Genomic DNA, 72,089 nt, shown 5'->3' with positions numbered 1-72,089 from the left:
ATGAGAAATCAACAGATGTCATAATGAAATATCTCTGAAGTTCTTATAATTTCCAAGACATAAAACAGCTTCAGCAATTTCATGGTGCCTGTTTGGAGGCAGATCCCTTGTTTTCACCATCCTTCCTACTGTTCTTCCAGTTCTGCCAAAATAAATTTACCCACAGGCAGGACATGACCATACAAGGCAATCTGTGAAAACAAGTGTAAGGAAAATAATAACAACATTGATAAAGCTAGAGTAAATGCACTGAAAATGATACTATTTCAAGCTGCTCGTGGATATTTGACAATTAGTAATGTAATCTGTGGCAAGAGAAATATAATGAGGCCCTCATACCTTCTCTGGGCACACAGGAAGAGGTTTTCCAGTCCTCTAGCAATCTAGGTGGGGCTACGTGACCAAATTCCGGCTAAGAGAACAGTGACAGAAGGGAATTCCATCCCCCCAATCCAGCTGATCAGTGAGTAGGGAGAGGGGATGCTGGCCACTGAAATTATAATTAGAATTCCAAGGATGTTCTAGGCAGCAGCCTCCAACCTGTTTGGCACCAGAGACCAGTTTCATGGAAGACAATTTTTCCATAGATGGGGTCAGGGGGGCGGCCCAGATGATTCAAGCACATTTCCTATGCACTTTATTTCTATTATTATCACATCACTTTCACCTCAGATCATCAGGCATTAGGTCGCGGAGGCCGGGGACCCCTGATTTAGAGCACAGACAGAACCATAAGAAAGAAGGGTTCTGCATCCTTGTGTCACCACTTGAATGAGAACCACCCAGGACTGCCTTTTAACTTGCAATTAATTGCACTCATCTCACACGCTATCAAAGTAATGCTCAAAAAACTCTCCAAGCCAGGCTTCAGCAATACGTGAACCGTGAACTCCCTGATGTTCAAGCTGGTTTTAGAAAGAGGAACCAGAGATCAAATTGCCAACAGCTGCTGGATCATGGAAAAAGCAAGAGAGTTCCAGAAAAACATCTATTTCTGCTTTATTGACTATGCCAAAGACTTTGACTGTGTGGATCACAATAAACTGTGGAAAATTCTGAAAGAGATGGGAATACCAGAGAAACCTATATGCAGGTCAGGAAGCAGCAGTTAGAACTGGACATGGAACAACAGACTGGTTCCAAATAGGAAAAGGAGTACGTCAAGGCTGTATATTGTCACCCTGCTTATTTAACTTCTATGCAGAGTACATTATGAGAAACGCTGGACTGGAAGAAGCACAAGCTGGAATCAAGATTGCCAGGAGAAATATCAATAACCTCAGATATGCAGATGACACTACCCTTATGGCAGAAAGTGAAGAGGAACTAAAAAGCCTCTTGATGAAAGTGAAAGAGGAGAGTGAAAAAGTTGGCTTAAAGCTCAACATTCAGAAAACGAAGATCATGGCATCTGGTCCCATCACTTCATGGGAAATAAATGGGGAAACAGTGGAAAAAGTGTCAGGCTTTATTTTTTTGGGCTCCAAAATCACTGCAGATGATGACTGCAGCCATGAAATTAAAAGACGCTTACTCCTTAGAAGAAAAGCTATGACCAACCTAGATAGCATATTCAAAAGCAGAGATATTACTTTGTGAACAAAGGTCCATCTAGTCAAGGCTATGGTTTTTCCAGTGGTCATGTATGGATGTGAGAGCTGGACTGCGAAGAAAGCTGAACATCAAAGAATTGATGCTTTTGAACTGGTGTTGGAGAAGACTCTTGAGAGTCCCTTGGACTGCAAGGAGATTCAACCAGTCCATCAAAAAGGAGATCAGTCCTGGGTGTTCACTGGAAGGAGTAACTGAAGCTGAAACTCCAGTACTTTGGCCACCTCATGTGAAGAGCTGACTCATTAGAAAAGACTCTGATGCTGGGAGGGATTGGGGGCAGGAGGAGAAGGGGACGACAGAGGATGAGATGGCTGGATGGCATCACCGACTCGATGGACATGAGTTTGAGTGAACTCCAGGAGTCTGTGATGGACAAGGAGGCCTGGCGTGCTGCAATTCATGGGGTTGCAAAGAGTCGGACATGACTGAGCAACTGAACTGAACCACTAATTACCTCTACTAACAAAGCTGCTCATGCTCCGACTGACTTTAATGTTCTCAAACTCTATCAAAATGTAGAGTGTGATGTTATATATCTATAAACAAAAGCTAATATTCATTGAGGACTACATAGAGACCAGGCACTTCCTAAGTGTTACCTGTCCATTATGGCACAGTTCTCATGAGAATGGATCGGCCTTATTATCCCCAGGAGGAAGCTGAAGCTAGGGAACATTCAGCAAACACACAAGGTCACACAGCAAGAGGCGGCAGAGCTCGGCTGAAACCAGCAGACACTCTGCAGAGCTCTCAGGACAAATCTTCAGGGTGTCACCACTCCGTACCTCCCAGGCACTGTGCCAGGTAACCGGGACACACGGACCAAGTAGGGCTCCTGACTTTGAGAAGTTTTTACAGTCAAGGGGGGAAATGATTGAAAGCGAACATTGAGAGCTTCCACTACCCTAAAAAACACTCTAATAACAAACCACTTTAATAAAAATAAATAAAAGCACAAACAAAATAAAAAGAACGTCCAGGTAAATTTGGAATGGCAGCTTCCTGTTTGTTGCATTTGAACGAACATCTACACCGCACAGGCATCACCCCAAGGCCTGAATCCCTGAATCCCTGGAGGAAGCAGCCAAGGGACAGCATCAGCTGACATTCATTTCTTGTACGCTGGCTATTAGAAGGACTGCTCTTTTAAGCCTTCTAAGCAGCCCAGGGTTTAGTTACAGATTAAGTCACCACTTGATTAATTGTTGCCTGCCCGTTAGGCAGACTGCTGCTGATTTCAAGGAGGCCAACGCCACATTCTTTGGCCTGAAGGTGTTGTTTTCCTGAATGCTCCAAAAGTCTCTTCGGTCTCCCTTACCAGCTGCTAATTACACCCTCCTGTATTTCCCTTGGTATCTTACTACTTGGTCTGATTTCTGGTCAATCAAGCTACTGCCAACTGCGGTGAGCGGGCTCTGACGACTGCGAAGTGACTGCCCAAGGTCTTGATGCTAATATTCTAAACTCTTAATTCTCAATGCACTACAAAAGTCCCTCGTTTCATAATATTTACGGAATCTCTGACTACCTCCCATAGATGGGGCTAGGCAGGTGCAGGAATATAAAGGTACGTAAAAACAAATCAAATGCATTACCAGCCATCAGATGACATATGACTTAGCAGTGACCAGACACGGATGAAACTCGAGCATATGCAGACTACAGGTATGACGAGGGCTATGAAGCGACACCTAACACGTCCAAGGTGTAAGATAAGACTTCCCCGGCAGTCCAGGAGTTAAGACTTTGCCTTCCAGTGGAGGGGTGCAGGTTCCATTCCTGGTCGGGGACCTAAAATCCCACATGCCTCACATCCAAAAGACCAAAACATAAAACAAAAGCAATATTTTAACAAATTCAATAAAGGCTTTAAAAATAGTCCACAAGAGCAACAAAAACTATCTTAAAGAAAGAAAAAAATGTAGAAGATGCAGTATAATAGGGTAACCAGCCCAGGACGGGGTGTTACTGCTGTTCTTCCCTTGCTCAGTCAAGTCTGACTCTTTGCAACCCCAAGAACTGCAGCATGCCAGGCTTCCCTGTCCTTCATTACCTCCCAGAGTTTACTCAAACTCATGTCCATTGAGTCGGTGATGCCATCCAACCACCTCATCCTCTGTCACCCTCTTCTCCTCTTGCCCTCAATCTTTCCCAGCATCAGGGTCTTTTCCAATGAGTCAGCTCTTTGCATCACGTAGCCAAAGTACTGGACCTTCAGCATCAGTCCTTCCAGTCAATATCCAGGATTTATTTCCTTTAGGGTTAAATGATTTGGTCTCCTTGCTGTCCAAGGGACTCTCAAGAGACTTCTCCAGCACCATAGTTTGAAAGCATCAATTCTTTGTCACTCAGCCTTCTTTATGGTCCAAACTCTTACATCTATACATGACTACTGGAAAAATGATAGCTTTGACTAGATGGTCCTTTGTCAACAAAGTGATGTCTCTGCTTTTTAATAGGCTAAGTTTGTCATAGCTTTCATTCCAAGGAGCAAGCGTCTTTTAATTTCATGGCTGCAGTCACCGTCCACAGTGATTCTGGAGCCAGCAACGTGAAGTGGCTGAAGGGCATGTACCTGCTAGTCAGGGCCTGATAAAACGTGGTCCACTGGAGAAGGGAATGGCAAACCACTTCAGTATTCTGTCTGGAGAACCCCATTAATATAATGAAAACGCAAAAGGAGAGGGCAGAGACAACAATGGGTAAGCGAAAATTAATTAGTCCGAGATTGTCAGGAAACGCACTTGACATTGAGGGCCCAGATTATACATGGGCTAAGTGGCAAGAGAGCATGGTAAACAAAAGGGGATTAAAGAATGCACAGAGGGAGAGGAAGGCTGTGCTTGGTCACTCAGTCGTGTCCTATTTTTTGCAACCCCATGGACCACAGCCCACTGGGCTGCTCTGTTCATGGAATTTTTCACCCAAGAATACTGGAGTGGGTTGCCTTTTCTTACTCCAGGGGATCTTCCCAACCCAGGGATCGAACCTTCTTCTCCTACATTGGCAGGCAGATTCTTTTACCACTAGCATCACCTGGGATGCCCAAGAAGGCTAGGACAGGATAAAGTTGAAAGGTAGGCAAAGGCCAGATCAGACACACAGGCTCATAGGTTCTGCTAAGGATGAGAAGCCTTGGAAGGTTTAAGGAATACTACAACTGCTTCTAGAAATACTACCACTAGATCGCAGAATACTACCACTAGTTCTCAGAAAACGGCAAAAATCCATAACTAAAAAAAAAAAAGAGGGTTACTTGGCTGAGCTTCCCAGAGTTATATTTGTTATTTACACACACCCTGTGGGCACTTTTCCGTACAACAGGAGCCATCTAATTAGAAAAGGTGGTGGGAAATTTATCCCTGACTTTAGCTGAAGTGATCAATGACACCCCCTAGGCCCTGGAAGGCATTCAGGTCAGCCTCAGTTCACTGGCCAAGGCTATTATGGAGGATGAAAACGCACTAGGCCTCCTCATTTTGGGCCAAGGCAGAGTATACACAGTCACCAACGTATCCTGCTACGGCTGAATTAATGCCTTAGGTCAAGTGGAAAGCTCAGTATATACACTTAAGCAGAGAAAGCACCAGGTTTCCTAAGACTGGCCCTGATGTTTTACGGGATCTGTTCAGTTGGCTAGTTTGGGACCCTGGAGGTTGAGTTTGGCCTCATCATGCTGTTTGGAATCCTGTTTTAGGAGTCTTAATTAAATACTATGTAAGATAAACAGATTTGATACAGTTTCTGTTGGTCCGATTAATTAGCATGGCCAATGGAGAGGCACTCCCATGGGAAAATTCTTCCCAAGTCAAGACAAGATAGAAGCAAAAGGAGGATACTATTAGAGACAATTTTCCATGAGGTCCTCGCATTTACATGTATTTTACAAGCAGAAGCACAAACAGCCTTTGTTCTGGACTATGTTTTCAAGGATGTCTGTGTGGAAAACAGCTTTGGAAGACAGGAACAGTATCTCTCTCTGAAGCAAAGACCAGGTTTATTTTTACTGTCCAGTATAATAAAGACAATGACTCTGTCCAAGGCAAAGGTCAGGCAGGTTTGCTTAGAGGCCAATGTAAAAACCCAGTTCCCCAGTCCTGGTTTTTTGCGTTCCCTTTCTCTAATGTAACCCTCTCAGCATACAGGCATTATTAAGCTGTCTTCAACTGTCCATGGAAACAGGGCTAAGAAAAGTAGTGCAAATGCTAATGCTTCAGCTATTGCTACGAGTAACAAAATCCTTTGTATCTGAATCAGAAGTCGTGTGTCTGTGTCTGCCAGCAAACATGAATTGTAGCAGACTAATACATTGTCTTGCAAACACAGTAAAATCTCAGACTCTCCACATTTCTCAACACTCATAATCTCAGAAGCAGACGTTTTTCAAATGAGTTCTGCCAAGTGTGGTATCTTAAACCAGTTAGTTTTTTAGATCAATCAAGCTATATCTCAATGATGTTAGTCCAGGCATGATATAAGAGGAATTCATGCCCCTGGCATTTACCTTAAATATTCTTGTTCTCTAGACACTAATTTTTTAATGTGCTAATTTATTCAAAGCCAACTGTTTTTATTGATGAGCACTAGCATTGGAGAAGGAAATGGCAACCCACTCCAGTGTTCTTGCCTGGAGAATCCCAGGGATGGGGGAGCCTGGTGGGCTGCTGTCTATGGGGTCGCACAGAGTCGGACATGACTGAAGCGACTTAGTAGCAGCAGCAGCAGCAGCCCCATTATATATCAATTAGTATGTGAGATTTCCTTAGCCACAGGGTTCAGCATGTGGTCCAAGTTTTTTCAAATTAAGTAAATTCTAAAGCTCCCATTTTAGGGTTTAGAATGAGTATACTCGGTACCTTTGGATGGCTTGATATAGGGTATAAAGCCTAGAATTAGGGCAGTTACTTTTCCTATGAGAGACAGTATTCTAAAGAAAAGACAATTCAGAAAGAATTGACATGACCAAGATAATCACAGATAAATGGTGCGGGAGCTGAGATCAAACCACAGCTGAAGAACACATTGCTGGACCTTTGCTTACATAAATCAGAAAAATGCCCTTCATCAAGCCACCTTCTAGTACATTTTCCAAAACTTGCAACTTTCAGGTTGCTGACTGATCCAGTCCACCTGGCTTTAAAACACAGCTTCATAACCACGACACCATACTGGCTCCCACTTTTCCCACTGTCAGACACTCAAACAGCTATTACTTGTAGAATACTGCAGAATCAAGAAAACTGTAAGACTGTTTTAAAGACAATGAGCAGCAAATAATTATCCCAAAGTTTCTACATGGTATGGAAGAACTGGGGTCTCCCCTTGTCCAGGGCTTCTGGCACAAAAGGGATTCAAAGCTGACACACTGACAACCAACTGCTGAGAGCAAAGAAGGAGAAAACACTGAAAGACAAGCACTGAAAGCCATCTAAAGCATTTGACGAAGGAAGACAGGAGCAGTCTCTCCTACCTGTTTGAAAGCGAAAGTGTTAGTTGTTCAGTCATGTCCGACTCTTTGCGAGCCCATTGACTGTTATCCGCTAGGCTCCTCTGTCCATGGAATTCTCCAGGCAAGAATACTGGAGTGGGTTGCCATTCCCTTCTCCAGGGGATCTCCCCAACCCAGGAATCAAATTCAGGTCTCCTGCATTGCAGGCAGATTCTTTATCATCTGAGCCACCAGGGAAACCCCAATAAGGTTCTCAGACATCCAGAATTAGATATCAGGATTCTATAGCCAGAATTTCAGATTTGGTTTCAACTGAATTTCAGATTTGGTTTCAACTGATAAGAGGACAGAATGTTCAAAGAATTTCAAGCAGTAGAATGTTTATGAAGGATACAGTAATAGGAAATTAATCAGGAGAAGCAATACATAGGGATCAGATAATAAAAGGCATCATGACGTATGTGTAGGCTAATCAGTTTCATCTTCATCCTGAAAGTCAGATGTTTTAATTTGGAAGACACGGACAATAGATGTGGTCACTGAATCCTTTGAGACTATAATTACAATGTGTTTGTGTGTGTGTGCGCATGTGTGTGCAAATACACACTGGAAAAGGATCTACAACTGTTTTTAAATTTTTAAAGTAGTCCATGAATGAAGAATGGTTATGAAATCTGTTGGGATCACCTGCAGGGAAATTTTCTTCAGGTTATGCATTGGGGAGATGAATCTGATCAAGGGCTGAATATAGATTGGGCAGACAGTACACGATACTGAAGAAGGGAAATCAGGTCAGAGACTACAGGAAGTGCCCAGGCTACAAAAAATACAGACAGCACTTGAATCAGGCAACTCAGAGTTTCTATTGAGAACCACCAACAGGCAACAATATTCTTGCTATAAGCATGTATACCATAATAAGCCTACAAGTATGTATACATTTTAAATCTCCAAGGATACATTTACCAAGAAGAGCATTACATACATGTGGATTTCTGGTAACTCTCTGGATTAATTTCATCCATCTAAATCTGAGAATGGTTTTAATTTACAACTTGATAACGTCTTTCAATTTGCAGGCGATACTAAGTATTTCTGACTAGAAAAATGTCAATCATTGCTAGAATCATTGCTAGAATTATTGCTAGAAGACTGCACAAAGCTATGTGAGAAGAAATGTGACCAAATATTCCTAGCCAAAATAATCCAAGTTTTATTTGTATGATGGTGTGCTCAATCACTTCAGTCATGCCCGACTCTCTGCAACTCCGTGGACCATAGCCCGCCAGGCTCCTCTGTCCGTGGGATTCTCCAGGCGAGAGTACTGGAGTGGGTTGCCATTTCCTTCTCCATTTTGTATGATGGTACTTACAATGTAATCAGAGAATGATTATGCAAAAGGGAAAAATGCAAGTGAAAAGATGATCAACCTTACTAACAGTGATGCAAATACAAAATCTTTTATACCTAAAGTAGCAAAAATAATAAAGTCTGATAGTAAGGAGTGTTGACAAGGAAGCTGACCAGTTCTTGAAGAACTTGGTAAACAGCTCTGGAGAATGAAGTGTTGCTGCTACTGCTGCTGCTAAGTCGCTTCAGTCGTGTCCGACTCTTTGCGACCCCAGAGACGGCAGGCCACCACGCTCCCCCGTCCCTGGGATTCTCCAGGCAAGAACACTGGAGTGGGTTGCCATTTCCTTAATACCTAGTAAAGACAAATATGCCCATAGGAGGGCAGAATAATGGCTCTCCAAAGTCATCTAGGAGATGTTGAGGGCTATCCTCATAGCTCAGTTGGTAAAGATTCCGGCTGCAAAGCAGGAGATCCTGGTTCAGTCCCTGGGTTGGGGGATCCTCTGGAGAAGGAAATGGCAGCCCACTTCAGTATTCTTGCCCTGGACAATCCCAAGGACGGAGGAGCCTGTCATGCTATGTAGTCCACGGGGTCGCAAGAGTCGGACACGCCTTAGTGACTACACCACCACCAAGGATGTCTAGCTTTTAATCCCGGAAACCTGTGTCTATGTTCACATTCTATGACAAAGGGATTTGGCAGATTTGAGATGGGGAGAGGGATCATCCAAGTGGATCCAATATAATAGTAAGGGTTCTGATAAGGACAGGCAGGTAGGAAGGTTAAACAAAGCAAATATAGCAATATGTTGAATTTTGATAAAGCTGAGTGGTAACTATGAAGCTATTCATCATTCTCCCTCCTCTACTTATTGACGGCTTTAAGAGTTTCAGGTACAATATCCTGCTACAATCTCCCCACTCTGGACTACCACTCCCTAACCCAGTCAAATATCCCTGGACAGGTACAGGAAAACAGAACATTGCTTTTCTGATACTTTTTAGGTCAGAAAACTAAAAAGAAGTATCATAAAATAGTTATAAGCCCTCTATACCCAAATGCTAAAACTCACAAGAAAAGATTTCAAGGAAATACAAGTTCAGAAGGCTTTGTGAAAAGTATATAAGGTAGGTCTTGTCAAATACTGAGGTTTCAGAACCTCTGAAAACCCTTAAAAATTACTGAGGATCATAGCAATCTTTTGTTTATATGGGTTGGATCTATCAACATTTACCTGTTAAGAAATACAGACCAATGGAACAAGATAGAAAGCCCAGAAGTAAACTCCTACACCTATGGGAGCCTTATCTTTGACAGAGCAGGGAATATACAGTGGAGCAAAGACAGCCACTTCAATAACTGATGCTGGGAAACCTGGACAGCTATGTGCAAAAGAATGGAATCAGAACACTTCCTAACACCATACACAAAGACAAACTCAAAATGGATTAAAGACCTAAATGTAAGGCCAGAAACTATAAAACTCTTAGAGGAAAACATAGGCAGAACACTCAGTGGCACAAATCAAAGCAAGTTCCTCTATGACCCACCTCCCAGAGTAAGGGAGATAAAAACAAAAATAAACAACTGGGACCTGATTAAACTTAAACGCTTTTGCACAACAAAGGAAACTATAAACAAGGTGAAAAGACAGCCCTCGGAAAGGGAGAAAATCATAACAAATGGAACAACTGAAAAAGGGTTAACTTCCAAAATATACAAGCAGCTCATACAACTCAATACCACGAAAATAAACACCCCAATCAAAAAGTGGGAAAAAGACCTAAACGGACATTTCTCCAAAGAAGACACACAGATGGCTAACAAACATGTGAAAAGATGCTCAACATGGCTCATTATTAGAGAAATGCAAATAAAACCACAATGAACTATCACCTCACACTGGTCAGAATGGCCATCATCAAAAAGTCTACAAACAAGAAGTGCTGGAGAGGGTGTGGAGAAAAGGGAACGCTCTTGCACTGTTGGTGGGAATGTAAACTGAAGACGGTATGGAGATTTCTTAAAAAACTAGGAATGAGACCACCATATGACCCAGCAATCCCACTCCTAGGCATACACCCTGAGGAAACCAAAATTGAAAAAGACACATGTATCCCACTGTTCATTGCAGCACTATTTACAATAGCTAGAACATGGAAGCACCCTAGATGCCCATCGACAGATGAATGGAAAAAGAAGCTGTGGTACATATACACAATGGAATACTACTCAACCATAAAATGGAATGAATTTGAGTCAGTTCTAATGAGGTGGATGAACCCAGAACCTATGATACGGAGTGAAGTAAGTCAGAAAGTGAAAGATAAACACCATATACTAATGCCTATATACAGAATCTAGAAAGATGGTACTGATGAATTTATCTGCAGGGTAACAGTGGAGAAACAGACAGAGAACAGACTTATGCACATGGGGAGAGGGGAGGAGAGGCTGAGATGTATGGAAGGAGTAACATGGAAACTTACATTACCATATGTAAAATAGATAGCCAATGGGAATTTGCTGTATGGCTCAGGAAACTCAAACAGGGGCTCTGTATCAACCTAGAGGGGAGGGATGGGGAGGGACATGGGAGAGAGGTTCGGGAGGGATGGGACACTGGTATACCTACGGCTGATTCATGTTGATAGTTGGCAGAAAACAACAAAATTCTGTAAAGCAATTATCCTTCAGGTAAAAGTAAATTAATTAAAGTTTTAAAAAAATCTACCTGTTAAGAATTAAAATTTAGTTCAGTTCAGTCGCTCAGTTGTGTTCAACTCTTTGTGACCCCATGAACTGCAGCACACCAGGTCTCCCTGTCTATCACCAACTCCTGGAGTTTACTCAAACTCATCTCCATTGAGTTGGTGATGCCATCCAACCATCTCATCCTCCGTTGGTCCCTTGTCTTCCTGCCTTCAATCATTCCCAGCATCAGAGTCTTTTCTAAGGAGTCAGTTCTTCGCATCAGGTGGCCAAAGTATTGGAGTTTCAGCTTCAGCATCAGTCCTTCCAATGAATATTCAGGACTGATTTCCTTTAGGACGGACCGGTTGGATCTCCCTGCTGTCCAAGGGACTCTCAAGAGTCTTCTCCAACACCACAGTTCAAAAGCATCCATTCTTCAGTGCTGAGCTTTCTTTGAGAATTAAAATTGAGAAGTGTTTAAATAATCAGTTGACCAAGAAGTTCATTCAAGTTTAACTTCTTGGCCAACCCAGTATTTCCTAATGCATTTTAAATAACAACATTGTACCCAATGCCTGTTAAAATATACATATGTATCTTTGGTGAAAAATAACTATTTTAACAAAAATAGTTAGTGAAAAGAGTGGCATTAATCTACTTTTTTGTTAAGCTCTTTATTATCCGGCTTAAATAAAAACAATATGGATTCTATTGAGTATACTATTTTGGTTGAAGTATGCAAAGACGATCTGACTCACATAGATTTGTAGCTGAAAAGAGCTGGTGCACCTTGTGGGCTCCTGAAAATTGGGGGAACCTCCAAGGGTCCCCAGGACAAACTTCAAGAACCACTGGTAAAGGGGTATTCCTTACTTCCAAAAGCTAATGAAGAATATGACCAAAGTACAATGATGTTACATTAAAAACCTGATATTTTAAACTATCTGGGAATATTGAAACTAATAAAATTACAGAAACCCTAACCTACAAAGCCTAACCCTAACCCTAATTTTCTTATAGAAAACTATAATTTCTACCCATTCCATATACTCATTTAGAAGCTTAAAAGATAAGTTTTTTGGACCCAAGCAAGGAAATGATTCTCACTTGAATAGGTGATAAACTTGAATAAATAGTATAACGTGAAAAAAGCTTCAAAGGAATTAAATAATTTTGATTGAAAAGACTTTGAAATGCTCATAGGTAATAAATTCATAACGGCCAAGAGAACAGAGTAAAAATTTCCATTCCCGTCAGTACTCCACACCCAAAAGAAGTGAAGATGTGATGAATAAGAAATATTTCTTCATGTTACCTACTATTAGTGTTTACTTATAAAAGAGAAAAATAAACCAAAAAAACGAAAGTCAGAATGTCAAATTATTTGTGATGCCATTCTAGAACTTGATGACAAATGAATTAGCCATATCTTAAGAAATAATAATCTACCACAGTAGGTATATTTTAATTTAAGTGAATAGTTGGATACCTAAATAAGGTTATTTGAGTTCAGAAATCAATCAATGAGAGTTATGAAAAATATCAACAATAGCAGCGATCACCACCACCATCCCTTTGGTACTTTGGGAGCACCACAAGCAAAAAACTGCCATCATGGAGAATCATAAATATAAAACAGCTACAAGTTCATAGTTCATTTTCATTCTCTTAGCATACACCTCAGGGTATCCAGGCAACATAATCGGTGCAAGATCCTAACAACTCCTCTTATTTAAGAGCCTGAGGCTCATTGCCAAAATAACTAACCTGGAGCTCATTTGGTAAAACTCCAGAAAGGTTGGAGTGGGGACAGCAAATTTTTAAATATAGGTTGTCCCTTATTCTGGAGATATTTAACTCTATGTCAACACATTCACAGCTCCAACATATGCGATTCTTGCTTTAAATGTCTGTAACACTACCAGAAAATAAATGCATTTACATTTCTACAAATTAGCAATTAAAAGTCAGCCATAGGTTTGTTTTTGAATAAGATTTCTTAGCCTTCTAAAAATCAAGTGAAGAAATTAACCAGATGAAGTGTTAACAGGAGCTATATCCAAAATAAAAAGAAAAGCTCAAGAAAAGAATTATTTTAGCATCACAAATTAAATTAATAAATTAGCAAGGTTGCTAGATATACACAGTAAATTTTCCCATCACAATTTGTATTTAGCATAGCTGAAGTCCAGTGCATCTTATGGGAATCCACCACAATTAGCATAATCTCCCAAGTTTCAAATTCATGTGTTTCTATCAACACTGTAAATTTAAATTCTGGAACAATGCCCAGAGTTTTTTGTTAACTGAAAACCAAACGAATCCCTGAAAGAAAGAGGTCTCCTCCCTCCGTGGTTCATGCACATTTTGCTTCTCAATAGTTTTGGCAACACATTCCTGGAGACTGTATTTTTCTGGCCAAGCTCTGTGACATCAATTCTCAAAAGTGATGCATGTTATTAGCACAATGGGTGGGCAATTTTCAAAAGTACTTTAAACAAATCACAGTTAAGTATGATTCATTTTAATTTTCAACAAATATTTGACACCTAGCATCGTGAAGATAGAAGAGGCCTTAAAACCAAATGGTCTATCATAGGAATGCAAGACCACACCACTCAGGAAGCTGTCTTTTCCAAATGACTGAGGTCAGATTGATACGGAACTCAAAATAATCCAGATTTTAGGAAAGTAATATGGTGATATTCCATATGTTACACAACTCTTTCTGGGGAGTTAAGAGTATCATGCTATCATGAAACACATTAAGAGAAAAAGTGAAAACAATATAATAGAAACAATGAAAATATTTTGAGCAAAAATTAAATGAGGGAGACGAGATTAAATAGAAAAAGAAGGAAAGTTAGAAAGAGTGAAACACTCACTGTGTAAACAACCAGATGGGCCTTTTGTTAAGATTTCATGATCCAACATATTCAATGAGCAAACAGAAAGATCAAGGTCACAAACTGGCTAGTGGGGGAGACTAAAGAGGACTAGGGGAACTTTGGGGTTTGTTTTTATTACAATTTCAATGCACAGAATGGCACTCAAAATATATCCACATCCTAATCTGTGGAACTTGTGAATCTGTTACATGGCAAAGGCGATTTTGGAGATGTGATTAAGGTTGCAAACTTTAAAGCAGGGGCATTAGCCTGTATCATCCAGGTTAACCTTAAAGGCAGAGCAATTTCTTTCACTGGTGTCAGAGAAGCCTAAAGTATAAGAGGGACATGATCTCTTGCTGCTAAGGGCGGAAAGGAAGAGACATATGCAAAGCAGAAAGCATGTGAACGAATGCAACAAGGACTCAGGCAGCAAGGACCAGCCCCTGGTCAACAGCCTGCAAGGAAAGGGTGGCCTCTGTCCCAGGACTGCAAGAAACTGAACTCAGCTATGAGCCAGAATGAGTTTGGAAGTAGATCCATCCCCAGAGAAAGAGACACAGCCCACCTAACAACCTCATACCAGCCTTGTGAGATTATAAGCAAAGAACCCAGCTGGGTCACACTGCACCCTGGATTTCTGACCCACAGAAGTGTGAGATAATAAAAGGATAGTGGTGTTTGTGTATGTGTGTTTCTGTATTTTTTACTGAAGTACAGTCAATTTACAATGTTGCACGGAACTCTGCTATGCAGCAAAGTGATTCAGTTATCCACATATATACATTCTTTTTTTATATTCTTTTCCATTATGGTTTATCATAGGATATTGAACACAGTTCCTGAGCTATGCATTAAGACCTTATTGTTTCTTATAATACTTTGGATCTTCCAACCCCAAACTCCGAGTCCATTCTGCTCCCTCCCCCCACACTTCTCCTTGGCGACCACAAGTCCGTTCTCCATGTCTGTGGGTCTGTTCTCTTTTGTAGATATGTTCGTCTCTACTGCATTTTAGATTCCCTGAGTAAGTGAGATCATGCTATTCGTCTTCCTTACTTCACTTAGTATGATCATCTCTAGCTGCATAGGAAAAGACGCTGTTTTAAGCCACTAAATCTATTGCAATTTGTGATGGCAACAATAGAAAACTGAAACAGCCATCTCTTTCAAATGAGACGGTGGCCAGATGCAGCTGGTGGTTGGCTAGGGGGAGAAAAGCATTACAAGTATGGGCTAGTGAAGTTAACCAGGAAAAGGCAACCGGGAAGACTAAATCTGGCTGCAGTGAAATTTAAAGATACCAAAATATTTTTTATTTAGTATCTACTACATGCTGAAAGAAAGTACACTGGAATTTATATAAACAATTATTTGTAGTACTCATGGTCAAAGTTCTACTTTTTTATTATTTATGGTAGCACCATCAATAGATATTTGAATATCAAGAATCTGACACAAACTGGCTTTTAAAACTGAATACATGAGGAGAAAATAATCTCTGAGCGAAAAGCATTGAGTACATGTCACAGATAAAGCAAGCTAGTCTAAGGGCAAAGACTCATTCAAACTGACTTAATTTTAGCAAACATTCAAAAACCAATTTATCAAGCAATTATATAGGAAAGGCTTATTTATGGAAAATGGAATGGTATTTAAATAAGACACTGAAAATAATTTGACTTTAATATATAAATAAGTTATCTTGTCTCAACAGGTATGAATTGTCTGAAATTTTGTTTTCTTTTAATGTACCTTCTTTTAATTGAACTAGAGTTGACATACAATATCGGTTTCAGGTGTACAAAAGTAATTCAATATTTACATACATTACACTCATGCTGAGTCGTGTATGACTCTCTGTGACCCCATGGACTGTAGCCCGCCAGGCCCCTCTGCCCACGGAATTTTCCAGGCAAGGATACTGGAGAGGGTTGCCATTTCCTACTCAGGGGATTTTCCCAACCCAGGGATTGGACCCACGTCTCCCACATCTCCAGCATTGTAGACAGATTCTTTACCTGTCGAGACACCAGGAAAGCCCTTATGCACATAAATAAACCATGAGGATGTAATGTACTGCAGAAGCAATACGGTCAATAATACTACAATAACTTTGTATAGTGACAGGTGATTACTAGGCCTGTTGTAGTGATTGTAATGTATATGAATGTTCTTTACTCGGAATGTGTGTCTTCATTTTCACCTGATGAATGCCCAGTAGTGGAATTCCTGGATAGGTAATTCTATTTTTAATTTTTTGAGGAACCTCCATACTATTTGCCATAGTGGCTGTACTAATCTGCATTTCCACCAACAGTGCAGGAGGGTTCTCTTTTCTCCATATCCTCACCACCACTTATTTCTCTTTTTAATAATAGCCATTTTGACAGATGTGGTATTATCTCAAGGTTTTGATTTGCATTCCCCTGATGATTAGTGATGATAAGCATCTTTTCATATACCTGTTAGCCTTAACCTCTTACAAGACATATCATTTGCAAATAGCTTTTCCCATTCAGTAGGTTGTCTTTCCATCTTCCCAACAGTTCCACTGTGCAAAAAGCTTTTAGTATGATACAGGTGCACTTGTTTATTTTTGCTTTTGTTGCCCTTGCCTGAGGATACAGACCAAAAATAATAATAATTATTATAGTAAGACCAATGTCAAAGAGCATACTGCTTATATTTTCTTCTATGATTCTTATGGTTTCAGGTCTTATATTTAAGTCTTTAATCCATTTGGAGTTTATTTTTATCTGTGATGTGAGAAGGTGATTTGTTTTGCCAACACCATTTATTGAAGAGAGGGTCATTTCTCCTCTGTATAATGTTGGCTCCTTGGCTCATAAATTAATTGATCATATGAGCATGAGTTTATTTCTGGGCTATTCTGTTCCACAGAAAACAGTGGTGCCCACCAGCGTACTCAGCACCAGATACAGTTCCACCAGATCCCCACCACTCTAGCACATGACCTAAAATCTGTCAGTGAATATCCTTGTATAATTCAGATATTTGTCAAGCTGCTCCCTTGCACTGGAATTCAATACCAATGAGTTTGTACACAAGCCCTTCAAGAAAGGAGTTTGCTTCCCATAGCCCTCCAGTGCTCTCAGATGTAAGCCCTGCTGGCTTCGAAGCCTGGTGCCATGAGGATCCCCTCTTCCCAGCGCAGGTCTCCAGGGCTGGAGAGCCCAGGGTGGGGCTTGGATGCCTCCCTCCTCTGGGGGGAGCCTCGCTCCCGCTGGACCTGTGGGTTGCAACACTGGAGCCAAGGGCTCTGAGTGGACTGGGTGTGAGCCCCTCCTACTCATCTCATCCCAGTTTTCATGTCCGCGGTTGTCTGTTACGCTAGTCCTCAGGCTGTTCTCGGAGACAGTCATTCAATATGCACTTGTATTTTGGGTATGGCTCTAGGGAGAGATGAGCTCTGGATCTTCCTACTCTGCCATCTCGAACCAGATGCCTTCATTTAATGAATTTTACAAGACACACAGAGGGCTATGTGGATACTTATTCATCATCTGATAGCCATGGATCATCTTTTCATAATGTAAACCTTACCATCTTACCATAGTGTAAACCATACCAGCCAGCCTATTATAAATATTTATATGCTAATTATTAATATAAATAAAAAATCTCTCCTATGATTCCAGATCTTAGAACCCAAAACCAAAGTCAGAAAGAAAAATTCATATGCGTTTGGCTAATTGATTTTCTAACTAAGGATCTGCAAGCATAAATTAAGCAAGATGAATGCTTTATAATTGAAGTCTACACTCAAGTTCAAGGTTCAAATGCCTAACTTTTTATAGAAATGAGCATAAATACTGTATTTAGCCATTTGGGGTACAACATAGCATAAAAATTTCCAGCGTTCACAGAAGTCCAATAATCCAGTAACCAATTCTGTTACACGTAATTTGACATGACCTGAGTGCTACATAAGCCATGTTCTATTGTTTTCTCATCAAATCTAGGATCATAAAATTCAAAAAGGAGTCTTCAGCAACATTTTGACAAATATCACCAAAGTGATTTCAGGCCTCTTGAGAATTCTGAAGACTCTTCTAAGGTATGTCTTAAGTTCTTTTAGTTAAAGATTCCCTTATAGCAAACCTACACTTTCCAAATCAAGCTGTAGTCTTTTTTTTTTTTTTTTTGGCTGCACCATGTGGCTTGTGGAATCTTAGTTCCCCAACCCAGGGACTGAATCCAAGCCAAGGCAGTGAAAGCATGGAGGCCTAACCATTGGATCCTCAAGGAATTCCCCAAGCTGTAGTATTTTTCAAACAAATTCAAAGTAGGAATAGTCTTCTCAAAACTGGCAATGCAAAATACAAATGCCCTTCTTGAGTTTGCCAAGTAGTATATGCCTGTAAATTTCTAACTAGTTACATTTGCTTTTTTATCTAACCCATTAACTTAAATTTACTGAACTAGAAAATTAGAAGGTAAAAATAGACAGCAAACAAAATAAAATTTAAGACTAACCATAAATGCTGGGTGCATGTATTAAAATTTATTAGTATAGATTCAGAATATGAAGGAAATGTCATGGCCAAACTATTAAGAAAAAACTCAACCGACAACATATTTACATTCAAAGGATATTTAGTAACTACAGCTATGGATTCAGTAAGAAAGGAGTGTAATTGATAAAATTCAGGAAGCACCTAATAGCTAAATTTAGGCTTAGCCCTGTATTATCTCACATTAATGTTTGATATTCACAATATATTTCTTCTGAATTGATGCAATAAACCAACAAAATGGGTCACCCACCACATCCCATGCTTGTCATTTACCAACTGCATTTGTGGTTTTCTTGAGTAAAGTTCCAACCTAAAAGGTTTAAAATATCTTCCTAAGAGTCACATTATTTTCCCTTAAAGACTGGCTAAATGCAAGGAACCTAAAATGGGTTTTATTCCCCTACAAATAAGCATTGATCCAGAGTATGAATCTGGCCACACCTGAAAGAGCATCACAGAAAACCGAGAATATGAATAAAAGATGACGACCAAGTGTCCCCAAGCCCAGGCGGCAAAGCATATACCTCAGGACACAGACATTCTCTGCTGCAAGATTTTGAAAAGTACAAAATAAAATTTTTGCAGACTGACCTTTTTCCAGGATTGAATCAGTCTGAAGCAATCTATAAGGTTAGATATTTTCTTGGCCCTCAAGGTAGTTTACAGCTGGAGCAAACATGCACTTTTGCTTAAAGCAAGCAGTAGCCTATCCAGGTAACTGAAAACTTCCAGTTTTTCCCCTGGGAGAGGTCTGCATCACATTAATCATATTCTGTCCAGACAGTCAGCCCAAAGAGGAGTTGCTTAGGTACAGCAACATACTTATCAATCCTGGCACTGAGCCACTATCAAATGATAGCCTGATATTTATCGTTCATATTTCGCTAGCCTATTAAAGCAACAGACACCTTACATTGTTAGTGGGTTGTTTTTCTCACATGAGAATGTCTGACAGAGAGATACATGGACAGCAGCAAAAAGGAACGAGCTTTTTAGCTCCTAGAGCTCAATGGCAGAATGAAAACTAACATTATGTAAGTGAAAAGTAAAAAGCGGGGAGAGCAACAGGAAGATGATTTCAAACGGAGCGGAAGCTAGCCGCTAAATTTCATCATGTGTAGCTCACCAATTTGAAATCTCCTGCAGGTTAGAAATGGGGGCGGGGGCTGGGGCTGTGATAATTCTCTCTTGGTGAAGCTACTCGGAGTAGAGAAGAGCGGATAAATCCAAGATTCCCATGACCCTGGCAGCATTCACATCTCATCATCGTGAGGAATGTCCCACTGACAGTTTGGAGCACACCCATCACATCAGTACAGTCCGCCCTTGCTGCAAACCTTGTCTGTGATTTATAGGCATCGGCAGACGTGTTGTGCCCTTTCAGCTCTGCTGGGTGCAACAGGAACGTCCAGACTCATTTCAGCAAAAGAAATTTGTGTTGGCTGCTCAATTTTACCTTTCTGTGAGCTGAATTCTCATTATCTCACACACCTAGCAAGGGTTTGCCTGTAAGGTTTTAAGTACCTTTCAAGACCTCCCTCTTCCCTGCAAGGAGCACCTAAAAAACTCATTAGAAAGTGATTTTGTAATTTCCTGTGTGTAAAAGGTAGCAGTTTTGAGTTTTATTACTGTCAAAGAACTTGGAAAGTCACATCTATTTTACAGATTACCATCTCTGACCTACTTCCACTGGGTACAGGCTCTCCCTCTTGAAATCAAAAGAAAAAAAAACAAAATTCAACGGCTCCCTAATGCACATAGGGTTAAGTTCTAACTCCTTGAATCGACATTTTTGACCCTCCACAATCTACTTCAGGATTTCACCGCCTCAGCACTACTCACATTTGAGGCCAGAAGATTATTTATGTGGGACAGTCCTGTTGATTTTTCAGTTTTTGGGAGCATCCCCGTCCCTACCAACTAGATGCCAGCAATTCCTCCCCAGATGTGACAACCAAAACCATCTCCAGACATGGCCAAGGATCAGGTCCTATTGAAAATCACTGGGATAGTCAGGTATATTGAAAATCACTATGAAAATAACACAAGCCACGTTTCCAGCAGTTTTTATAACCAAGAGGCCCCCACAGAAAGCTTCTAAGACAAAATCTCAGTTCTAGTTCAGAAAATTGTTAGACTTTCTCATTTTCATATGTTTCCAGAATATGCCATCTGTATCTTCTCCAAGATCTACCTTTATTTTCAATTGCCAAAATTTTTTTCTGGCTGTGTCAGTTCAAACGCTAATTTTTGAAAGGTTTCTTTATCATCAGATGGTGACTGCAGCCATGAAATTAAAAGACGCTTGCTCCTTGGAAGAAAAGCTATGACAAACCTAGACAGCATATTGAAAAGCAGAGACATTGCTTTGCCAGCATAGGTCCTTCTAGTCAAAGCTATGGCTTTTCCAGTGGTCATGTATGGATGTGAGAGTTGGACCATAAAGAAGGCTGAGCACCGAAGAACTGATGCTTTTGAATTGTGGTGCTGGAGAAGACTCTTGAGAGTCCCCTGGATTGCAAAGAGATCAAACCAGTCAATCCTAAGGGAAATCAATCCTGAATATTCATTGGAAGGACTGATGTTGAAGCTTCTGTACTTTGGAACTGACTCATTAGAAAAGACCCTGATGCTGGGAAAAATTGAAGGCAGGAGCAGAAGAGGATGAGATGGTTGGATGAAATCAACGACTCAATGGACATGAGTTTGAGCAAGCTTCAGGAGATGGTGAAGGACAGGGAAGCCTTGTGTGCTGCGATCCATGGGGTTGCAAAGAGTCAGACACGACTGAGCGGCTGAACAACAACAACAATAAGGATAATGGTATCTAGCCTGTGTACCTGATCATTGTGCAAAGCTAACATTATGTGGTACATGGAGTACTTTGACAATTGTAAAATACATGTAAAATACTATCAGTAAACCATGAAATGCCTTCTGCTCTCTCTCCTTTCACAGTCGTTACTTAGCTCTTAAAATGGGATCTATATCTTCACATTCCCATCAAGTCTTCACTATACGAAGGCAAAGAAGATTCCCAGATTGAGTGTTTTCAACAATGACAATGCAGCATGTAACAAATATGTTTAAGCTATTTCATATGTTCAACTCTTTAATCATGGCTATTTCAAGAAAAGGTAATTTAACTTTAGATTCTATAACTTCCTACAGTGAACAATTCTTCACATCAAAAACAGCTCCACATAGTACACAGGACAGTTGCTACTCCTCCATCATGCCCCTTTGGCCCACGGTTCAAAAAAAACAACCTGGTATTTTGTTAGGAAACTTGGGACACATTCTGAGAATTTAGAAAATACCACTGATACATACCTGAAAGAAGAAAAGGGAAAATAATCACGACTGGAGTTTAGGCAGTGAATGCTGATTCAATCTCCCCTTGTCTCCCCTACTCAACAAACAGCAAATTTCCACTCTTCTTTGTAAATGTTTGCCTCCTTTGGCAAAGCTATTACATTTATACCAACCCCCAAAGTCATCGACAAGAATGACTCCAAAGCGGAACTATTTGTAGAATCTGCATCACTGTCACAAGAATATCTTCATTATTTGAAGATGGTTTCAACTTTTGGTTATAGCCAAATCATTCAGACAAAAGTTCACGAATGAGGTTGGTGATCATTTCGGGCAACACTGTGCTTAGAGAGGGGCTTCCCTGATAGCTCAGTTGGTGAAGAATCCACCTGCAATGTGGGAGATCTGGATTTGATCCCTGGGTTGGGAAAATCCCCTGGAGAAGGGAAGGCTACTCACTCCAGTATTCTGGCCTGGAGAATTACATGGACTATACAGTCCATGGAGCCACGAAGAGTCAGCCATGACTGAGCGACTTTCACTTTAAGAAGAAAAACTTAACTCTATAAAGTTAACTTACATGATTCAACCTCTGTAATTCCAAAACAGAAGTGACAAAAATACTTAGGATCACAGTAACGTTTATTGTTTGACCTCCCAGGGGATACTTGTGTATATTTTATTTTAATAGTTGATTATAAAAACAGACATATTACATAAAGCTAGAGCTCACAGAGGAAAAAGCAACAGGTTATATCCATCATCTTTGAAAAAGAAATAAGCTCCCATGGAATCAGTCTAATTGTATGCTGCATGGTATGTGTAAGCTTGATCCTGAAAAAGCTATATTTTACTTTAAATGTTTATAAATATGATTATTAATGCTTTTGAAGGATTTTTTAGTAAATACTATCACAGAACACAGAATCTTTTTTTTTTAATTGGACTATTAAAAACCTAAATGTCCATGAGTTAATTCACTCAAAATAGACAATAACCAATGCAGATTATTGTAAATAGGCAGATTTACTTTTGAATCTTCAGCATCTCTAATGTTGAAATGCATTTTTCTAAAATGAAACATACACTCTAAATATGGTGCCTCTATTTCCTGCTGGCCTTTAACAATGAATCCTCATTGGTGACCCATTTAGAAAAAGACCATAGTTCACAGCAAATTGTACTTCAGTATCATATTGGCAAAGGATGGAGAGCCATCTGAGTTACTGATCAAAACTGTACATAAATATACAGAGATGCTCTTGTGGTTTATAAGTTCTATCTAGGATAAGAGCCTTTTATAAAAAATTAAATAGGTTTCCTAATTGATCCACTAGAAGTTTCATTTTGATGGGGAGGGGTAGAGTCAGAAATAGTATCTGGTTGATTTTATTCAGCACTTTACAACTGTGGACCATGATTCAGATGTGGTTAGAAAGAAATCTACTGAGATTTAGAGTTGGATTTTAGAGGCTATTTGATTTATAAAGCAGCAAACTTGACAGCTAATTGATAACTTGGAATTCTAGATGAATTGTAAAGTTAGGCCAATTTCCCTGGAGTTAAAGAGAGATGCCCTTACAGACTCTAGTCCTCATAACAGATCAGCATAAATACATCTCAAAACTATCAGGCTATGAGAACCAAGTCATTTAAGTCTGTGTAGATCTAATGAGGGAAGGTACTTACACAGCCTATGAAGTCAGTTTTTAAAATATTCAACTAATGGCCTTTAGATTCCAAGAAAGTACTATTTACTGCTTCAATGGTATCATATTTACTAAAGCCAGAAGAATACTTTTTATAATACCTCAATATCAAAAATTAAGAAGATCTGATAGTCTAAAAGCACTTACCAAGGGAAAGAACAAGTTACAGTGCTCTTTTAATATAAAATTGTTTGACAAAATAATTTTTAAAAAAACCTCAAACTCCTTTTACATCCAAAGATATATAATCTTAAAGTCTAAATTGGCCACATACCAGTATTATCAAGGGTCTCATCAACCCATTAGAGACCACTGTATTCAATATGCCAAGGAAACCTGGTGAAAATAAGGAATATTCTGTCTGTAATTCAGCCTATCTCTTCTAAACATAAAGATCATTGTCTTTTCCAGGAGGCAACTCTAAGGAAAAAGGTTTCTGTTGGAGAAAGGAATCCAAGGTCAAGGGAAATAAACCCAATCCAAAAGGCCTGAATTAATCTAAATAAAATAAGCAGTTGCATTTCCATAGAGCTTTTTGAATACCCAGTGTTGTCAAATAAAGGGAATAAAGGACTGTCACTTTAAAAAGCTAACACTAATATGGCTGTTACCATGTATCAGGTTCTTCTCTACCTTGTAACTTACTTCTATTTAACTCTCTCAACAACAGGCAGGTGTGATTACAACCGCCAAGGTCACATGGCTTATAAATGGAAGAAACAGGACTGGCCCATGCTTTTAGCCACTACTGATAACACCTCTGCTAAAACAAGCAACTATACAACCATAAGGAAAGAACAGGGTCTAATCCTTCCTAAACTACAGAAGACCAGCAGTCAAGAGGTTTACACACAAACAGATGCAGAAGGGAACTCGTGGGGACTTAGGAAGCAGTCCGTTCTCCGGGGACTAAATCCAAGGTAATAGTTATCCCTATTCTTCTGTGGAACGGGTGGAAAGTATAACTGATTACTCAAGTATTTAGTGGATACTTACTAAGTGCCCAGTACCACTAGGGTTATAGGGAATGAAAACAAAGTCAAAGGCATGTTATGTGTGCCATGGGACATTAACAAGGTTTATTCCAAATATCTTACTACATGCAAGAAGAAACAAGGCCAGAAACAATTAAAGAATAAGTTCATAGCTAATGACGTGCAAAAAATTGCAGCATAAACAGTAAATACCAGACAGCACTTCAAAACTGTCAATGTTTCCCTTCACCTATCTGCAGTTAACAAGCTCTCACCCAGCTGCACTAAGACACCAAAAAATCTACTTGAACAAATATTTGTCCATCAAAGAGAATTACAACTGTAAGAATAAACAGGAAAAGAACATTCGAAGTTTATTTTACATATGAATTAATGCAAAATTTGAGCAAATTTAATAGTGGTTATTATCATGGTTTTCTTGGCTTTTTCTCACCTTCTCCACCCGTAGAGTGCAGGTGGGCACTGCAAGGGATAGTAAGTGTAGTTTTAATGAGTTCCTTGCTTCTATAAGGAGTCTGTCTACAAGGAGCTGGAGGAGGTGTTGAAAATAGAGCTCCTATTTTTTTCTTCTATTATGCAGAAAACTTAGATTTTTGCTATAGAAGAACCAGAGAAAAATTATCTTCTGCCTGAAAGCGTTTTACTTCCCTCATTGAACACACAAGCCAGAAAACTCCCACTCCATCTCTATTTCTATCTTATTTAACAGCACCCCATCTCTTGTCCTCCTGGGCCCAGAAAAAAAGCAGACCCATGGATTCCTCCCATCCAAAATCAATGTTAAATTTAGAGTTCCTAAGCAGAGCAAACTACAGTGCATTGCTGTGGCCCAAGAGCAAAGATGGGGATACAGGAAGCCAGGGAGCTGCATAAAGGTGTAATGAATGCTATGTCCTCAGAGGGCAGAGTTCACTTGAAACCTTCTCAGTATCTTAACATCAAAAATTCAAAATTTCAAAGAAAATGCAGCCACCAACTGCAGATGTACTGAGTGACGTAGCAGACCTCTTGCAACCTTTAGGCCACGAATACCATGAAAAGTGAACACCTACAAAATTTTATGATGTTTTCACTCTTTCTTTTTAGACCTACTCCCAGCTCTCAGTGATGACACCAACGTCTCCTCCAGAATCTGTGCCGTGTAGAAACTTTTACATTCACTCTTCATTTGTTTACCAAAATAACTGTAGAATATTTTGCCATTGAATGTTACTTCTCAAAAGCTAGTTATGCGAGGAAAAAAATAAGACTCAATCCATTTCTACAGTTTGTATTCAGAGGGCCTGTATAGGTGAGCACTCCTTGAACACGATGGATGGGAATGCTTTCTCAGTCAAAAACCTTTGACCTCTGAGGAGACACTCGAACTTCATCATGAAGAACTGGGGTTTTGCTAAATGCAAGCTCCTTCTCAAGGACAACAGCGGTTATTTTCCTAAAAACTCTCTAGTATGAAGAGTTTTAAAAGAAATTATTTTCTATTGTACAATATGTGTGGTGGTGTTTACATTTTTCTCTGGTATTGAAAAATCAAGGATGTTCTCAATGAGATGAGTGTTAGTGAGAAAGGCTAACACGCATACCTTTTTAACCTGTGAGTGCCTGGCACTGTTCTAGGCAAGCTCAGTACGCTAACTCAAGTTAACTTTACCAATTATGCAACCACGTGAGTAGTACGGAGGTGCTACCATTAACTTGGTCGTACAGCTGAAGAAACTGAGGCACAGAAGCCAGCAGTAAGGACGCGAGGGAGCAGGATTCAGCCTCAGGTAAGGCAGGTGCAGCGCCTGTGCCCTTCAGCCCACCCCCATCTCAGCTGCACCCTAAGTGCTGTCTCTGTGCCACCTGATCTTGGTCAGTTGAAGAATCACATGAGAACTTACTACAGAGCTGAACGTTTAAGAGCCTTTTTAACTGCAATGGCGCAGTATTTATTTCTCAACTTTCCTAAAAATACATTGTCTATAAGGCTACTTCGAACTGTGGTGCTGGAGAAGACTCTTGAGAGTCCCACAGACTGCAAAGAGATCAAACTAATCAATCCTAAAGGAAATCAGCCCATGAATAATCACTATTGTATGGCTTAACTTGTCATGATAATAACTGGCTCAAACTGTTACACGCAAAAGTTGGGAACACGACTTCCCAATCTCAAGGACCAAATACAACACACAGTATTTAAAGCTATACTGTCTCAAGAAAGGTTAGTAAATGAAAAATTAGGACAAAAGAAATGCTGTATTTTGAATGTAACAGCAACAGCAACAAAGACTTCAGGAAACTAATTGAGAACCTCTCTTCAGACCTGGAACCACACACTCAACGAAGATGATCTGAGGATAGAAAGGAACTGAGGTGGGCTGTGCACACCTTGATCCAACATATCCAGACTTGAATTTTTTTTTTAACCCATATTTGATGGAAACTAATCACTGCAGATGGTGACTGCAGCCATGAAATTAAAAGATGCTTACTCCTTGGAAGAAAAGTTATGACCAACCTAGACAGCATATTCAAAAGCAGAGACATTGCTTTGCTGACTAAGGTCCGTCTAGTCAAGGCTATGGTTTTTCCTGTGGTCATGTATGGATGTGAGAGTTGGACTGTGAAGAAGGCTGAGTGCCAAAGAATTGATGCATTTTAACTGTGGTGTTGGAGAAGACTCTCGAGAGTCCCTTGGACTGCAAGGAGATCCAACCAGTCCATTCTGAAGGAGATCAGCCCTGGGATTTCTTTGGAAGGAATGATGCTAAAGCTGAAGCTCCAGTACTTTGGCCACCTCATGCAAAGAGCTGACTCATTGGAAAAGACTCTGATGCTGGAAGGGATTGGAGGCAGGAGGAGAAGGGATCGACAGAGGATGAGATGGCTGGATGGCATCACGGACTCGATGGACATGAGTTTGAGTGAACTCTGGGAGTTGGTGATGAATAGGGAGGCCTGGTGTGCTGTGATTCATGGGGTCGCAAAGAGTCGGACACGACTGAGCGACTGAACTGAACTGAACATCTCTGTAGACTGAGTTCAGTCCACACGTGCCTCAATTCCTAACTCCTGCTCTAAATATTAGTCTCATCTCACAGCTCCCCACCAAGGACCTCACATTTATTCCTCTTCTCCTCAGACCCTGTATTTCAAAAGAATTTGTGGCAACTTCAGCCCAAATTAAAGAACAATTTAAATAGCTTACACAATAATAATGCTGATAAGGTGTTTCTCATAGAGCTTTTGGAAGATTAAAGATAATTTACACACTCCACTGTGCGTGCTTCATGCTAAGTCGCTTCAGTCATGTCCAACTGTGCGACCTTATGGACTGTAGCCTGCCAGGCTCCTCTGTCCATGGGATTCTCTAGGCAAGAAGACTCAAGTGGGTCGCCATACCCTCCTCCAGGGAATCTTCCCAACCCAGGGAATAAACCTGCGTCTCTTGTGTCTCCTGCATTGGCAGGCAGGTTCTTTACCACTACTGCCACCTGGGAAGCCCACAGTCCATTAGAGAGTGGTTAAATGCAGGATCTGGGACCAGAACAATATTGATATGAATCACATTTCAGCCACAATCACATGCTAGTCAGACAATCTTGAGCTGGTTATGTAACTTCTATGTATCTCAGTTTCTTTATTTGTAAAAAGGAGATGGGCGTGATGGCAGCACCTTCCTCACAGAACTGCTAGTTGGATTAAATGTTAAGTACTTGGTACACCCAACACCTGGGTTTCCCAGGTAGCTTCTCAGACAGTAAAGAATCTGCCTGCAATGCAGGAGACCCAGGTTCAATCCCTGGGTCAGGAAGGTCCCCTGGAGAAGGGAATGGCTAGCCACTCCAGTAATCTGGACTGAGGAGTTGCAAAGAGTCAAACATAACTGAGCGACTAACACTCAAATCCAACACCTAGTGATTTCCACAAGGATGGACATCTACAAAACCATTTGAACACAACTGATTCCTAAAAGTTTCTAGACTAACCACAGATAAAATACTACCTTGATATCTTCTTTCAAAACAAGTTCCTTAATAAGAAATTGGATTAAGACATCTTCTACTGCTTTATTATAAAACAAAGTGTGTCAGTGGAATAGTGTATTAACAACTGACAATCCCTTGTGATAAGAGTTCATTTTAATTTATGATACCTAGGCTAATCAGGTTTTTGATGCAATCTGACAGATGTATCTCCTGTTGACCCTCAGCTTTAATTTTCCATTGGCAATTTTCACTGCTTCTTCTTTATTATTTCATCATGCTGCTGCTAAGTCACTTCAGTCGTGTCCGACTCTGTGCGACCCCAGAGATGGCAGCCCACCAGGCTCCCCCGTCCCTGGGATCCTCCAGGCAAGAACACTGGAGAGGGTTGCCATTTCCTTCTCCAATGCGTGAAAGTGAAAAGTGAAAGGAAGGTCACTCAGTCGTGTCCGACTCTTCGCGACCCCATGGACTGCAGCCCACCAGGCTCCTCCATCCATGGGATTCTCCAGGCAAGAGTACTGGAGTGGGGTGCCATTACCTTCTCTGTTTCATCATGGCAACATGTTTTCAAAGTGTTATACTACATCTTAAACCGTTTTTATTACTTTATACTTCCATGTGGAAGTGCCTTGAGTATCATTCTCCTGTGATGTAACATGGGCAGCTTCACTAAAATTTAACTTCTGTATCCATATCAGTTCAATTCAGTTCAGTCGCTCAGTCGTGTCCAACACTTTGCAACTCCATGAATCGCAGTACACCAGGGATTCCTGTCTATCACCAACTCCCGGAATGCACCCAAACTCATGTGCATCGAGTTGGTGACGCCATCCAGCCATCTCATCCTCTGTCGTCCCCTTCTCCTCCTGCCCCCAATCCCTCCCAGCATCAGAGTCTTTTCCAATGAGTCAACTCTTCGCATGAGGTGGCCAAAGTATTGGAGTTTCAGCCTCAGCATCAGTCCTTTCAATGAACACCCAGGACTGATCTCCTTTAGGATGAACTGGTTGGATCTCCTTGCAGTCCAAGGGACTCTCAAGAGTCTTCTCCAACACCACAGTTCAAAAGCATCAATTCTTTGACGCTCAGCTTTCTTCACAGTTCAACTCTCACATCCATACATGACCACAGGAAAAACCATAGCCTTGACTAGACGGACCTTTGTTGGCAAAGTAATGTCTCTGCTTTTTAATATGCAATCTAGGTTGGTCATAACTTTCCTTCCAAGGAGTAAGCGTCTTTTAATTTCATGGCTGCAGTCACCATCTGCAGTGATTTTGGAGCCCCCAAATTAAAGTCTGACACTGTTTCCACTCTTTCCCCATCTATTTCCCATGAAGTGATGGGACTGGATGCCATGATCTTCATTTTCTGAATGTTGAGCTTTAAGCCAACCTCTTCATTCTCCTCTTTCACTTTCATCAAGAGGCTTTTTAGTTCCTCCTCACTTTCTGCCATAAGGGTGGTGTCATCTGCATATCTGAGGTTATTGATATTTCTCCTGGCAATCTTAATTCCAGCTTGTGCTTCTTCCAGCCCAGCATTTCTCATGATGTAATCTGCATGTAAGTTAAATAAGCAGGGTGACAATATACAGCCTTGACGTACTCCTTTTCCTATTTGGAACCAGTCTGTTGTTCCATGTCCAGTTCTAACTGTTGCTTCCTGACAGGTTTCTCAAGAGGCAGGTCAGGTGGTCTGGTATTCCCAACACTCAGAATTCTCCACAGTTTATTGTGATCCACACAGTCAAATATAACCAGGCCTAAATCACTGCAGCTGTTCTCCTCCTCAAAACCAGCATGGTCTATCAGATGGAAAGAATGGGTGTATCTGGGTTTAAATGATGGCTAACATCTCGTATAGTGAGCAAACACTGACTATAGTCCTAGCAGGAAGCACTTCACATGCTCTAATTCTTACAAAAGTTCTCTAAGGTAGATGTAATTTTCCCCCATATTATACAAAGGTGGAAAATACAATAGAGAATTACATAACCTGACAAAGGCCACACAGCTAGAAAGTGGCAAGGCTTACATTCCAATACATTCCATCCCAACACAGAAAGACAGTAGGTGCTGGAGCAGCAGCTGCATGGCCCTGGAGGGGCTGTGAGGAGATATCCCCTGTCCAAGGGCAAAGGAGAAGCCCCAGCAAGATGGTAGGAGGGGCAAATTCACATTTAGAATCAAGCCCCATACCTGCCAGAGACGCTCAGAAGGCTCCAACAAACCTCGTGTGCACCAGGACCCAGAGACCCCACAGGGACTGAGCCAGAACTGTGTCTGAGTGTCTCCTGTGGAGGTACAGGTTAGCAGTACACTGCCACGGGGACAGGGGCTCAGGGTGCAGCAGGCCTGGGTATGGCATAAGCCCTCTTGGAGGAGGTCACTATTAACCCACCATAGAGCCGCCAGAACTTACACAGGACAGGGAAACAGACTCTTGGAGGGCACAAACAGAACCGTGCACACCAGGACCCAGGAGAAAGGAGCAGTGACCCCACAAGAGACTGACCCAGACTTGACCGTGAGTGTCCAGGAGTCTCCAGTGGAGGCAGGGGTTGGCAGTGGCCTGCTGCAGGGTTGGGGGCACTGATTGCATGCAAGGGACCTTCTGAAGGAGGTCACCACTATCTTCATTCTCCACCATAGTTTGGCCCCAGGAAATAACAGGGAGGGAACACAGCCCCACCCATAAACAGAAAATTGGATTAAAGATTTAAGGCTATGGTTTTTCCAGTGGTCATGTATGGATGTGAGAGTTGGACTATGAAGAAAGCTGAATGCTGAAGAATTGATGCTTTTGAACTGTGGTGTTGGAGAAGACTCTTGAGAGTCCCTTGGACTGCAAGGAGATCCAACCAGGCCATCCTAAAGGAGATCAGTCCTGGTGTTCATTGGAAGGAATGATGCTAAAGCGGAAACTCCAGTACTTTGACCACCTCATGTGAAGAGTTGACTTATTGGAAAAGACTTTGATGCTGGGAGGGATTGAGGGCAGGAGGAGAAGGGGATGACAGAGGATGAGATGGCTGGATGGCATCACTGACTGGATGGACGTGAGTCTGAGTGAACTCCGGGTGTTGGTGATGGACAGGGAGGCCTGGTGTGCTGCAATTCATGGGGTCGCAAAGAGTCAGACACGACTGAGCGACTGAACTGAACTGAACTGATGCCCTGACCAGCTGAAGAAGCTGAAGTTGAACAGTTCTATGAAGACCTACAAGACCTTTTAGAACTAACACCCAAAAAAGATGTCCTTTTCATTATAGGGGAGTGGAATGCAAAAGTAGGAAGTCAAGAAACACCTGGAGTAACAGGCAAATTTGGCCTTAGAGTACAGAATGAAGCAGGGAAAAGACTAATAGAGTTGTGACAAGAAAACACACTGGTCATAGCAAACAACCTCTTCCAACAACACAAGAGAAGACTCTACACATGAACATCAGCAGATGGTCAACACCGAAATCAGATTGATTATATTCTTTGCAGCCAAAGATGGAGAAGCTCTATACAGTCAGCAAAAACAATACCAGGAGCTGACTGTGGCTCAGATCATGAACTCCTTACTGCCAAATTCAGACTTAAATTGAAGAAAGTAGGGAAAACCACTAGACCATTCAGGAATGATCTAAATGAAATCTGTTATTGTTATACAGTGGAAGTGAGAAATAGATTCATGGGATTAGATCTGATAGACACTGTCTGAAGAACTATGGACAGAAGTTTGTGACACTGTACAGGAGACAGAGATCAAGACTATTCCCAAGAAAAAGAAATGCAAAAATGGAAATGGTTGTCTGAGGAGGTCTTAAAAAATAGCTGTGAAAAGAAGAAAAGTGAAAAGCAACAGAGAAAAGAAAGAAAGAACCATTTGAATCCAAAGTTCCAAAGAACTGCAAGGAGAGATAAGAAAGCCTTCCTCAGTGATCAATGCAAAGTAATACAGGAAAACAATAAAATGGGAAAGACTTGAGATCTCATCAAGAAAATTAGAGATACCAAGGGAACATTTCATGAAAGATGGGCTCAATAAAGGACAGAAATAGTATGGACCTAACAGAAGCAGAAGAGATTAAGAAGAGATGGCAAGAATACACAGAACTATAAAAAATATCTTCAGGACCTAGATAATCATGATAGTGTGATTACTCACCTAGAGCCAGACATCCTGGAATGAGAAGTCAAATGGGCCTTAGGATGCATCACTATGAACAAAGCTAGTGGAGGTGATGGAATTCCAGTTGAGCTGTTTCAAATCCTAAAAGATGATGCTGTGAAAGTGCTGCACTCAATATGCCAGCAAATTTGGAAAACTCAGCAGTGGCCACAGGACTGGAAAAGGTCAGTTTTTGTTCCAATCCTGAAGAAAGACAATGCCAAAGAATGCTCAAACTACCACACAATTGCACTTATCTCATATGCTATCAAAGTAATGCTCAAAAAATTCTCCAAGCCAGGCTTCAGCAGTACATGAAGCATTAACTCCCAGATGTTCAAGCTGGATTTAGAAAAGGCAGAGGAACCAGAGATCAAATTGCCAGCATATGTTGGATCATGGAAAAAGCAAGAGAGTTCCAGAAAAACATCTATTTCTACTTTATTGACTATGCCAAAGCCTTTGACTGTGTGGATCACAACAAACTGTGGAAAATTCTGAAAGAGATGGGAATATCAGACCACCTGATCTGGCCCTTGGGAAATCTGTATGCAGGTCAGGAAGCAACAGTTAGAACTGGACATGGAACAGACTGGTTCCAAATAGGAAAAGGAGTACGTCAAGGCTGTCACCCTGCTTTTTTAACCTATAGGCAGAGGACATCATGGGAGACACTGGCCTAGACTAAGCACAAGCTGGAATCAAGACTACCGGGAGAAGTATCAATCACCTCTGATATGCAGATGACACCACCCTTACGGCAGAAAGTGAAGAGGAACTAAAGAGCCTCTTGATGAAAGTGAAAGAAGAGAGTGAAAAAGTTGGCTTAAAACTCAACATTCAGAAAGCGAAGATCATGGCATCTGGTCCCATCACTTCGTGGCAAATAGATGGGGAAACAGATGGGCAAATAGATGGGGGGAAAGCTTTATTTTGGGGGGCTCCAAAATCACTGCAGATGGTGACTGCAGCCATGAAATTAAAAGACACTTGCTCCTTGGGAGAAAAGCTATGACCAACCTAGGCAGCATATTAAGAAGCAGAGACATTACTTTCCTGAGAAAGGTCTGTCTAGTTAAAACTATGGTGTTTCCAGTACTCATGTATGGATGTGAGAGCTGGACTATAAAGAAAGCTGAGTGCCGAAGAATTGATGCTTTTGGACTATGGTGCTGGAGAAGAGTCTTGAAAGTCCCTTGGACTTCAAGAGATCCACCCAGTCCATTCTAAAGGAAATCAGTGCTGAATATTCATTGGAAGGACTGATGTTGAAGCTGAAACTCCAATACGTTGGCCACCTGATGCAAAGAACTGACTCATTGGAAAAGACCCTGATGCTGGGAAAGATTGAAGGCGGGAGGAGAAGGGGGCAACAGAGGATGAGATGGTTGGATGGCATCACCAACTCTATGGACATGAGTTTGAGTAAACTCTGGGAGTTGGTTATGGACCGGGAGGCCTGGCGTGCTGCAGTCCATGGGTTGCAAAGAGTCAGACGTGATTGAGCAACTGAACTGAACAGGAACTTGTGCCGGATCCTATGGTGCCCTAGTGTATATGCTACTTCCTACCTGCACTGTGTGCATCTGGTGGAAATCAATATCTAAGCTATATCTGAAATTTTGTATCTTGTTCAAGTATATCAATACATAATTAAAAGTCTGTTACTAAGTCTAAACAATATAAACTCAGTCGTATCATGGCTAATACAGAGTTGCCATAAAATAATCTTTATAATCTCTCTCCTCTATTCTTGAAGGATGGGGTGAGCAAAGCTTACCCTGCAGAGTATTTCCCAAGTACTTTGCAGAAATCATCAAATAAAAACGCTACGTTATGCCAGAGAAGGTGTGGAGAAAAGGGAATCTTCCCATACTGCTGTTGAGAATGTAAACTGGTGCAGCCACTATGGGGAACAGTATGGAGGGTCCTTAAGAAACTAAAAATAGAACTAGTTACCATAGGATCCAGCAACCCCACTCCTGGGCATATATCTGGAATAGAGCCAATATTTGATAATAACTGCCAATAGACTAATTTGAACAATACATGCACCTTCAATATTGGCAGCAGCACTATTTACAACAGCCAAGACAAGGAAAAAACCTAAAAGGCCATCAACAGATGAATGGATAAAGATGATGCGGTGTACAGAGTGGAATACTGCTCAGCCATCAAAAAGAATGAAATATTGCCATTTACAGCAACATGGATGGACTTGGGAGGCAATATGATACGGGAAATATGTCAAAGACAAATACTACATGATAACACTTATATGTGGAATCGAAAACGTCCAACAAACTAGTGAATACAACAAAAGAGGAAGGCATTCATAAATGCAGAGAACAAACCAGCAATTCCTAGTGGGGAGATGCAGCGAGGGGCAATATTGGGGTGGGGGAGTGAAGGTACAAATCACTGGGTATGAGATAGGCCGCAAGGATGCACAAGATGAGGAGTATAGCCAATATTCTGTAGTAATTGTAAATGGACTATAACCCTTAAAATTATATAAAAATTTAAAGAGTTAGTCAATGGAAAAATGTGGTTTTTTTCCCCCCAAAATGGTTCTGGAACAACTGGACATTCACAAGCAAAAATAAAAAAGGACTCTAGATATTAATTTACACCCATCACAGAAATTCACTGAAAATATACCACAAAACTAAATGTAAAACACAAAACTGTGAAACTCCTAGAGGATAACCTAAGGGAAGATCTAGATGATTCAGGGTTTGGCAAGTGACTTTTTAGATACAATACAATAGGCATGATCCATGAAACAAAGAACTGATGAGCTAGACTTCATTTAAAAAAACTTAAAAAAATTTTTCAGCCAAAGACATTGTCAAGAAAATGCAAAGGCAAGTCAGAGACAGACAGAAAACATTTTCCAAAAACATATCTAGTAAAAGGCTATTCAATTTCAACAATAATGAAACAACAAAAATTTTAAAATTGACCAAAGGTCTTAAAGGACACCACACCAAAGAAGATATAAAAATAGCAAATAAACATGAAAAAATGCTCCACGTTACATGTCATCCAGGAAATGCAAAATAAAACAATCATGAGTAATGATTACACACCTATCAGAGCGGCCAAAATCCAGACACTGACAATACGGAACGTTGGTGAAGTCATGGAGTAACAGAAACTCTCACTCACTGGTGGGAAGGTAAAATGGGACAGCTTCTTTGGAAGACAGTTCTACGTTTTTTTGTTTGTTTGTTTTTAACAAAAGTAAACATGCCCCAACCAGAAGATTCAAAAATTAGGCTTCTTAGTATTTACCAAAACGAGTTGAAAATTTATGTCCACACAAAGAACGGCACACAAATGTTTACATCAACCTTATTCATAATTGCCAAAAACTGAAAGCATCTAAGATGTCCTTCAATATGTGACTGGATAAACTCTGGCACATCCAGACAATGCTTTTTCAACAGTGCTAAAAAGAAATAAACTATTAAGCCACGAAAAGACATGAAGGAAACAAAAATCGTAATAGTAAGTGAAAGAATCCAGTCTGAATAAGCTATATATTGTGTGATTTTAACTATAAGACTTACTGGAAAAAGCAAAATGAAAAAGACACTAAAAAAGATCAGTGGTTGCAAGCGACTAGAGGACAGAGGGAAGGATGACTAAGTGAAGCACAAAAGGTTTTCAGGGCAGTGAAACTGCTCTCTATGATACCGTAACAATGAATACATGTCATTATAAATCTGTCCAGACCCACACAATGTGCACCACCAAGAGCGAATCCTAATGTAAACTATAGACTAAGTGATAATGCTGTGTCAACGTAGGGTCATCAACTGTAATAAATTTAACCAGCCTGGCAGGCAATACTGGCAATGGGAGAGACTACGGGTGTGTGGGCTCAGGAGATACATAGCAAAGCTGTGTCCCTTCACCTCAATTTGCTTTGAACCTAAAACTCCCCTATTTTTAAAAGAGGTACATACAGATTTTTTTTTTGAATGCACACTTCTCAAAAGCACAGATATATTTTTCTACTGTATGTTCTACTGTGCCTAGTGCACTGTAAACAGTAAATACTGGTGACGAAAGGCAGTGAGTCTTGATAAGAATGAGAAATGTAAGTATCAAAACAAAAAAGGTAACTGTGGGCTTTCCTGGCGGCTCAGTGGTAAAGAATCCACCTGCCGGTGCAGAAGACACGGGTTCCATCCTTGATCCAGAAAGATCCCACATGCTCTGGAACAACTAAGCTCATGCCCCACAACTGCTGGGCCTGAGCGCCCCAACGACTGAAGCCCGCACGCCTCGAACCAGTGTTCCACAAGAGAAGCCACCTCAAAAAGAAGCCTGCGCACCATGTCTAGAGAGCGGCCCACATGCAGCAAAAAAGACCCAGCACAGCCAAAAACTGTTTTTTTACAAGGTAGCTGCTACATTAACATACATTCACGTATGCGTGTGTATGTGGATACACACTCGGATATACATGCACGAATGTGCATACACACGTTTTTTCTATATTCATATATATTCTTTTTGACTAACATAACAAAATAGATTAATAAAGGTCCCTTTGCCTCTGGTGATTCTGGGAAAAAACTGAAGATGTTAGAAGGGGGTTTTGGTGGACTGGATTTCTGCTCACCCCACATTCATTCTGTGGCAACCTCCATGATGCCCCTCCCTGCAATTCAGCCAATGAAATGTAGGCAGAAGTGAGATACGCCACCTCTGGCTTTGAGAATCAGTGCACTGGACGTTAACTCTCTGCCACAAGACCCGCAATATTCTATTGCCTTACAGGCATGGACTTGACCGGAGAAAATGTGAAGTGATGTTGCAGCTGAATTACAATAGAAATGTTTTATGAGTGAGAAACAAACTTTTATTTTTGTAAAGTGCCAAGATTTGGGGGTTGTTGGGCAGCGTACCCTAGTATATGCTGATATAGGCATGCCATCAGAGCTTAAAGTTTGGAGGTTAATATACATCTTTTCCATAATCCTGTCACCTTTTCCCCCAACTTACATACATGCTCTACAGCCAGAATACTGTAGCAAAGAAGTATGGCTCTCTGACTCATTCTCTGCCATTAGAATTTCTTTTTTTTTTAATTTACCCTTCCTAGGTTTTATTAATGTTTTTTACTGGGAAGAGGGACAGTCAAAGAAAAAACAAATCACTCAAATTTTCACACCTAAAATAATGAAAGTCTCCAAACATTTAGGTCTCCTATTTTAAAAGGATAATCACAACTTAAAATTACAGGATCCATGAAATTATTCTAAGTACTTAAAATAAGCAATCACTTAACTTTTATCACATGTACACTAGCAGCAGGCCTTAACATGGAATCAGGAGACCCGAGTACGAAACTGGGTCCTGCTCTGTAGCAGCGACATTTTGAGACACAAAAAAATCCTACCCACATCCTTTATTTGGAAATGACCCAAACTTACCACCCTGTGATGGTACAGTCATGTTTGTCAAAGTGAATGATTTATCTTTACCCCAAATGACTTCAGACAGCTCCCAGTCTACAAGGTCAGGTCCAAATGAATTTTATATCCAGGTCTTCAACATCTATGAGATTACATTATAACATCTCTTATGTTAGACTGAGAATACACTTAAAAGAAAATTGCAATAAAATTTTTGATTAAACATGTGTGCTGTAAGTGAATTACTCTCTGAGACTGGGTCTACTGAGCTATAGAAATGATTAAAACATTCTTGCTCGGCTGTTGGGAAATTCAAATAATGTGAATAAATGCAACTCTGTGGGAATAATCAATCTGAAAAGAAATTTCAGAGGAACAATTCAAATCCTTCCTAAAGTAAACATTCTGCTCAACTCTCAGGTAAAGGAAATTACTGGTAATCAAATATTCATTGTAACAACTCTACCTGGCATATTTATTTGAACTATGTCAAATTTTATGAGCGTATTTAAAATAAAATGTATTAAAACTCCTTAAATATTTAACAGAAATACAATATTTTAAGTATTTTAGGCCACAGTGAATTTTAGCTGAAATTCTTAATCTTGTTACCTTTTCTATTTTGTTATAACTCCTTGGTTCTTGTTAAGAAACTCAACATCTTTGGAAGGCACTATTTCTTTGGAAAAGTATAATGAGCTTTAAGTTTCCTGTAACTGCTTAAAGCAAAAATCTAGAACTGATAGGAACCTGCATTTAGGAAAAGAGGAAGGAGTACATTGAGCTTAAGCATACCTTTTAGGTGCCTGTGGAATTTTTCTTTTCCTGTACACGGTCTAGAGAACAAAGTTTACCAAATGACCATCATTATGGTTTCTTTATCACAAACATTATGCTTAATATGTACCATTCCTGTGCAAGCAGTATTTTCTTTGAAGGAAAACATTGACATTTCTCCCCAAAACGAAGAAATTTAGAGAATATATTCAGAAAAATCTATTTCAATACACTAGATAAATTCTAAGTACTTTATGGCTGTGCTTCCTAAAGCAAAACCGGAATACTAACTGCTCACTAAACATGAACCTCACTTTACATGGGGCTTCCCTGATGGTTCAGACGGTAATGAATCTGCCTGCAATGCAGGTGACTCAGGTTCGATATTAGAATTGTAAAGATCCCCTGGAGAAAGGAATGGCAACCCACTCCAGCACTCTTGCCTGGAGAATTCCAAAGACAGAGGAGCCTGGCAGGCTACAGTCCCTAGGGTTGCAAAAAGTCTGAGCGACTAACACTTTCACTTCCACGTTACATACAATCTTGTTCCCCAAAAATCTTTTTTTGGGGGACCCAAAATGCTGTACCAATTGTCTACCATGTTCTGAATTGCTTTGCAAGAGATAGTCTTCAATACAGGACATTATTTTACTGTCTCATATCACCTTTTTGTGGAACCAAATCTGTAGATTTATGGGTGGCTCCACACAGGCCATTTTTAATGAAATACTTTAATCTTAAAAATATCTTCAAGTTATCTCTTTCTTCTGTGTACCTGAAAATTGCTCGAGAATGTGAAAATTGCTTGGATGTCTCCTCCTGAAAGGACATTTAATATAGCAGCATCAGCATGGTGAAGTTTAATGACTAAAGTGGTGGGAATTCCAGCCTAGCTTGATATATTTCAATCTCAGCAGCATAGGGACAAATAGATAGAAAGCACTAACAGCCATTCTTCGTGCCATTTGCTATGTCTTAAAAGTTATTTACCACATAGTTTCCTCAGTTTCCTTTTCACATTAAAATGCTTAGGTCATTGGAACTTTCCCAGGAGTCAACTTAAGATAATTGAAACTGATACAGTACTGATCAAATGGAACAAATATACGAGATCATTCAGAAGAAACAAAAATCTTGGGCTCATATTTCAAAAGTATTAATATATCATGAAGACAAAATTCTGCATTAAATAATCAATATAAATGGCTTCCTATTTCCTTTAGACATCCCAGAAAGTTATTCTACTTGTAAATATAGCAGGCAGTTATAAAGCTCATTAGAATATTTTTAAATCAAAATAAAATTATTTGTGTCATTTCCAAGACATCTGAAAATAGGATCAATGAATCACTGATGGTCTATTGATATCCACCAGGTGGTGTTTATAAATTAGACATGTTAAACTATTCATGTTTTGAGTATATTAATGAGTGCATTGCATATCTGAGGTTACTGATGTTTCTCCCGGCAATCTTGATTCCAGCTTGTGCTTCTTCCAGCCCAGCGTTTCTCATGATGTATTCTGAATATGAGTTAAAAGCAGGGTGACAATATACAGCCTTGACGTATTCCTTTTCCTATTTGGAACCAGTCTGTTGTTCCATGTCCAGTTCTAACTATTGCTTCCTGACCTGCATACAGGTTTCTCAACAGGCAGGTCGTCTGGTATTCCCATCTCTTTCAGAATTTTCCACAGTTTGTGATCCACACAGTCAAAGGCTTTGGTATAGTGAATAAAGCAGAAATAGATGTTTTTCTGGAACTCTGTTGCTTTTTCCATGATCCAGCGGATGTTGGCAATTTGATCTCTGGTTCCTCTGCCTTTTCTAAAACCAGCTTGAACATCAGGGAGTTCATGGTTCACGTATTGCTGAAGCCTGGCTTGGAGAATTTTGAGAATTACTTTGATAGCGTGTGAGATGAGTGCAATTGTGCAGTAGTCTGAGCATTCTTTGGCATTGCCTTTCTTTGGGATTGGAATGAAAACTGACCTTTTCCAAGAGAAGTATCAATAATCTCAGATATGCAGATGACTCTACCGTTCTGGCAGAAAGTGAAGAACTAAAGAGCCTCTTGATGAAAGTGAAAGAAGAGAGTGAAAAAGTTAGCTTAAAGCTCAATATTCAGAAAACTAAGATCATGGCATCCGGTCCCATCACTTCATGGCAAATAGTTGGGGAAACAGTGGCTGACTTTATTTTTCTGGGCTCCAAAATCACTGCAGATGATGACTGCAGCCATGAAATTAAAAGACGCTTTCTCTTTAGAAGGAAAGTTATGACCAATCTAGACAGCATAGTTGGAGAAGGAAGTGGCAACCGACTCCAGTGTTCTTGCCTGGAGAATCCCAGTGATGAGGGAGCCTGGTGGGCTGCCGTCTATGGGGTTGCACAGAGTCGGACACAACTGAGGTGACTTAGCAGCAGCAGACAGCGTATTAAAAAGCAGGGACATTACTTTGTCAACAAAGGTCCATGTAGTCAAGGCTATGGTTTTTCCAATGGTCATGTATGGATGTGAGAATTGGACTACAAAGAAAGTTGAGCACAGAAGAATTGATGCTTTTGAACTGTGGTGTTGGAGAAGACTCTTTAGAGTCTCTTGGACTGCAAGGAAATCCAACCAGTCCATCCTAAAGGAGATCAGTCCTGGGTGTTCACTGGAAGGACTGATGCTGAAGCTGAAACTCCAATACTTTGACCACCTCATGCGAAGAGTTGACTCACTGGAAAAGACCCTGATGCTGGAAAGAATGAAGGCAGGAGGAGAAGGGGACAACAGAGGATGAGATGGTTGGATGGCATCACCGATTCAACGGACATGAATTTGAGTCAACTCTGGGAGTTGGTGATGGACAGGGAGGCCTGGCATGCTGCAGTTCACAGGGTCCCAAAGAGTCAGACATGACTGAGTGACTGACCTGAACTGAACTAATGAGTGTGCTAATTAAACTATAATTGCTGCTGATGAGTGCTAAGAAAGAACAATGCCCATCACGCCACTTGTAGTAGTAAGCACCTCCCATCTTTGTCTTATTTCAATTACAAGAAGAAATACAGGACATGACCCGCTAGTTCTTTTTCCTGGAGTACTGAGTATTGAAAACATTTTAAAAGATCAAATACCAAAGTGTACTTCAAAAAAAAAGCATCCTTCAATGGAAAGATAATCCTTCAGACTTGTTCTGCTAAAGGAGCAAAGCAAGTTTCAGAGAGGTGACTGTATTTCACAGGGAAGAATGAAGAACCTTAAATTCCAGCATTCCACAGAGCAGTAAAGTAGCAAAGTATGTAGAAAAGCGGTAAGACAATAAAACGAGAGTCAATGAAGACCAGAGTTTGAACTTTCAGGAAGAGGAAGCAAAGATATTCTGCAATTAGCCTATTAGTTCTATAAAGACACAACTGGCTTAATGCAGTGCTGTCCAATTCAACTTTCTGTGATGATGAAGAGATTCTATTCTGTTCTATCCAGTTTGTCCATGTGGCTACTGAACTTGAAATACAGTAAATGAACCTTTAATTTTTTTTATTATTTTTAACTCAAATAGCCACAGGGTGCTAGTGGCTTTTATGTCAGACATAGGAAGTCTAGGAAGCCTTCTCATGGAATGTAGGGTAAAATGGTACAGAGAATGACTGAGAAACACAAAGCAGGTAAATAAGGAAAGAAAAGCATCAAGACCAGAGGAACCCAAGTGAGGCTGAGGAGTAGGAAAGGGGCGCCAGTAGTTGGGCAGAGGAAAGAGTTGACGATGTCAAAATCAGAGTAATATTTTCATTTTAGTTTTCTACATATGCTTTCACATTTGAGCTATTTAGCTACTTCTTTACCATTCCATAGCAAATGGGGGTTTAAATACTTTAGACATGTGTATGAATAAAACGGGAGCTAACCAGGTGGTACAGTTGTAAAGATTCCACCTGCCAGTGCAGGAAAGGCAACAGACACGGGCTCAGTGCCTAGGTCAGCGAGATCAGTGGGCAATGAACGGGCAAGCCAGTCCAGTGTTCTTGCCTGGAGAATTCCATGGACAGAGGAGCCTGGCAGGCTACAGCCCATGGGGTCGCAAAGAGTCGGCTACAACTGAGCAACTTTCACTTTCACAGGCATCAGTCAATCCTGGTATTAATACCAGGGAGCTTGTTGACAACAAGAAAACAAATCTACACTATGGTGCCACTTTGCCCGCGGGGTGGCAAAGAGCCGGACATGACTGAGCATGTATGCATACACACACACACACTCAAGAAAAAAATATGACAGAATACAAATGTAGCACATCTCTAAATGTTGTAGGCAGCTGATAGATGTTGACTCCTCCTTTAATATTGGAATCACTCTTTCAGATATTGTTAAAGAAAGCTGTTTGAGATGAAGCCAACTGAAGATTACCGTTGGGATTCTATGCAGACTAGGTAAGTGACACTCCTATCCTATTTATAGATACCCATGTGCTCCTGTTTCTATGGGTCACATACTACATTAACTAATTTTAATACTTAAGACTTCTACAAAGATTAAATTCATACAAATTGGGGATATTTTTAACACATAATATGACTTAGTTGTCAAGATAGTCAGTGGCATTTTAAATGGTAGATATGAGAATTAAATGCCTTACAATATTTCATAAGTCAATATATTCAGAAGGAGAGATTCTTATTAATTTTAGTATGGATAAATCTGTAATTGAGCTCTGAAATTAAGATGTATAATTATGAGGGGAAAATATATGTTGGAGGAAAATGAAGAACTTTAACCATGAGAACACACAGAAGAGAGTCATTTTATCTTTTCCTTTTCTATACTTTTGGTAACATTCATCTGAAAGAAAGGGGAAAACAAATCTTTTGAGCAGCTGCAAATAATTACATAGTTCACATTAATAATGAATGATACATATCAAGAGACAAACTATTCACTTCATGTCTCAAGTATCTGACAATGGTTGATCTTTGTCTATTACAATATAACAATTTTGACTTGATTTTAGGTTAGAGCTGCAAGATATCTGCACTTTTTAATAATGAATTGAGAGAGCATGCTTCATGTTTAGGCTTAAAAATGTTAATTACTCATTATCAAAAGTGATACTTCAAAGAAAGCAAAGGCAAGAGTCTCAGCTTTTCAGACCATGGAAGTATTGAGGGTCGCGAGGAAGAAAAAAAAAAGATTCACATACAGGAATTCCACAGATCTCAGACCACCCCACAGTTTTTACAGAAGGCTCAAATCTCTCCAAGATACAGACTACACTCATGCTAGGGTCTTTTTGCCTCTAGACTTCTTAGGTTTCCCCTGTGGCGCAGACGGTAAAGAATCTGCCTGCAAGGGGGGAGACCTGGGTTCGATCCCTGGGTTGGAAGATCCCTCGAAGAACGGAATGGCAACCCACTCCAGTAGTCTTGACTAGAGAATCCTACGGACAGAGGAGCCTGGCGGGCTACAGTCCACAGGGTCACGAAGAGGCAGACACTACTGAGCGACTAACACACACACACACACTTCTAAGAGGCTCTATTTTTGAGAATCTAAAAGGAAGAAAAAAATGGAGAAGAGAAAGGCATGAATTCGCATCTGAACAATTACACATTTTTCAAGTTGAAGTTTCATCATAGTACTCGGGTTATTTGTTCCACCTCCAATTTTCCCTTCTTCATATTTCTGAATGTAAGAGTCCTTCAAATCATAAACAATCAAGAGGATAAAAAAATTGACAGTAATAACCATCTCCAATAAAGCACTCACCATATGCTAAGCACAATGTTAGATGACTTGTGTACATTTTCTCTTAAAACAACCCAGCACAGGCACGTATAGTTATTCCATTTTAGGCACAATGGAACTGCAGGGTTTACAAGGTCAAAGAGCCTGTCCACAGTCATTCAACTAGTAACCAGGAGAGCTAGAAATCAAATCAAAGTTAGCAAAAAGCTCTCCCCCAAAGACCAAGGGGTCAGCCAAGCTGTGATATTGGCATAATGAAATGAATAAGGGGATGATGACATGGAGGACAGGTATTTTTTCTTCCCAGCAACACCTCTGTCTTGATGCTAATTCTTCCCCCACAGAAGCATTCTCTGCAGCATACTGTAACATCACACCTCTCTAAGGTGACTGCTACAGGCATCAGTCAGGGGCTTCCCTGGTGGCCCAGGCTATAAAGAATCTGCCTGTAATTCGGGAGACCCAGGTTCGATCCCTGGGTTGGGAAGACGCCCTGGAGTAGGAAATGGCAACCCACTCCAGTATTCTTGCCTGGAGAATTCCATGGACAGAGCAGCCTGGCAGGCTACAGTCCATGGGGTCGCAAAGAATCAGCTACGATTGAGCAACTTTCACTTTCACAGGCATCAGTCAATCCTGGTATTAATACCAGGGAGCTTGTTGACAACAAGAAAACAAATCAACACTATGGTGCCACTTTGTGTAAGAAATTCAAGTTCAGTTCAATTCAGTCGCTCAGTTGTGTCCGACTCTTCACGACGCCATCAAGAAGTGAAGTTAAATCATATGAGACTCTGCTTTTGAAAAAGGAGCTCAATGATCATTCAGTTCAGTTCAGTCACTCAGTCGTGTCCGACTCTTTGCGACCCCATGAATCGCAGCACACCAGGCCTCCCTGTCCATCACCAACTCCCGGAGTTCACTCAGACTCACGTCCATCCAGTCAGTGATGCCATCCAGCCATCTCATCCTCTGTCGCCCCCTTCTCCTCCTGCCCCCAATCCCTCCCAGCATCAGAGTCTTTTCCAATGAGTCAACTCTTCGCATGAGGTGGCCAAAGTACTGGAGTTTCAGCTTTAGCATCATTCCTTCCAAAGAAATCCCAGGGCTGATCTCCTTCAGAATGGACTGGTTGGATCTCCTTGCAGTCCAAGGGACTCTCAAGAGTCTTCTCCAACACCACATTAGTATCTCTTAAATAACTGGATAAACAATAAAAAGCCTAAAGACTTTTTTATAACACAGAATTCTTAGAAATACATTTTTACCAGAATAATCTAGTGAGGTGTTAAAAACGTTTAAATGTTTAAGTGTTTAAAATGTTAAAACATTTTTTTCTTTATAAAATCCAGCATATATGTATTAGAGTTAAAACATAAGAGTGCTAAGAGGATGAGTGACTGCATACGGTGTATTTTTCTTCTACAGAGGTTCTTATCACTTTTCTCACAAAAACCAATGTTAATACAAAGACCCAGGCATTACAAGAAGTCAAGATGGTCCCTGGACACCACCACTCTTCACACGTGCCCGCTAATCCCAGGTGCCAACACGGAGTTCACAAGCATACATCCCAACACTTAGACGGGCTCCTTTCCCTTAATATTTCCTAGAAAGAAAATCCTCCCCACAACATCTTTCACACTCTATTTTATTTTCATTTTTCAGTTGTCTAAATAGAAGTCAGTAGGGATGCTGAACTCAGAAACTATAGCAATCCTACCACTTAACACCTTGACATCAAAATCACAAACCATAAAATTAAAAAACTGATGAACTGGACTTAAAGCTAAAACTTTTCCACATCAAAAGACTCCAATAAGAAACTTCTAAGATGAATCAAAGACTAGCAGAAATTACCTGTAAATCATATATCTGATACAGGACTTGTCTGTGAAATACATAAAGAACCCTTACGACTCAACAGTAAATAGACAAATCAATTTAAAAATCGGCAAAACAATTCAATAGACATTTTATCAAAGAAGAAGAATGGCTAGTAAGCATATGACCGACATCACTATTCTTTAAAGGTGTGTGCACGGTCAGTCATGTCCGACTCCTTGAGACCCCATGGACTGCCAGGCTCTTCTGTCCATGGGATTCTCCAGGCAAGAATATTGGAGTGGGGTTCCATTTCCTACTCCAGGGGATCTTCCTGACCCAGGGATCGAACCTGCGTCTCTTGGATCTCCTGCATTGGCAGGTGGATTCTTTCCCACTGTGCCACCTGGGAAGCCCGTTATTCATTAGCAGATGCAAACTAAATCTAAAATGAGATACCTAAAATCAAAGAAAAGACCAAATTGGTGAGGACACAGAGAAAGTGGATCACTTCTACACTTCTGGAGAGAACTGGCTCAGACAGTTTGAAAAAGATATTGGCAGTTTCTTTAAAATTAAACATAAAATACACCATACAACCAAGCAATTTCACTCCTGGGGATCTAAATTAAAGGGATGAAAACATGTTCACACAAAGACTTGTACACAAATGCTAACAACAGTATTATTATTCATATTAGCCAAAAGAATGGAAACAATTCAAATGTCCATGCATAAATGAGCATAACGTATCCATACAATTGACCATCATTTAGCAACAAAATAGGAATGAACTACTGATACAACATGGATAAACCTCAAATATTTATGCCAGGTGAAATAAGTCAGACACAAAAAAACTGTGTATTCTACGGTAATATTTATGTGTTCAGTTCAGTTCAGTAGCTCAGTCGTGTCCGACTCTTTGTGACCCCATGAATCGCAGCACGCCAGGCCTCCCTGTCCATCACCAACACCCAGAGTTCACTCAGACTCATGTCCATCAAGTTGGTGATGCCATCCAGCCATCTCATCCTCTGTCATCCCCTTCTCCTCCCACCCCCAATCCCTCCCAGCATCAGAGTCTTTTCCAATGAGACAACTCTTCGCATGAGGTGGCCAAAGTACTGGAGTTTCAGCTTCAGCATCAGTCCTTCCATTTATATGAAATATCCAGAGAGTGTAAATCTATGGGAAAAAATAGTGAACCGAGACTGTGGCTGCAAAAATGCTCATAGGAACTTGGGGTTTGATAGAAATCCTGCAAAACTGAACTGGGCTATATTGTGGCACAACTCCATAAACTGATCAATAATTACTGAATTATACACTGCAAAGAGAGAAATTTAGGATATGTATAGTATACCGTAAAAAGTTTTTAAAATAATAATGCCTTACATGAATATATTTCTTTTTTAAATTATCCCATTGGAAAATAAAGTTTAAATATAGAGAAACACAAAAGGTAATATCAGACATATATTATGTCAGTTACCCAAAAATAAAGCCTATTGACATACTAGAACTGCTATCATCCAAATATTTCAGAAGCAAAAGCAGGCAAAAATAAAGAGAAGTAACTAAACCTATATATAGTTCGTCAACTAATCAAAATTAAGATAATTTTTAATTCCAATTTGGAATCTTTCCACTTTTCCAAGATTTCGTATTTAAAATTTAAAGATTTAGCATTTAAAATTGACAAGCCAACCGGAATTCATTTCTTCCTGTAATTCACAGGTGATTCCAAGAATTAAAGGCTATTAGAAAGTTTATTCTTTTTTTACAAGGTATACGGTATCAGTTAGAATGCTGCATTCTTCCTTACAGAGAAATTCCAGTTGCAGCTTTAAGGATACTATGTACTCTCTTTGTTCCTGTTTCTTTTCTTTTATGAAAAAAGAAGAGAAAAATGCCTTTTCTCCTTCATGGGGTTGTGACAGGCATCAAGTCAAATTATATTCATACCCTGTAAATCTGTAACAAAGATTTGAAAGTTGTAATAAATCAGATGTAAGATTTCCCTTCACTGGTTACAGAAAAATCCACTCAAAATTACTGAGAATGTTGTTCAAGCTAAACTACAGGAGTCCGGTGATGGTTAACGTTTGTGATACCAGTTGAAAAGTGTCATGCTGAAGAAACTCACAGCCCAGAGGTAAAAGCAAACCATTTCAATGCCATACAGTTCAGCTCCTTTTTTCCATCCACCCAATGTATTTATAGATTACATTAGAATATACGCTTTTTCTGGTAACAGTTTCTATATGCGTAAATGATTTCGGTCCTGCCAAACAAAAGTGCCACATCCCTATTTAATATCACTTAGATTGCTACCTCTGCATGAAAGCAAATCTGGAATTCTACAAGACAGTCTGGACTGGGCAGCAGATGTATCAAGTTGCCGACAATAAGGATCTTAATTGGAAGTTCAAAGAGACAGCATGCAGTCAGCTGATGACACCTGCCTAGGGTAACAATGAGATAAATATTCAGAATGAAAACAGTTTAAGTATTGGTACTCAAAACTAGGAGTTCCAGCGCAAGAGAAAGGGGGCAATTCCAGTCCTCAATGGAATTTCTAATGAAAAGTTTGCTCTAAGCTTAGATGAGCAAACCAAATACATTTCCACAGCTGCTCCAATTAAATGAGGATAACGTAAGTAAACAAAAACTTCTGCACATGATCTCAATAAAAACAACCATGTCTTGTGGATTCAGGCTTAGGACGGAATCAACCGCATGGTTGTCCCTCTCAGGAGTTAAATGCATGCCACAATAGCATTCTTTAATAAAACCTTCAAATCTGCCTTCAGAACGTTAGAGAAATGCCTGTAATCTGTAAAAATATTCCTCCCAGACACTACTGCTTGAACAACAGTCACCGATGTGCATTTCTGAAATGATGAGCTGCATTCCCAGTTATCAGTCAGATATTAAGAACATCTGCTGTGTGAGCTCAATGGAGAGGAAACGTTTGTTGGCCACTGCAGAGTTTATATCCATCCCAGAGCTTCTTCTGCGTCCAATACTCTGCTTTCTCCTCATAAGCTTAAATGAATAGAAAGTTCTTGGCTTTCTCTCTTTACAGGGAGTAGCCTCAAAGATTATCACCATGAAGAATAATATCACGTGTTACATTTCTCTTTTGCTATTAATCTGAAGACTGAAAAAAATTTTTAAGAAACACAGAAGTTTCAACATCCGTTTCTGAAAGTGAGCCATTCTTGAGGCAGTAAAGAATATCATCAAGACCTCCAGATTTACTCTGCAATTAAAGAATACCACAGGCTGGATGACTCAACAGAGGCCCCAGAGAGGCAATGGGAACCACTGTCTAATGCTGTGGCTTTCCATTTCTGGAGAACATGTAACCTTCTGACAGCTGTCTGGCTGTACACAGTACCCACTTAGCTTGCCTATAAATCTATTCATCAGGGACATTTTCAAGCAATTCAACAAACGCCGTACCAGGCACTCAGAGTCTTCTGGACAGTATGATGTTAAATACAAAACTAACACCAGTGAGACCCGATCCTCTTTTTTTTTTTTTTTAATTTAATAGCAACAACATCTACAAAACTCAAAACAGACATATTTAATGAGATATTTGAGTTTGGAAGTTTGGAAAACCATCAGTCTGGGACCTGGAAGTCGAAGAATTCATGTTTAGTTCTCTGCAGTTATTTGACCTGTGGTTAGAGGAAAGCATGCCATCTCTCTCTCTCTTTTTTTTTTTTTTTTTGGTGGAACCACTGAGATGGTTAGCTAAGCTAGCTCTAGCTGTAGGTATGGAATAATGAAGATAAAAAAGATTAGGAGATGGGCTATAGGATGAAGAAAAGAAACCACGTGCAGGACAGTTCAGTGATTCTTGCTGTAACTGTGAATGAATCTATGGGGCCTTCTTGAGACACACCTCTACCCCATATTCTCTGCTTTAACTTCTCTCTTAAGTAACCCAGATAATAGTATCTGATGCACATTTTCTCAGTTGTTTTACAGATAGAAGACGTTAACTACCTGATGACCAGGAACACATAGCTCCCAGACCTACCAGAACTTAACGACTGAAAATGTCAACCTCTGTGACACCGCCCTGTTATCTCACCATCTACCAACCAGAGCACCGTGCAGGCCCTGATCACAGACACTGTAACCACCGTCCCTCCCCTAGGCTTTAAAATGCTTTCCTGATGTCCAAAAGACTGTTCTATACATCTGTGTCTCTTTTGCTGTTTCGCATACAGGGTTATCGTTACCATCTTTCTAAATTCCATATATATGCGTTAGTATACTGTATTGGTGTTTTTCTTTCTGGCTTACTTCACTCTGTATAATAGGCTCCAGTTTCATCCACCTCATTAGAACTGATTCAACAGTCTTTTGGACTCTGTGGGAGAGGGTGGGATGATTTGGGAGAATGGCATTGAAACATGTATAATATCATATATGAAATGAATTGCCAGTCCAGGTTCGATGCATGATACTGGATGCTTGGGGCTGGTGCACTGGGATGACCCAGAGGGATGGTACGGGGAGGGGGGTTGGAGAGGGAGGGGGGTTCAGGATGGGGAACACGTGTATACCTGTGGCGGATTCATGTTGATGTATAGCAAAACGATTACAATATTGTAAAGTAATTAACCTCCAATTAAAATAAACAAACATATTTTTTAAAAAACAAACAAAAATAAAATAAAAAATAAAATGCTTTCCTGAAACGCATGGGGAGTTTGGGCTAGTTTTCAGCACTAACTATCCAAGACTTTGGCTTTACAATCAATGCTGCACTTTCCTTCACCACAATCCAGTGTCAATAGATTGGCTTTACAAAGCACACAGGTGAGGGGACCTAAGTTTGGTTCAGTAACATCGGTAGCTTCTGTCATCGGAAACTTGTAGGAAACTGACTACCACTGACATATCTGGGGAGAGTAAATACATCTAAAAGTCTCCATAACACCTCAGACTGGCCATGACTTCATGACTGGAAATGGGTTTCCAATAGGTACAGCAAATAATCATAATAAAACTAGTTTTCTCTGCAAGGGCTAGAACCGTCTCAACCCCATATCCCATTGAAAAGGGGCGCCAGGTTACTCATTTACGTATCTCTTAGCTGATCTGTGGTTCTTAATGTTGTTAAGACCATGCTCAGTGACCTTATTTTCCAGATTCCTCATACTGAAGACACGTTTAGATTAACTGTTTCGACTGTAATCTGTTAATACAAATGTAGTCACTGAGATTTTTCCTAATTTAGTACATGGCTTCACATTCGAACACAGATATTAAGTAATGAGGCACTGTCTCAGAAGTACACAGGATATACACATTTTCCAGGTCCAGAATAATAGCTATGTATCACATTTTTCTAACCACATCCATATTGAGATATAAAAATTCCCCCGGGGATACCAGGCAGAGTTCAATATTGGCTGTTAAGAATATTTCCTGTGTCTCAAATATGGCAATAAATAATGTGTGTAAAAAGTGAAGCAAATATACTACTTTGCTTTGTTTCAAGAGCAGGTCACTTGCTTTTTATTAATTCGAATGTAAATCGAATTTGTTGGGTAAAACATATGATTCAGTCCTCTAATCATAATTCTCTTGCATCTGTCATGAAAGAAATTTTTACTCTTGAGAAAGATTGACTTTATCTACATGACAGTTTTGTAAATTCTGAAAACCTTTAGTCTAACTCCCAAGGGCCATGAATTATTTTTGTACTATTAGATTACTGTAACTCTGTAATGACATTTTAAGTAAGATCATATGGTTTGATGCTAAATTATTTTCCATTGTTGTCCTAGGGAACATAATTCTTGGAGATGATTATAAAGAAGAATCCTGTGGTTGAGTAAGTTGGAAAATATTGTGACCTCCTGCTAGTTGCTCTCAAATCACAACAGCATATTCAAGGCTCTGAGAAGTCTTGCAAAGAAGAACTTTTTCGACTATTAAGGCTAGCATTTTGTACGTTTTTTAGCCCCAGAAACTTTTTCTCACATGATTACAGTGTCAAGCACCAGTGTCCCTAAAACAAACACTCTGCTAACTCTGATGCTGCTTTAATCCACGAAATTCTCTAAACTATTTAAGTAATTGAATAAATAATGAATAACGATAAGAGATTATTTAGAGGTTTGTCTGCTGCTACCTGGCTTATTTGTCTGTATCCTATAACTTGACTTCAGTAAACATGTTCTAAATGAATGAATAAACATCTTCCACATTTCAAGCATGAGATGGTATTATGGGTTGGCTGGTTTTCTCCAGAGAAGTTATGCTTCAGTCTTAACTTCCAATACCTAAGGATGTGACCTTATCAGGAAATCAAGTTAAAATGAGGTCATTAGTGTACACCATAACTCAGTATTACTGTTGCGCTTATGAAAAAGATGTTTGGACAAAGAGAAAGGCATGTACATAGAGAAGACAATGTCAAAGTACACACAGAAAAGATGGACACAAGACTGGAATGATACAACTCAAAGCCAAGTAACACCAAGTCTTGTGGCAAACACAAGTTAAATGAAGCAAGGAAGGATTTTCCCCTACAGCACTTTCTCTCAGACTGCTGCTGCTGCTAAGTCGCTTCAGTCGTGTCCGACTCTGTGCGACCCCATAGACGGCAGCCCAGCAGGCTCCCCCATCCCTGGGATTCTCCAGGCAAGAACATTGGAGTGGGTTGCCATTTCCTTCTCCAGTGCATGAAAGTGAAAAGTGAAAGTGAAGTCGCTCAGTCCAACTCTTAGCTACCCCGTGGACGGCTAGCCTCCAGAACTGTGAGACAATAAATTTATGTCGTTTTAACCATCCAGTTTTGGGTACTGGGTTATGGCAGAGTCCTAGAAAACTAATACAGATGGCGTATCTATAGATACTTTATTGTAATTATGTTGTTTAGTCACTAAGTCGTGTCTGACTCTTTTGTGACACTATGGACTGTAGCCTGACAGGCTCCTCTGTCCAGGGAATTTTCCAGGCAAGAATACAGGAGTGGGTTGCCATTGCCTTCTCCAGGGGATCTCCCCAACCCAGGGATCGAATCTGTGTCTCCTGCTGGGAAGCCCAGATACTTTATATCTGTTCTTAGACATTGACTTGGTATAATGAAGTAGGTCAGTAATAAACTATTTTCTTTAACAGCATCTTTCATAATATATTCATTTATATAATGTATTTACAAGTTAAATTTTATTTTTCATTCAGCAAATCCATATCTATTGGAGAAAACCTAAAAGCCAAGAAAAATGAAGGGGGAAAAAGAAAATATTAATCAAACAAAAATAAATCAATGTCATATGAGCATCACTCTGAAACAGAACAACACTCCAGAGAGAATCTCATTTCACAACATTCTCAATAATACTCTACATCTGGAAAATTTATGTCCAAGAATTATGTCTTTCCATACAGATGACCAACAAGCCTATGAAAAGACGCTCAATATTGCTAATTATTAGAGAAATGCAAATCAAAACTACAATGAGATACCACCTCACATGATCCAAATGACCATCATTAAAAAGTCTACAAATAACAAATGCTGGAGAGGGTGTGGAGAAAAGGGAACCCTCCTACACTGTTGGTGGGAAGGTAAGTTGGTGCAGCCTTTAGGAAAAACAATATGGAGGTTCCTCAAAAAACTAAAAATAGAGTTGCCATATGATTTAAAAATCCCACTCCTAGACATATATCTGGACAAAACTATAATGTGAAAAGATACACACATACCTGCCTGTTTATAGCAACACTATTCACAATAGCCAAGACCTGCGAACAACCTAAATGTCCATCTACTGATAAATGTATAAAAAGATGTGGCGCATACACGTTCTCACACACAATGGAGTACTGCATGGCTGTGAAAATGGAATGATGCCATTTGAGCAACGTGGCTGGACCACACCAAGTGAAGCCAGTCAGAAAGCGAAAGACAGGTACCATATGGTATCACTGCACTGAGGTGATATCACTTCTACGTGGACTCTAAACCATGACCCAGGTGAACTTACCTATACAACAGACTCACAGAACAGACTGGTGGCTGCTAAGGGAGTGGAAAAGGAAGCGAGGGAGAGTTTGGGGTTAGCAAACATAAGTTAGTATATACAGAATGGATAAACAGCATGGTCCTACATTATACCACAAGGAACTAAATTCAATATCCTACGCTACACCATAATGGAAAAAAGCATAAAAAATTTGTATATATGCATAACTGAACCACTTTGCTATTCAGGAGAAACTAACACGACTTTGTAAATCAAGCATACTTCAATTTTAAAAAAAAGAACTATGTCTTCCTAGATATGGCAGTAGACATTTCAGAAAATACAGCTATGCAGAATGCTGGTAGAACTGTCTCTTTTTTCAATTCTAGGTCACAATCAGCCTGTCTGAAGCAAACAGGTATTATTGTAAGAGTAACACCATTATGTATTTGAAAGGAAAACTGTCCTTATGTATCTAAAGAGATATTCTTTAATGTTGACTGAGCTTTTTTCACTTTCCTAATGCATACCAAGAAATTCTTCACAGGAGGAACACAGGAAGAGTTGTTCAGAGCCACTAAAGACACCTTCTAGCTGATAGATCCATGGATCCACATATTCAGTAGAAAAACTGGGTCTACAATTCAGAATTAAAGAGGTCCACAGAAAAAGTGCTTCCTGAGTGTGGTTTCCTTTGCACGCACTCTGGTATAGTCAACAAGGGAAGCCTGTTTTACTAGTCTTATTTCGGAAGTGGCAACCTCCAATCCTAGGGAAGAAATCACTGACTACGGTCCTGCTGGTTGGGGCTGTTTAAGGACCGTAAACATCATGGCCAGAAAGCAGACAGAGGCCACACATCAGGTAAAGCACGTGTCTATCAGGTTGAGGGACACAGAGGGCAATTTCCTCTTAGACTGTCAAGAATAAATCATACAGAAGTTCACTGTCGGAAGTTAAACGATGAATTTTTTTCCTTCAGGTAGTTCAGTAAAACCAACTTTCAATATCTATATCCTAACACTGGACATGGAACAACAGTTCAGTTCAGCTGCTCAGTCGTGTCTGACTCTTTGTCACCCCACGAATCACAGCACGCCAGGCCTCCCTGTCCATCACCATCTCCCGGAGTTCACTCAGACTCATGTCCATCGAGTCCACGATGCCATCCAGCCATCTCATCCTCTGTTGTCCCCTTCTCCTCCTGTCCCCAATCCCTCCCAGCATCAGAGTCTTTTCCAATGAGTCAACTCTTCTCATGTGGTGGCCAAAGTACTAGAGTTTCAGCTTCATCATCATTCCTTCCAAAGAAATCCCCGGGCTGATCTCCTTCACAATGGACTGGTTGGATCCCCTTGCAGTCCAAGGGACTCATCAATTCTTCAGCGCTCGGCCTTCTTCACAGTCCAACTCTCACATTCATACATGACCACAGGAAAAACCATAGCCTTGACTAGACGGATATTAGTTGGCAAAGTAATGCCTCTGCTTTTGAATATGCTATCTAGGTTGCTCATAAATTTTCTTTCAAGGAGTAAGCGTCTTTTAATTTCATGGCTGCAGTCACCATCTGCAGTGATTTTGGAACCCAAAAAAATAAAGTCTGACACTGTTTCCACTGTTTCCCCATCTTTTTCCCATGAAGTGATGGGACCGGATGTCATGATCTTCGTTTTCTGAATGTTAAGCTTTAGGCCAACTTTTTCGCTCTCCTCTTTCACTTTCACCAAGAGGATTTGTAGCTCCTCTTCACTTTCTGCCATAAGGGTGGTGTCATCTGCATATCTGAGGTTCTTGATATTTCTCCTGGCAATCTTGATTCCAGCTTGTGTTTCTTCCAGTCCAGCGTTTCTCATGATGTACTCTGCATACAAGGTAAATAAGCAGGGTGACAATACACAGCCTTGACGTACTCCTTTTCCTATTTGGAACCAGTCTGTTGTTCCATGTCCAGTTCTAACTGTTGCTTCCTGACCTGCATACAGATTTCTCAAGAGCCAGGTCAGGTGGTCTGGTATTCCCATCTCTTTCAGAATTTTCCAGTTTATTGTGATCCACACAGTCAAAGGCTTTGGCATAGTCAATAAAGCAGAAATAGATGTTTTTCTGGAACTCTCTTGCTTTTTCCATAATCCAGTGGATGTTGGCAATTTGATCTCTGGTTCCTCTGCCTTTTCTAAAACCAGCTTGAACATCTGAAAGTTCACAGTTCACGTTTTGCTGAAGCCTGCCTTGGAGAATTTTGAGCATCACTTTACTAGCATGTGAGATGAGTGCAACTGTGTGGTAGTTTAAACGTTCTTTTGCATTGCCTTTCTTTGGGATTGGAATGAAAACTGATCTTTTCCAGTCCTGTGGCCACTGCTGAGTTTTCCAAATTTGCTGGTATATTGAGTGCAGCACTTTCACAGCATCATCTTTCAGGATTTGAAACAGCTCTATTGGAATTCCATCATCTCCACTAGCCTTGTTTGCTTTCTAAGGCCCACTTGACTTCACATTCCAAGATGTCTGGTTCTAGATTAGTGATCATATCATCGTGACTATCTGGGTCGTGAACATCTTTTTTGTACAGTTCTTCCATATATTCTTGCCACCTCTTCTTAATACCTTCTGCTTCTGTTAGGTCCAGACCATTTCTGTCCTTTATCGAGCCCATCTTTGAATGAAATGTTCCCTTGGTATCTCTAATTTTTTTGAAGAGATCTCTAGTCTTTCCTAATCTGTTGTTTTCCTCTATTTCTTTGCATTGATTGCTGAAGAAGGCTTTCTTATCTCTTCTTGCTATTCTTTCAAACTCTGCATTCAGATGCCTATCTCTTTCCTTTTCTCCTTTGCTTTTTGCCTCTCTTCTCTTCACAGCTATTTGTAAGGCCTCCCCAGAAAGCCATTTTGCTTTTTTGCATTTCTTTTCCATGGGGATGGTCTTGATCCCTGTCTCCTGCACAATGTCACGAACTTCATTCCATAGTTCATCAGGCACTCTATCTATCAGATCTAGGCCCTTAAATCTATTTCTCACTTCCACTCTATAATCATAAGGGATTTGATTTAGGTCATACCTGAATGGTCTAGCGGTTTTCCCTACTTTCTTCAATTTGAGTCTGAATTTGGTAATAAGGAGTTCATGATCTGAGCCACAGTCAGCTCCTGGTCTTGTTTTTGTTGACTGTATAGAGCTTCTCCATCTTTGGCTGCAAAAACTATAATCAATCTGATTTCGGTGTTGACCTGTTGATGTCCATGTGTAGAGTCTTCTCTTGTGTTGCTGGAAGAGGGTGTTTGCTATGACCAGTGCATTTTCTTGGCAAAACTCTATTAGTCTTTGCCCTGCTTCATTCTGCATTCCAAGGCCAAATTTGCCTGTTACTCCAGGTGTTTCTTGACTTCCTACTTTTGCATTCCACTCCCCTATAATGAAAAGGACATCTTTTTTGGGTGTTAGTTCTAAAAGGTCTTGTAGGTCTTCATAAAACCGTTCAACTTCAGCTTCTTCAGCATTACTGTTTGGGGCATAGACTTAGATAACTGTGATATTGAATGGTTTGCCTTGGAGACAAACAGAGATCATTCTCATTTTTGAGATTGCATCCACGTACTGCATTTCAGACTCTTTTGTTGACCATCATGGCTACTCCATTTCTTCTGAGGGATTCCTGCCCACAGTAGTAGATGTAATGGTCATCTGAGTTAAATTCACCCATTCCAGTCCATTTTAGTTCACTGATTCCTAGAATGTCGACATTCACCCTTGCCATCTCTTGTTTGACCACTTCCAATTTGCCTTGATTCATGGACCTGACATTCCAGGTTCCTATGCAATATTGCTGTTTACAGCATCGGATCTTGCTTCTATCACCAGTCACATCCACAACTGGGTATTGTTTTTGCTTTGGCTCCATCCCTTCGTTCTTTCTGTAGTTATTTCTCCTCTGATCTCCAGCAGCATATTGGGCACCTAATGACCTGGGGAGTTCCTCTTTTGGTGTCCTATCATATTGCCTTTTCATGCTGTTCATGGGGTTCTCAAGGCAAGAATACTGAAGTGGCTTGCCATTCCCTTCTCCAGTGGACCACAGACTGGTTCCAAATAGGAAAAGGAGTACATCAAGGCTGTATATTGTCACCCTGCTTATTTAACTTCTATGCAGAATACATCATGAGAAACTCTGGGCTGGAAGAAACACAAGCTGGAATCAAGATTGCTGGGACAAATATCAATCACCTGAGATATGCAGATGATACCACCCTTATGGCAGAAAGTGAAGAGGAACTTAAAAGCCTCTTGATGAAAGTGAAAGAGGAGAGTGAAAAAGTTGGCTTAAAGCTCAACATTCAGAAAACGAAGATCATGGCATCTAGTCCCATCACTCCATGGGAAATAGATGGAGAAACAGTGGAAACAGTGTCAGACTTTATTTTTTTGGGCTCCAAAATCACTGCAGATGGTGATTGTAGCCATGAAATTAAAAGACGCTTACTCCTTGGAAGAAAATTTATGAGCAACCTAGATAGCATATTCAAAAGCAGAGGCATTACTTTGCCAACTAATATCCGTCTAGTCAAGGCTATGGTTTTTCCTGTGGTCATGTATGGATGTGAGAGTTGGACTGGGAAGAAGGCTGAGCACCGAAGAATTGATGCGTTTGAACTGTGGTGGTGGAGAAGACTCTTGAGAGTTCCTTGGACTACAAGGAGATCCAATCAGTCCATTCTGAAGGAGATCAGCCTGGGGATTTCTTTGGAAGGAATGATGCTAAAGCTGAAACTCCAGTACTTTGGCCACCTCATGCAAAGAGTTGACTCATTGGAGAAGACTTTGATGATGGGAGGGATTGGGGGCAGGAGGAGAAGGGGGCGACAGAGGATGAGATGGCTGGATGGCATCACTGACTCGATGGACACGACTCTGAGTGAACTCCGGGTGTTGGTGATGGACAGGGAGTCCTGGCATGCTGCGATTCATGGGGTCGCAAAGAGTCAGACACGACTGAGCAACTGAACTGAACACTTTCAAATTACCATTGCCAATACATATTATATGTATTATTGTGTGAAAGTACTATATAGACACCTAAACATATACAGATACACATATCTTACTGTCATGAATATTATATCTCATAAAAAACTAACAAACTATATAATCCTTGTTGAATGTTCAAACTTCACTGAGTGGTAGTATTAAAAAAAGATTTTAATAAATACTCAAAGAATATGTTTTTTAAAAAGCAGAGATCTGAGGAATAATTATTTGAGTGTTTCAAACTGATAAATTTAGAATTTATTAGTAAGAAACAACAGTAAAGAATTATACGTCAAATGATTAATTGATTGTCTTAATATTTACTCTATATCTTTGTACTAACCCACTAGAGTATGTCTTAATTTGTTCCACAGTGTCTGTTCCAAGGAGAATACACACACACACACACACACACACACACACACACACACACACACATTTGGGCTTCCCAGGTGGCACAATAGTAAAGAATATGCCTGCTAATGCAGGAGATACAAGAGACGTGGGTTCAATCCCTGGGTTAGGAAGATTCCCTGGAGGAGGAAATGGCAACCCACTCCAGTATTCTTGCCTGGAAAATTCCATGGACAGAGGAGATTGGCAGGCTACAGTCCATAGGGTCGTAAAGAGTTGGACATGACTAAGCACCTAAGCATGCACGCACGCGCACACACACGCACACACACACACACACACACATACACACACACACAAAAGAACATATACATTTAAGTTTCACATTTGGACTCATGTCTGTATATCAAAGCGTTCTCTAAGTAGGCGTGATCAGTCTAAACCCAAAGAGGCTGTCAATGATTGAACCATTTTAAGACAGGAACTTCTTACTTTGTAAGTATTTGCAAGTCATCAGCTGCATATAGCTATTTCCTAATACACTATGTCTGGGCACAATCTATATTCAAAACTGTTATAAAGTGAAGACTCAAACTGCAACCTCCAGATTCAACGTCTCATTATTTATTAATCAGGGATGTGCATCTAGTATCTCGTCACAGCAATCCCCTGAAAATGCACTAAGGCCAAGGAAACGACGGCTTGAAAGTAGTGGGTATTTAAAACCTAGCTCTGGAAACCAAATCAGCTCAGTCACTGGCATGATAATGACCTTCTAACCTTGGGCTCAAAACCCTGATTTGTAACAGTTTTCTTTGTTTAAAAGCCAAGAAATCTCAATCCACTTCTCTAATATCACTACATTTGAAAATAATACAAGAAATAGGAAGTGCCAAAACACTTGGAATTTCATGCTGCTATTGGCTCCTCAGGATATTGCCACTTCAGACAAAATCAGGAATGTCTGAGCACAGAGAAATCAGTAATCTTTGATGTTCCCTATCAGACAGGGAGACGCTCCAGACTGTCTCCTCAGCAAACATCAAGCTACATGCCCTGGAACAATGCCAGAGAGAAACAGACATTAATGAGTTATTTTCTATTGTTACTCATTCTATGGCAGTGCCTTATAATTATGCAAACTACTGAAGGGACAATTTGAAATCTAATCAGGATTAAGAAAAAATCCTTACATTATTGCATTTTTTCATAAGCCGCATTTGTTTTAATATCTACTTAGCTAAGCTCATTCAGAATATGCCCCTCCTATAATAAATCAATTTGCATTTATCTCATCTTTCATGTATCTTTATGCAGTGCAAAAAAAAAAAACGAGTTAAAAACTGACCTCCCCCAGAAAGATTAAGTCAGCCCTAATGAGTTTATACAAAATTGAGAAGAAACGCAATCGAGGACTTTAAGGCAGCACTTCTCCTATCTACGTTAAACATTGAATTAAGTTGTTCCCAAAATCCCAATGCAGAACACTAGATTGTTTAAAATGAAATCACCGGAACAATCACTTCTAGACCAAACTTCACACGCTGAATAATCAAATTTAGAGTACGCAGGCGTTTGAATTGATTTTGTAGTATGAGTCTGGCGAAACTTCAAAATGACTACACTGTAAGAAGTTGAGCTCCCACCCCTAAATTGGTTTTTGCATCCAAAATTTGAAATAGTTAGCTAAAAGGCAATACACACCCTATTACAAATATTGATAGAAATACTTTGAAAAAGTAATGCCTGCTCATAACAAAAATTTCATATAGCACCGAAGGTAAAAAATAAAAGGCCTCTTTTCCTCCAGACCCCGTTTCTACTTCTCAGGCGTGAACCACTTAATAATTTATTCCATGTTTTTTGATACATTTTCTGTACAAAGAAGAGCATCCTGCAATTTTTTTTTTCCACTTACTATGCCTTAGCTATCTTCCCAAGGATACCTAGGATAGAGATTCTTTGTAATCTCTATCGATCTCACTGCACGGATTTGCCATAATTTAATGTTTCTAACTTATGAGCAGTTCAGTTGTCAGTAGTTTTAAATCTTATAATACAATGCTATCATGAGCCTCCTAGCCCATATATCCTAAGAACATATACTTAGGCTGCCAAGACAAGAATGATAGCACAGTTATGTACAAAGACGGTCAAACTGCCTTCCATAAAGCCTGCCCTTATTAATGCTCTATTAGTAAGCACTGGTTGTGAAAACTCCCATTTCTCCACACCCTCACTCAAAAACAAAGGATGGATAACTAAGTTCTGTTGGCCCAACTTTATGGAAGAATCTTAAAACATGCTGTTTCATTTATTCCTCTCAACACAATCTTGCAAGTTTTGTATTATCCTCATTTTAACAGATGAGGAAACTCAGATTTAGAAAAGTTGGGTTGAGGCAAAATCAAGATTAAAACCTAGGCTGCCTAGTTCCTAGAGACAAGCTTTTTCTAATCTACTAAGTTCCCATGTGATTCAACAGACTGTGGGCTCATAACTAAAATTCAGGAACTTGTCCCACCAGCTGTCTTGAGAAAGTTTCACCCACCAAAGCAAGCAGCAGATGACTGAGAAGCAACAGTAACCTCAGAATAGCTATTTAGGTGTGGAGTCAATATTCTGATTTTATTTGCCTCAAGCATAGGAGCAGAGGGACTTCCCTGGTGATCCAGTGGTTGAAAATCCTCCTTGCAGTACAGGGGTCTGGGGTTCGAGCCCTGGTCAGGGAACTAAGATTCCACACGCTGCAGGGCAACTAGACACACGTGCTCTAACTAGAGAAGACGAATGATGCAATTACTAGGCCTGTGTACTCGAGAGCTTGTGCTGTGCAGCAAGAGAAGGCAGCACCGCAACTAGTGACGGCACCCCGTGCCTCGAGCGGAGAAAGCCTTCCGGCTGCAGGAAGAGCCTGTGCTCCACAACACACCCAGCACAGCCAAAGAAATAACTTGGGAGAAGTCAGGGGAAAGAACGAAGACAGGAGGGGAACATATTTCTTGTCCCATCAAAATCACTAACCACAACCCTTAGGAGAAAAAGGCTTCGAAGTACTTGCCCTTCACCATCCTGTGCTATGAGAAATTTTCAATACCACTCTCTCTCAACCTCTGGGTTTCCCAGGTGGCTCAGTGGTTTAAAAAAAGAAAAAAAAACCTGCCAATGCAGGAGACACAGGTTTGATCCTTGGGTCAGGAAGATCCCCTGGAGGAGAAAATGGAAACCCACTCCAGTATTCTTGCCTGGAGAATCCCAGGGACAGAGGAGCCTGATGGGCTACACTCCATGGGCTGCTGCTGCTGCTGCTAAGTCGCTTCAGTCGTGTCCGACTCTCTGCGACCCCACAGATGGGAGCCCACCAGGCTCCCCATCCCTGGGATTCTCTAGGCAAGAATACTGGAGTGGGTTGCCATTTCCTTCTCCAATGCATGAAAGGGAAAAGTGAAAGTGAAGTCGCTCAGTCGTGTCCAACTCTTCGCGACCCCATGGACTGCAGCCTACCAGGCTCCTCCGCCCATGGGATTTTCACAGGGTGACAAAGAGTCAAATATGACTGCACAGCTAAGCACACATGCTCTACCTATGATAATAAACTCTAAGTTCATAATTACCTCAGCATCCTATGGGTGTTTTGTTTTGTTCTCCAAGGACAAGATCCTACATCTCCTGGATATCAGGCATCAATAGTATTTTTTTTTTTATCAAATTGGTCTCATTACATAGCAAAGTATCATGATTTATAATTTATTTATTTGACAAACTGTTTTCAGTCTCCTAAGACTTTTCTCAGCAAATTTGGAAAAAGAATTTCTGGAATAAAGGACATATCTGATTAGTTTTCTTAAAGTGGATTTTAAATTACAGATTCCAACCAGTGAGAAAGAGAAATGGTCGGGATAGTATCAGAGAAACAAAGAAACCATAAAAACTCAATCTTGATTATTTATCTATTTACAGTTAATTTTTTTTCCAGAACCATCTGAAAATAAACATATGCATACTGAGAAAGTAAGCTCTTTAAGAGTTAAATTTTTAAAAATTCTACTTAAAGCACTTAAAGAGAATCACCAGAAATTTAAAAAAAAAAAAAAGTCAGGAGTTAAAAAGAGCATGGTAGACCAAGGAGTCAGACCTAGTTCTAAGTGCTGTTTCAAGAAAACTACCTACCCTTCAAGTTAGGAGCTGGCAATGTAGCTGGTATATATCCGGCCTTCAATAAACGTTTCCCCCCAACTATAATACTTCTATTTCATAAACATTTGCTAAACACCTACTGTGTGCCCATTCTGCACTGCCCAATATGATAGCCAGTGGCCACGAGTAGCCACTGAACAGTTGCAATGTGACCAGTATGAACTGAGATGTGCTGTAAATGGAAATACACAGCGAATTTCAAAAACACAAGACAAATAAAGAATATCTTACAAACACTTCATAGAGATATATGGAAATGATCATTGCTTGGGATATATGAGTTAAATAAGATCTATTAAAGTTCATTTCACCTCACTTTTTATGAGTGTATCAAAAAAACCTTAAGTTACACGTGTGGCTTGCATTCTATTTCTATTGGACAGCATGGTTCTAGATTCTTGTTTCCCAGTTTTCAATGTGCATCAAACTCAGCTGGGATCCTGACAAAATGTAGCTTCATGATTCATCTGGTCTGGGGTGAGGACTAACATGCTGGTTTCTAACAGACTCCCAGGTAATCTGATCCCAGTGGAACCAGGAATCAAGGCTCTGTACATGTGCTACCCAAGCGTGCCATATAGAGCAGTGCTGTTCTACAAGTATCTATCAGCCTAAAGGAGGCAGGAACAGAAAGGAAAACAGAATGAGCTTTGAGAAACTATTACTGTTGTTGCAAAAATCCAACTACACGGTCACTGGACTCATCATATTGAACTGGATACAGGTCAGCTGGAACGTGGGTGGACCCATGTGCTACATACCAGCTGTGTGCTCATCACCACAGCAACCTATTATGACCGAAGAAATTGTCAAGATGCTTTGTTACCACAGTAGTTTCAGAAACACTGCTCCAGAGCTTAGACCATCCAGGCCACGGAGGGTTCTGCAGGCCATGGGCTGCAGCACACCAGGCCTCCCTGTCCATCACCAACTCCTGGAGCCTACTCAAACTCATGTCCATTGCACCGGTGATGCCATCCAACCATCTCATCCTCTGTCATCCCCTTCTCCTCCTGCCTTCAATCTTTCCCAGCATCAGGGTCTTTTGCAGTGAGTCAGTTCTTCCCATCAGGTGGCCAAAGAATTGGAGTTTCAGTTTCAACATCAGTGCTTCCAATGAATGTTCAGGACTGATTTCTTTCAGGATTGACCAGTTTGATCTCTTTGCAGTCCAAGGGACTCTCAAGAGTCTTCTCCAACACCACAGTTCAAAAGCATCAGTTCTTCAGCGCTCAGCTTTCTTTATAGTCCAACACTCACATCCATACATGACTACTGGAAAAACCATAGCTTTGACTAGATGGACCTTTGTCAGCAAAGTAATGTCTCTACTTTTTAATATGCAGTCTAGGTTGGTCATAGCTTTTCTTCCAAGGAGCAAGTGTCTTTTAATTTCATAGCTGCAGTCACCATCTACAGTGATTTTGGAGCCCAGGAAAATAAATTTTCTGTTTCCATTGTTTCTCCATCTACTTGCCATGAAGTGATGGAACTGGATGCTGTGATGTTAGTTTTTGGAATACTGAATATTCTCTGGCTTTTTTTAAGCCAGCTTTTTAACTCTTTTTCACTTTCCTCAAAAGGCTCTTTAGTTCCTCTTCACTTTCTGCCATAAGGGTGGTGTCATTTACATATCTGAAGTTACTGATAATTCTCCTGGAAATCTTGAGTCCAGCTTGCGCTTCATCCAGTTTGGCATTTTGCATGACATACTCTGCATAGAAGGTAAATAAGCAAGGTGACAATTTGGGGCTATATATGTATAACTGAATTATTTTGCTGTACACCTGAAATCAGGCTTCTCTGGTGGCTCAAACAGTAAAGACTCTGCCTATAATGAGAAAGACCTGGGTTTGATCCCTGGGTAGGGAATATCCCCTGAAGAAGGAAATGGCCCCACTTCAGTATTCTTGCCTGGAGAATTCCATGGACAGAGGAGCACGGCAGACGACGGTCCACGTGGTCACAAAGAGTCGGACGGGACCATGAACTAACACACACAACCTCAAATTAATACAACACTGTAAATCAACTACATAATGGTTTTCATTTTTTTAACACTTTAGAGTAAACAACGCTAAGCTGGCCTCTTTGTTGCCCCATTTCTCCTAACCTTTAACGTGTTTGTGTTCTTTTGCATCTCCAAGGGAACACAGCATATAATGTTACCCAACTATTTTTGTTATCAAAACCCCTCACTCTATACTATCACCATAATTACCACATCTCAAGAAATAATGCTGTGTGGAATATCAGTGTATGAAGTCATTCTCTTCAACAATCTAACTGAGGTATCTTGCTTTTGCAGCCATTTGAAAAAAGTACTGATTAAGTACTAATTAAAATTAACCTGTGGTATCTTCATTACCACCATCCTAGACAGTTTAAGCCATTTTAATTTGCAAAAAGTTATTTATGTTTTCTTGGTCTATTAACAGCAGAATGGTTGTTTTGGCAGTTAAATACATTACTACAAAACATAATTTAAATTAAAAAAACACAGTGACACAATACCACAGTATTTTAGGGTTGTACAGCATTCCTGTTAACGATTTTCCTAAAAGGCTAATTTGGAATTTAATTTAGATAACAGATTTGTGATTGTAGAGTCTCTCCCTCTCACCGCTAATGAAATCCATAGTGAAATATCACTGCTCCACTCAGTATTCAAAGTTACTAATTAGGCTGAGTTCTCTTTTTACAAAAATACACTTTTTTACTTTGTAAGCGATTAGTGACTCTTAAGTATAAACTGCTCCTAAGTTAGAGGAGATAACCTGTATGTACAATCTCTTGACAAACTTCACCTTCACACCTAAAGGAAATTCAGGACAAGTGGAATGAGGCTGAAGTCTACAAAAATATTGATTATGAAAAATGGTCCTCAAAAAGTTTTCTTTAACCACCACTGTCAGCGAGAATACCCTTGGTGATGAAAAGTGCAACTCTGTAAAATATTCATGCTCATTTTTCGAAGAAAAGTAACAGACTTTTCATTTGTTCATTAGGGAATGACTGCTAATAGTTGAATCGAGTTCACTTTGGTTACATGATGTCTAGAGGAATACTGGCTATTATTTCATGACATGTTATTTCACTAAGCATTCAACAAATATGTTTCAATAAACATGCAGGGCTCTTAAAGGAAACACGTGTTAATTACCAACCTAGTATGCATTTGTAGAAAGATCAGGAAAAATTTGGAAACAAAAGCAAAACATAATCCTCACAGTTTACATTTAATATCCATTTGGACCCTAGTAAATATACTTCAAGACACTTATTTTTTCAACAAACAAGGAATCATACTCCATGCTAATCCTCACTAGTGTCATTGGTATAACATTCAGCTTCATTATGAAAGGCCACATACACAGTCATTTTAGGAATAAATGAAATTTAAGAAATGCCTCTTCTACTGAAGATCTAAATTATTCCTCCTCTGTTATTATTCTGGAGAAGGAAATGGCACCCTACTCCAGTACTCTTGCCTGGAAAATCCCATGGACGGGGGAACCTAGTGGGCTGCCGTCTATGGGGTCACACAGAGTTGGACACAACTGAAGGGACTTAGCAGCAGCAGCAGCAGCTGTTATTATTCTCCTCTTTGTCTGAAAAGAGGTACTGTTTGGTCAACTCTCTGTGCACTCCCTAACAGTTTCCTTAGGAAATACTCCTGAAAGGATATGTACGTTGTAACACCCTTGTGCACTTCCAAACTATCCTTCAGAAAGACTAACTTCTCACAGCACAACAAGCAGAACGCAAGACTCGTCTTCAGAATTTTAACTAAGAGTCCGAAGCTATGACTCAAGAACTCCACTTATCCTACCTATCTCACCATCCACAAATGGCACACATCAAGAGACTTTTAAAATCTAACCTCTCCTTCAGGAAACCAACCATAGAACAATACTATAAAGCCATGACTTGTCCTAGGTACACAAGAGGCCAAAAATCTCAGCGCTGAATGCAGAAGAAATAACACAGTGTGAAAGAAGGAAGAGAATCAAAGGATGAGTTTTATCAGGTAAAACCTAAGTTTTGTAATTCTGTGCCAATGGGAGTATTAAGACAATAATGAGTGAAAAATTACTCATTTATCTCACTCAAAGGAAGTCAAGTTCTATGTACATCTCAAGGAGTAAAGCAGAGGTGTTTGGGAGAAGGCAAAAAGTTCCATATTTTCTGAGACAAAGGGGTCCAAGTAACTAGACATGGGTAAAGCTCTTAGCAAAGAACACAAGAGGATAAATCTAAGAAAAACATTATAAACAAGAACACGGGAAAATTAAAATAATAGTCATATCCTATCATTTAATTCTACCACAGCAAACAAAAGGTTCCAAGCCACAAGAAAGTTCAGTAAAAAGAAGATCATCAAGAATGTAAGGCATGAAGTGACCCAACAGGCATCGACTGATTCATGTTGATGGACACGACAGTTCTTTGGCACACGACATGCAGAGTCCCATCTATTTGCAAGTCTTGCTTATTGGTCTCCAAGCACCTAACATCAGTCAGCTTACAGAAGAGTCAGCATTAGCTGCCCACCCGACCCCACCGACACACACACACACACAACCATCCCACATACCCAGCAACCCCAGCCGAAGTTACTGGTGAGCCATGACAATCTGACTTATAAGATCTCTCTACCAGACCGGACTAGGTCTTTACCCTTACTGAAAATACAACCATTAGCTCATTTGGAGGCCACCAAGGTCTAAAGGTAGGGTCTAAGAGGAAGGTGATGAGTTTAGGAACTGGGATTCAACGAAACTTTGGAGGTATTAGTTTGCTTGAACCTCAATGAAAGTCAGAGAAAAGCGGGGGTGGAGGATGGAAGTGAAGTCACTCAGTCGTGTCTGACTCTTTGCAACCCCATGGACTGTAGCTCGCCAGGCTCCTCCATCCATGGGATTTTCCAGGCAAGAACACTGGAGTGGGGTTGCCATTTCCTTCTCCAAGGGGTCTTCCCAACCCAGGGATCAAACCCAGGTCTCCCACATTGCAGGCAGACTCTTTACCATCTGAGCCACCAGGGAATAGCGAAGTTTTTTGTTTTCGTTTTTAAGCCTGATCGTCTTTTCTGCACAAGCCATACCTCCTGCAGAAGAGAGAATATACCCACCCCTCTGCCACACTGTCTATGGCTGCCAGAGGCTCATTCTGTCACACACCCAATTTTGTGAGGACTCTTGTATAATGCGACATCTGTAAGAGGTACAATAGTGGCCAAATCCAAAAACTGGGGGGAAAATGGGAAGGAAAATGAAGATCAGGGGAAAAAAATATCAGGAAAATAATCTGCTAATGTCTTCATTCACATAAATATTCACAATACCACAGATTTAATTAATACTTAGCTTTCATTTAAACAGTGTATAAAACTTCCATGATGTCAAATTCTTCAAGTATTTTTCAAGACCTGTAACATATGTTTATTTTCCTTTCACTATAATTGGGCTGTTATTTTAAAAAAAAAAAAAAAAAAAAAAAAGGAATCATGTTTCCATCTTCGTGAAAATTCCCAGTCCTGTGGTTATAATCAAGGGTGAAGCTGCTCATGACATCAAAATCAATGCAAGCACTGAAATTAGAAGGGGCCCCACCTGACTGCCACACCCACCTTAACATTTTCTTTTTAGGATAAAAAGTGCCTTCAGGCACTCTGGCTTCTTGGTTGATTTATTTAGAAATACATGACAGCACTCCCTATTCCACATTCAGTGTTCAAATTTTCCTTCACCTCCACTCCCTTACACACACACAAAAACAAACCCTCAAAAGCTCAAATATCTTCTGACCTCATAATCCAGAAATTAGATATAAATTGGTAGGTCTGATCTAAAGCATGCCAATTTCACTTAGCTCAAAACAACTGAATAAACCTTAAAGAGCCTTCTCTGAACTTTCTTTTCTAAAAAAACAGAAATCAAAATATAAGTTACATGACCTTTAACAGAGATGAAATTTTGAATTTATATAGTATATGTTTTAACTGACAATTAGTGAAACAGAGAAACATTATCAAAAAAGGTAAAAATTAAAACTAATACTTTAGACATCTGATTACAGGGATAGGAACAGTTAGAAAGATGACTGGTTGAGAAAAGTTTAAAGGCTTACTTTAGAGACTGTTTCATATTGCATACTATTCTTCTAGGTCCCTGGGGGCTCAGACGTTAAGGAGTCTGCCTGTAACATGGGAGACCCTGGTTCAATCCCTGGGTTGAGAAGATGCTCTGGAGAAGGAAATGGCAACCCATTCCAGTATTCTTGCCTGGGAAAATCCAGTGGATGGAGGAGCCTGGCAGGCTACGGTCCATGGGGGTCACAAAGAGCCGGACATGACTGTGACTTCACCTCACCTCTTCTAGATAATAAAAGGATTATTTTCTTTGGCTATTCTGCTACACTCTCCTCTTCGCTTTCCATCATCAACCTAGATGCTAGACTGAAAATCCCCGTTTCAACAGCAATCTTTTTCTCCCCATTATAAAATGAATTAATTAATGAATTCAATAACTATTTATTGAGCACCATCCTCTATGCCAGGCACCATTCTGGGAATTAGGGAAAATATAGACAAAAAGAGGCAAATAATCTCTGTCCACACACAACTTTCATTCTTTGACTAAATCTTGAGTGAAAACTCACCGTGTGTTCAGACACTGAACTAAACAGCAAATACAGTAACAGTGATGAAAACACAAGCTCACCCTCAAGAAGTCACAATGTACTTGTTTTTTTCCTGCTAACTTTATTTTTGCATTTCCCCCCCCTTTTTTTTTTTACTTTTATAGAAAGTGCATCCTAGGATACTTAGGCCCAAGTTTGCCTAAAAAATATCTTAATAGATAATAAATTACCAAGTATCAAGTGTTTCCATTTATTTGTTTTTTTTAAAAAAAGCGTTCCCTAGTCTCATTATGATAAACTTCAAAGTTGTCTACCATAGAAGCAAGTGGTAATGTTGACAAATTTGACTCATTTAGAGCGTTTCATTTCTGGAGACTCACCTGAATGTTTAAACCATTTTTGTCAGTACCTCCAATTTATTTCCCACACCCATCTCCTCATCCAGGATCTACAGGCCAGACCGCTTTCTCGTTTCTGCTTTTCAATTAGGTGATCCCTTGAGTTGAACTGCCTTCTCTACACTAAGGCCCAAAGTATACTTTCTTTAATTTCTACTTAGAAAGCACATTAAAAGATAAGCCTCAATTAGACTGTAGATTCAAAATGATTCAAAAAGGAATTTAATGACATTTTTCAAGTGTAAAAAAAGGGGGGGGGTGTACTTAGCATGATGGGATGAAAGAAGAGTCCTAAGCAGAGTTTCACATAATAATGTTAGAAACATTCTGCCATATAAGTGATAATTAAGTCATTTCTGCTGTACTATCACAGAATTTGAACATGCAAAAGGATCGTGTGTACAAAGCACAAAAAATGAAAACAATTATGAAATCTAAATGCATTGTATGAGAAACAGTAAAGAAGATGAAAGCCTGCTAGTATTAGCTGGCTATTATTTTGATGTTAATATCCTAACACTCAACAATATCTGAATAAAAAGGGAAGATTTTTCTCTGAAATTTTGTCTAAAAGAGTATAATAATAAGCCCATTATTTATACACCAGCACATGGGAGAAAACTAACAAATAGTTGCAGTTTTAGAGTCAACTGGGATTTCTTAATATATAATAAGCTATATAAGAAAAATATATAGAAATACACATATGTACATATGTGTGTGTTTTAATCATAAAGACCTATCTTTAGCTCATGGAACTGTGCAAGTTTGATATGCTAGATCTAAACCCAGATGAAAAATTCTGACTGCAAACAGACTATCCAAGAAACCCAAACAATATGCAATCATGACACAATGATCTTAGCTTGCAGATGTGAACGTGTCTTTTATTAAAAGGGTTACTCCTCAAGACGGATGCACCACCACCAATTACTCTCCATTCCTGAATCTCCACGTGCACAATGAGGGGATCAGGACTTGAAACAGTGCCAGGATAAAACAGGGAGAT

This window comes from Budorcas taxicolor, chromosome 5 (assembly GCF_023091745.1).
Source record: "Budorcas taxicolor isolate Tak-1 chromosome 5, Takin1.1, whole genome shotgun sequence".
NCBI classification, from domain to species: domain Eukaryota; kingdom Metazoa; phylum Chordata; class Mammalia; order Artiodactyla; family Bovidae; genus Budorcas; species Budorcas taxicolor.
The sequence above is the reverse complement of the archived record's forward strand: the minus strand, read 5'-3'. Positions refer to the sequence as shown.